Source organism: Strongylocentrotus purpuratus, unplaced genomic scaffold, assembly GCF_000002235.5.
Source record: "Strongylocentrotus purpuratus isolate Spur 01 unplaced genomic scaffold, Spur_5.0 spur5_scaffold_8, whole genome shotgun sequence".
Classification (NCBI taxonomy): domain Eukaryota; kingdom Metazoa; phylum Echinodermata; class Echinoidea; order Camarodonta; family Strongylocentrotidae; genus Strongylocentrotus; species Strongylocentrotus purpuratus.
Window position 1 is genome coordinate 13,806,613 of NW_022145614.1, and position 72,089 is coordinate 13,878,701.

The window sequence follows — 72,089 nt, forward strand, 5'->3', positions numbered from 1 at the left end:
ATATCATTACACCTGTCTTTTGATTTAGGGTTGCTCGCACGCAACGTACCGGTATGCACATTCTCGACTCACTGGGGAGCATTCTAGCCAGGCGCCATTTAAAAGATATGCTCACAATGATTTTCGCATCCTAACACATGGGTGGAGAGTGGCAAAAGTGATTTAATGTCTTCCCATAGGACGTTAGTCCCGGGATGTGATTAAAACCTTCAACCCTTGAATTGAGAGAGTCAAGTGAATGAAACACACACCACAAGTTCCACAACACCTCCTTGAATATTCTGGAGCACATTAGAGTAGACTTTACATCTCTGTTATAAAGGGACTAACCCATTGTCTGAGTCCTCTACTAATCGAGTGGTTCAGTTTAATCAGTTATAATATCTACGGGGAGTTATACATGTATATGAAAAATCAGTTGTAAAGGAGTTACCTCCAGGGCCTCATTTTACAAAAAGTTGTGATTGATACAAATCAATCTAAAGTACATGTATGCAGTCTCCTATCTCTTATGTACAATGTACATAGATAAGTTGTGATTAATATCAACTCTTTGTAAGACGGGGCCCTGATGTCTCCTTTAAGTGCATGTATGCTTCAAGTCAATCTCATCCTTGCCATGCACCTACCCCCTCTCCTCCCCCATTCTGATAATTAGATCAAGCCTGTTACCTGTACATTATACAAATTAGCTGTAGTGTTGACCAGTGACTCATTCATTAATTTGTTACTGAATACCAATGTGCAACCAGATTAGTGATAGCAGATAAAGCTTTAGGCTTACATTTTTTTTATCATTAAACTGTAAATGCTTATATAAATATATAAAGGCCTATGTTACTAGACAAGTGTGATTAGTGCTTGAAAGTATCTGTGCAATATTGCTCTGATGGTAGAATAAGGGTTAATAGAAGTAAAAAGAAATAGAACTGATTAGAATAGAATATCCATATAGTATAGTTCCTTTAAGATTATATGACAATTTTAGAAAAGAAGAAAAAAGAAATAGATTATCGAGGTACATGTACATGGTGAAGCAGTACGCACTCCTTTTTAATACAAGTAGCTACAATGTAAATGTGTATGCCCCACTACAGTTAGTAAAAAAAAACACTCAAATATAAATGCTTATATGTCTTTAAGATAAGAATTCACTTCCCACTTTACTTCTTATTTTTCAAATATACTCGGCAACAAATGTGGGGGCTCTAAGATTGAAATTATTGTATACTACGTTAGTACATATATGTACATGTAATAGAGATTTTTTTTTTTCCCATGCTAATATTATTTTGTTAAAATCCTTGCTACACCTAATGGCTTAAATGCCAAAAAGTAGGTAAAATATTGTCATGTAAGAAGTTATACAAATAGACTGTGTACACGTATATGAGTGCCATGATCAGGGCTCAAATTCAATTTTTGTCCACGGGGACTCTTCCAAAAAAAAATAGCCCCCGTGAACCTTCTCAGGGGGGCTCTTTTAGTGCTGACGGGGACATTTAATACAAATTTCCATTGGATTGGTACCCATGAAACTCCTAAATTCCTTGGTATTTTATCATTATCATTTATTTAAGTCGGCATTCTCCCTCTTAGAAATTTACTTGTTACATAGCTGTATACTTTTATCCCCGTGATCAGTGGCGGATCTAGGGGGGTGGGGGGCCGCCCCCCGCCCTGGGAAAAAAGAAGGGGGACAAAAAGGGGAATTTTTTCTTCTTTTTTTTTTGAAAAAAGAAGCGTTCCTTTCCTCTTGTATCACAGAGAAACAACAGTTTAAGTTAAGTCTAACGTTAACATTAATTTGTTATTAAAATGTAGAGTACAGCCCTTGGCCTTAGGCCTAATTTAATTTAGGTCGTAACTGTTACTGTTTGAAAATCTAAAGTAAAATTAGACGGTTTTCATGGTTAGACCAAGTAATTGAGAAAAAAAAGTTTACCCGTCACTGAGACCAGGTCAATCAATCTTCTAGATCCATTATTAGGGTCTAACGTTTAAGGTAGATGCAAGGCGCGGATCCAGCGAGGGTGAGCGGGCCTTGCCCCCCCCCCCCCTTCCGCAAAAGAGAGAGACAGAGAGAGACAGAGAGAGACAAGGAAAAGAGGGAAAGGGAAAGAGGAGAGAAAGGGAAAGAAAGAAGAGGAAGAAGAAAAGAAAAGGGGGAAGAACGAGATCGGGGGGGGGGGGGGAGGCGAAAGGGCCTTGCCTCCCAGGCTGTTGCCTCCCCCCAATAAAACAAAATAAGAGAGAAGAAAGGAAGGAAATGGAAAGAAAGAAAAAAGGAAAAGAGGAGATAAAGGGAAGGAAAATTGAGGAAGAAGTAAAAAAAAAAATTTTATTCAATCAATCAACGTCAAAGAATTGATTTATCATCGCACTTCAATTTATTATTTCACCTTTTAATGTACTTTCATTCTTATGCATCACGAAAGAACACTGAATTGGATTCTTCAATGTTTGTTTGATTAATTTCCTCCCCTTTCCTTCTCCCTGTTTAATGCTGATGAAATTTTCAATTTTCTTAATCAAGGCAAAATATTATTTTCATATTTTCTTTATGCAAGACAGGGAGAGAGAGAGAGAGAGAGAGAAAATATGCTAAGTGAGAATTATCGAGTACAACTATGAATTGCATCCTTTTCAATATTATTCAATTCGCTGAAAATCTTTATTTTATAATTCCACGGGGGCGATTTTTAATTTTGCAATCGCCACCATGGACAACCTGATGGGGGCGATTATGGAGCTCACGGGGGCGAATCGCCCATCGCCCCCGTGTATTTTGAGCGCTGGCCATGATCATGGGAGAAACTAATTGGCATCACCATTTAAAAAAAATAAAAAAATTCAATTAATGATGATAACTCTCATGATTCGATACCAGTGAGTTGAAACTAGAAGCAAAACTAAGTTGATAGAAACAGTGAGACAAACAAGCAAAAACATATGTTAGCAATACATGTGTTAGCAATACAGTGTATGTATTGTATGTAGAGAGGCCTGAAGTACCGGTAGTATTACAATTGATAAAACACAAAACACACCATATTTGTCTTGTTGATTATACAGTACATCAAATTTCATGATTGATGAAGGCCTGCATGAACAATGTATCTTACTGTATGGAGAGCAAGAGAAGAAAAAATGGATAGGAACAGAGGGATCGAGGGAGGGAGGGGGGGTTGCCTCTTTATACTCAATACATTTTAACAAATCCTCCATAATATGTAAATGAAGAAAACAAAAGTACACAGAAATTATATCTAACTGATGTAGGTTGCAATGCTCGAAAAATTTGGAAGTCTAAACATGATAATTTGACTTAAAGTACAATGTACAACCTGTAGTCTTTGAAAATGATACTTTACACTAATAACTTTAGAGATCTACATGTAGGTAGGTAAAGAGAGTGGGAGAGAGAGAAAAACAGACATGTACATTTACATAGAAAATCAAAGAGAAATAAAGAATGGCAGAATCAGAAGTAAATATCCCAACAATGACTCATATCACAATGAAACATAATCATGATCACATGTAGTCTGAATGAAAACAAGCTATTCACTCTAAGAATTGGGCAATTTGAGTCACACATTAGTGAGTCAGCATGGGAATTTCCTAGTATCATGCAGTTCTGTGCAGTTACACCCAACCGAACACTCTTCAGATGTCATGAACTCTTGGACTTTTTTGGAGTTAGTTCCTGATTTGTCTGGTTGAACATGTACTTGCAAAACATATTTGTACAGTGGTATACTACACTATTAAATTAATATAGGTAGATAACTAGATATACCTGTAACAGAAATGTGATATTCATGGCCTTCTTTTATGATAAAGTTGCAACAAAGAAAAAATGAACAAAAAAAAACAAATACAATGAATGATCTGACTCCTCAAAATATTGTAAATTCATAATTGACACACAATGTTATGTAGCCTATATGGTGGCATTAAAACTATGCAGAGTAATACATCACAAGGCTATAAATTAATGTTTATATAGGCTTGCTTCATGTACAATGTGTGTGCTAAATGCTGTATTACAACAGCCACATATAAATAACTATTTATGTTCAAAGTATAGATTTTATTGCTAAACCAAAACTTTGTATACCTGAAGTAAACTTAGTTTAAAAAAATCAATTAACTGACGAGTACATGTAGATTGTGCATAGTACTGTACATGTATTGTAGTCATCAGCAGTTAATTGTTATGATACATGTATATCATACAATCTAATAAAATAATAAACAGTATATACATCTATTGAAAAGAGATTATACAAAAAGGGATAAGAATTAAAAAATAAAATCCATGTGTACATGTATGTGCCTCTCAGAAGGAGTCAAGAAGAAACGTTTTTAAAGAGACATGCAGTGTACTTGTGGATCAGTGACAGGATAAAAGTTACATTTTGATATGAGTCAGAAAGAGGAACAAGACTGATTGTAGTCATGGTAATATCAAATATTACTTTAGATTGAGAATGATAAGCAAACAAGTAGGCTTAAATGTTGTCAAAGCTATGCTTTGTTACAATCATACCAAGCTTTATATTTTAGCATCAAATCATGTGCCATGAATTAGGTGATTAAATTTTGGCAACTCTGCTGGCTGATACAGTCTGACACAGATCTTAATATTACATGTACACTGATTGGTCATTTGATACGACGTCGATAGGATATATTTTGTACACAAAGTATCACTGACTTTTCTTTGTGGTTTGTGGATAGGTAATCCTCGTTTCCTGGCTAGTCACATGCTGGAAATCACATAATTGAAGAGTTAATATGCAAATTTTTGTGAAACTATTGGAAATAATTTGTTTCAATTTCATTGTACTCACTTCCATGTATTTCCTATGGCACATAAATAGGCATTGTTTTGGGACTTTAAGATACATACACATACATTGTATGATGTACATGTATGTGGGGTATAAGATGTACATTTATATACTTAAGCCCAGGTCCGGTTTTCTTTCATGATCACAAAGTCATGAAGATTTGCAAAATAAATGGGCGGATTTTGTTTTCACTTTCTCCATTTTTCTACATCATTTTTGTAAAGGTTGATGATGTGAAGGGGGAAAAATAAGTACAATACTAAGGCACCTACATGTACCATCTGGACACCCCCGTACCCCCTACTCCCTACTGAACCCCTAGGTACTTATTTTTTCTGAGGGTAAAACAGTAAGGTGGTACATGTAGTTGTCCTAGGGGAATAATTGTCCAAGAGAATTACCGTAGTAATTTTTTTTTTTTTTTTTTTTGGGGGGGGGGGGGGGGGTGGCAGTTGTTCTAGGGGAAGAGTTGTCCGAGAGAAGAAGCATTTTTTGGGGGGAGGAGGGGGCAGTTATCCATGCGTGTGTCTTTGAATGAAGAAGGAGAGAGGGGGGAGGGCGGTACTCTTTCTTATATGACAAAGTGCAGCTATATATACCTATATATTTATATTTTTTTATAGTATTACTAGTTAAGTATTTTGTAGAGTTTTAATAACTACTGTACGTTTACGTTCATCTCTGTCAATCTCTTCTTGTCTCTCTCCCACCCATCCATGCACAGTGCCACAATGGGTCACATCTACCAGGAACACAGAGACGCAGACGGATTCCTCTACGTCGCCTACAGCGGGGAGAACACCTTTGGGGCTACGCCACTATGAGCCCCCGGGCCAGGATGCACTCTTGCCATGGCCCGGCCGGAGGAGCCCCACCTAGCAACTCCTGATACTGAAACCACGGTGACTGACTGAAAATTGAGAATGAGAACTCGATGACTCTGTTTTGAAAGAAAGCAGAAGTATTATGAAATGAAGCTATATGGAGATCGATGCCCATGGGGGCACATTGCTATGTACTGCTTTGCTTCATCTATTTAACCAAAAGACTTTATAACAGAAGACTATATATTTGAGGACAGGTCCCTGATGCTGGAGGGCTGTTCACATATATCTCCAATGATGATAACGATAACACCCATCTCTGTCAAAAAGGTACAATGTACATGCACATGTACATATTTTCTTTCTTTATGCTAATGAGCATTTATCTCAGATCTGATTCCTTTGTTTGCATAAACTTTATTACGTGTATAGTTATTGTTATCATTTTCAGTGATATAATCTGTCTGGAGTCACAATAGTGTTAACTCACATGGCATATACTGTAGCACAGATTTAATGCCCTTGTGACTCCAAACAGACAATATGTGACCTGCCCCTAAGCCGACCAATTACCAGTTACAGTATATATGATTGTGCACGGTACACCAGTTACTACTGTCTGCATTGTAGGATATTTGTCTTGAAGCCTGCAAAGAATTCTTCATTTTCCTGCAATGCTTATATGTACTGTGCTCGTCTGAGAATAATCCCGTTTAACTTTAAATTTGGACCAAACTTCATTGATTTTCATTCTTGAAACCAAAGCATTGACCAAACATTACTGAGATTTACAGGTGATCATGTTGTAGATTTTGAGATTGGTAGTCCAGGATGAATTCATCGCAATTGAAATGAAGACATTGATAGGACGAGACATGAACATTTAATATTTATGGCGTTATTTAAAAAACAGATCATATCTGCAAGCAGCAAGTATAAATTTGCTTTATTTTTATTGTGTGGTTTTTGATGTTCAGGGGAATGGAGGAAGGGCATTGGTTTTGATGATTTCTGTCAAGTTTTGTTTCGATATTAGTTTCGATGGTACCTATTTTTTACAGTATTTACCTCTGTACCCGTAGTACTGATATCTGCAATGTAATACAGGGGGTGTACATTTGTGCTTATTATGGTGTACTTGATGGGGTTTTTCCTTTAGCAGCTCACTCGGGAAGCTAAACTGGGATGGTAGGTGAGGCAAATAGCTGCAAGGAGAGCCACGAAGTGCAGAAAGGGTGTGTGGATAAAGCACATATCAATTTACGGTTAAATGTACAAGTCCAGTGCAAGACAAAAACCATGCCTGTAATCTTAAAGCCCCACCGCACTACTTATACCTACATGTACTTGTGCCCTCTATATAGCAAACAATGCCTAATCGGTGACTATTGGTGCCCCATGGTCCCCTTTTTCTTATGTTAATTGGGAGCTGATTTTATGAGATAACCACCTGCCAGTGACCATGCACACTGGGTGGTCTAATCCCTCCTAGTACAGACAGGCTTGAAGCTATGTGAGAGTCTAACTGGAGGCTGTATAATTCTGATGAAGGGTAGCTAGAGCCAGGCGCGGATCCAGGATTTCTTAGGGGAGGGGGCCCAACTTTTTTTTTTTTTTGCTCCCGAAAATTTGAAAAACGCGCCGGCCAAAAATTCGCTCAGTGGGGGGGGGGGGGGGGGTGGGGGGTAGTGAGTACATTTTTCAATTTCAATTTGCACCCCCCCCCCTGAGCGCCAGGGGGGGGGGGCCCAACCCCAAAAATCGTAAAAATCACGTGATTTTACATGATTTTTTTCTCAAGGGGGGGGGGGGGGCCCGGGCCCCCGTGGCCCCCCCTCTGGATCCGCCACTGGCTAGAGCAGCCTCCTTGAAGTACCTGCAGGTTGTTACTCTTGCATTGACCTGCCGCTGAGCCTGGTAGATGGTTCCAGATCATTGGTCCTTGGTGTATACATGTACACCACCGTATACACCACCAGTGTATACATGTACACCATCATGTGCAGGTACATGTACATGCTTGTACATGTATAACCATATTCTCTCGCCATGGATCAAAAAATCCAGACTGCCACATTATTTGAAGAATATGTTATACTACATGTATCAAAATGTACATTGTGTGTGTGTGACAAAAGTCAATGGTGACAGTCTACTGTTTGTTCTCTGAGTCAAAATAAGCAAGCAAAGAGTTAATTGGAGAAAAAAGTTGATGCCGCATCCTTCTTTACTCTAAAATTATAATTACTTTAAAATTATAATTACTTTCAATTGTGTTGTTAATTGGACTTATATCTATATAGCTAATTGAGTAACATGTAATAATAATGTGCTGTGTCTATTTTCATGTTTTTCTCACAATCATGGGACAAGTCATAATTAATTAAACAATTTACATGAAGCTGAAAAGCTACACAATGTACTTGGTGTTTATCAGAAAGATAAGTTGCAGAGCATGGTAATGTCATATCATATTTATGGGATCATTATGCCAAAAGATGCTGCTTCATGTGGAATCAGCTGGGATCTGTTGCATAAAATTTAACATTAACCTCTACCATCAATGGTAACTACCATGGTAACATTGCTCAACAGCCAATCAAAATCAAGTATTCCATGGTAGTTACCATTGATGGCAAAAAGTAATACCATCAACAATGATTTTTATGCAACGCGACCCTGATTATTGGTGCCATCTACAATATGGCAAATAATGTTAAATTCAGATAATCATAAATTTTAGCAGGGGGGGGGGCATGTCATGACATACATTACCCCCCCCCCCCCCCTTGCAACTTCAAACATCAGGAAATTTCTCAACTCTTCGCTGCATGGAACCAAACTGAATGCTCCTGGTTCCTCAATCTTTCTCCCCTGACGCTCCAAGAAGATGTCATTAAGGTTTTTCTTGCTTCTAAGTACATGTAGATGAGTAAAAGGGGGATTGTCCCAAGTCTGGTGCAAGCACACTCTCATGTTGCACATATGCAGAGTTTAATTCCAAAAGGAGCTAAATCCATTTTTGTAATTTCGGAGAAAAAAGAAATTGTCTACCATATTTTGTACAGGTGTCCATGGGAAATTGATATTAGAAGGTGCATTTTGTCATAATTGCTCCCAAAATTTAGGTAAATAATTTTGTTGAAAGACGAGTACGTAAGTAAAACATTGTTCTGATATCAATAACTCAATTTTCATCAGAAGTGGATTTAGCTCCTTTTGATATAAGCTCTTCAATCTATAGGATCTATCAAAAGATACTCTTCAGTCAAATGAAAAAATGGTGCACATTTGAATCAGGTCCACAATTATTGCTTTCAGCTAAACAGTGCCTTTCCATCCTCATTTTTGTTAAATGCAAATGTTTGTACTTTATTTTTGAATGGTTGATTATCATATTGTATTAATTTTGTATTGCTTTTTTGTTTGTTTCAGTTATTAAATTAATTATGATCGATTGTTAGGTATTTGCTTGTAATAAAATTTAGTCATCGAATATGCTTAAAGCCATGCGCTATGTGTTGCAAAATATAGTAAGCAAAAGTTAAAGTGCTGTGAAGGTTTTTTTTTTGTTGCTTTAAGTATCATTGTTTTGGCATGTTGCTTGTAAAAAATAATGTTCATTTATGATACACATTTTCATTGGGGAAAAATAAAGTTTTTTTAAACACTCATTTGGTGCTCCCTTCCCTCCCACCCTTTCTCTCTATCTCTCTCCATCTCCCTCTCTCTATATATATATATATATCTCTTCTCTCTTCCTCTTGCACTAATATGAGTGCATGCTCATACAAAATATATGTATCTTGATTGCCATTTTGAAATGGGTTCTATTGCAACATTCCATGGTTACGTATAACTATCATGATGTACAAGATATTTGGTGTAATATAATACAATCAGGGTTATAAAACATGGTACATGCATTATGTACAGGCAACAGGCCAATTCTTGTAAGTATAATTGAGCACAATGTAGACTTTGATCATGTACATATACACTGTACGATAATTACTCAAACATGACAAACATATTATACTGACAGTTTAAAGATTCATAGTTTATATAGTGTATTTATCATACAAAGTGCAGTTTTTATGACAATAAAATGTAGTGTTTTTGTCATTGTATAACTATTTGATGTTATCATTCCATTATTCCTACAGAATATAGCGTCATCTCTCATATTTTATCCAATTTTTGTCAACTTGAAATACAAAAATGTTATAAAGATACTGAGTGTACATATAGATATGATTGCATATTAATGGTCTTGTGTATAAAATGAAGCTTATGAATAAAGAATGGTAAAAAAAAACAGGTACGAATGAGTTTTTTGTTTTGTTTTGCTTTGTTGTGAATACAGTCACAATACAATCGTGCAGGGTTCAAACAGCATGGTCGCGGGAGTTGTATGACATCGACATACAGCCAACAGCCGAAATCCTAATTTCAACATTCAATTTGGACCAGACCCTATATGGCTATCCCTAACTCTACACCAATCATAAACCCCAATTGCAACCCCAATTACAAACCCAATCACATCCCTATACTTTAGAGGATACACAGTCTGGACCAAAATTATTGTTATTATTATTGTTATTTATTATCATCTTCATCACATTATTTGACTACTTTTTATTTTATCCTTAATTTTTTTTCATTTTGGTAATTTTGATGCATGCATAAATAAATGACAAATAATTTACAAAAGAGTTTACAAAAAGAGGTTAAAAATTACAAAACAATGTTCAAATCTTGTCCATTGCGGTTGTTCTTTGATTTTGATCAATAAAAACTTAATTTAAACAAAATAATTTGAAAAAAAAGTATTTTTTGATAGCGTGAGTGTGAATGAGCCGAATCGAGAGCGACTGAAGAGACGGTGTTGGGCGAAGGGGGCGCCCCTTTCTAAAAACAAAATATTTGCCGGGGGGGGGGGGGTGCTCATCCCATGGATTTGTCTTCAGATGTAGATTCGAAAATAAAATGACAAACTGCAAACCAAACTCCCAAACCTGCAATAATTAAGGAAAACATTAAAATAGGTACATATCAGGAAATGGCCATTGGTTCTAATGCTGTATCTTGCAAAGATGCATGTGATTTACGCCTGCAAAGTTTACCCGCTGTGCATGGAAATACAGTCAAAATAACTGAAGACAACTATACACACTTTACTTTTTGTTCAAACGTAATAAAAAATGGACTTATTTGCTATTAAATAATCGATTAAACAATCTTTTAGTACTTTTTCTGTTGGTCAGTAGACCACAACCAAAAGTGCGCCAACTCTAAAGTTAAAGATAATTAATCACGGATTTCTCATACATAAAGAGGTTGTCTTTCACCTCTGTTCATGAAGCTCAGATGGACGGGAGTAGGGTGGTAGTTACATAAATTATACGGAGGACATACTGTGTATGATCGAATCTCTTTAAATTATATTGCAACAAAATACATTCTGAAGAAAGATCTAGATATGTTAAGTACTATGTAAAGTCCACTTTTCAGTCTTCAGATAATCGAAGGTTTGTAATTATGAATGGATCATATTTTTTTAAGTCCGATTACTTACATAAAAACTCTAAATGAAGAGGAAACTCTTCTTTTTCGTCTTTTTGGCCGCCTGTACAAACAACGAAGACATCGAAGGAGACTAGCTGGAGGATACATTTATTCTAAAGCGTCTCGATACACTGTTTCAGGATAGGTGCATTCATTGATAAATGAACAATGAACAATGACTGCTAATTATGTAAACAAATGCTTATTATGTTAGACAAGACATAAAGATATTGCGATAATCTAGGAAATTATGTGATTTGGGTAACTTTGTTCTCATTCGATAACCAATGTATCGTATACATTGGCTTATAAATAATAAAGTACAATATAGTCTATTATCATGTAAATAATTATGTAAAACTAAGTTTTAAATCGTAAAGTCGTAAATGTAAAATGTCCGGTCCCTCGGAGAGGACCTAAAGCCGTCGGTCTTCTGGTTGCTTACTAACAAGCATTTATTGCTTTCTTAGCTGTCAGGTAAAATAACCACTACCACCACTTTTATTTTTGTCGGCAAAGCATGAATACATAATGGGGGTAATGATGATAACGTCTTAATGAGTTATTATTTCTTTACATATACATATGTTGTCCGTATGGGGTGAGTATACATAAATACAAGATTTAATACGAGTTTATAACATGCATAAAGCGCAAAAAAAAACACGAAAGTCTTTGTACATATGCACATTGTTATTACGAACTTTTTTGTTGCTTAAAATTTGGAAGCTTAATTTCCGTAAGATAAAGAACAATCGTACTTTTATAACGATCAGTACCATAACTACGGTAGGCAGGGGAGTACGTGCGTAACCCCCCCCCCCCCCCCCCAAAAAAAAAGTGTAAAAAAAAAAGGAAACAAAAGAGGGGGAAACTGGAGAGGTAAGAGCAGGGGCGGCGATCCGTGTTGACCCCCCCCCCCCCGGAAAATGTGAAACAGTTCTCCCCAAAATGTATTGCTGATTAAAGACTGCAACACATATTTAGGCTCTGATGGAGTGCCAAAGAGTGCAGCGTTTAGGCAAATAAAAATTTAAAAATCTTCGCTCCCTCGCATAGTATCCTTCAAAATGTACAAGCAAATATATTTGTAGTAAAGTGAAGTGTGAAAAAAGTATATTGCTTGTTTTTATACTATAGTTTTGCTAAGGAAGGTAATTTTTTGATACAACAAAACTTCAAGGAGCAGTAAGGAGGTAGTCACTTCCGTCACCTTCACCCCTCTAGTTCGCTATGCTCCCTCACACTGGCGTACTGATCACTGGTGCCATTTCAGCAACATTTGTAAATCACTAATTTAGTGATTTACAAATGTTGCTTTTTACAAATGTTGCTTTTGCAACTGGGATCTGTTACTCAGGAAGTCACACACAACGGAAATGATAGATTGACTGACACCCATATTTATCATCTTAGTTACTAAAACGGTATGATCGATAGCATCAAATGCTTTGGCATAGTCAACTCTGCCAAGTATATCAAGGATAGAGATATCAATGAACGTATGTACTTTATTTCAATAAAACATGGATACAATGACAATCCCTCTAAAAGGGTCAAGATGAGAATGTTACTGAGGACTTTCATTGCTGGTGATAGTACCTGCTTTTATCTGACAGACAAGAAGAAATTTGGTGTAATGAATACATTAGTTTAAAGGGAAAGTCCACCCCCAAAATAAGTTTGTTTCGATAGAGGCAGAATAATAAGAAAATCAGGTGAGTGAAAGTTTGAGCAAATTCTGAATGAAAATAAGAAAGTTATGAATTATTGAAGTTGTGATCAATCAAATACAAATTGGTAACTCTGTGACTTATTATACGAGCTCTCCTTCATTTGCTTTGTGCATAATATTCCATAAAATCATGTTTTCTTCGTTATTGATGACGGAATATATATTTGTTCCTTGCAGGGGGAGTATAGAAACATATTTGCAATTATTATATTTAGGGTGCATGTATGGTTGAAATTTTTCTTGAGGGAAAATGACAATTTTAGATTTTTTTAGTACTGAGCAAATGGAAGTTGAGCTCGCATGATACGTCATAGAGTTGCCAATTTGTGTTTGATTGATCACAACTTCAAAAATCCTAACTTCCTTATTTTTAATCGGAATTTGCTCAAACTTTCACTGACTTGTTTCTCTCATTTTTCTACTCCTATTAAAAAAAACTTAATTTCAGGGTGGACTTCCCCTTTAAGTGAAAGTACTATGTAAGATGAACATCTACCAGCATGAATTAGAATCAAATGAACTCCTATAGCTTAAGCAGGGCTCCCACTTAGCCGAGTTGGAGCCTCGAGTTGTTGCGAGCTGGCGCGATCTTATGGCAAGCAGTTTAATCATTAAAACATATTTCTTGATATCACGAATTCAATTCTTGATATCAAGAATTACCATTGCTTTACAACGTAAAATTATTTCTTCATATCAAGAATTGATTTCTTGATATCAAGAAATATGTTTTAATGATAAAACGGCTTGCCATAAGATCGCGCCAGCTCGCCACAATTCGAGGCTCCAACTCGGCTAAGTGGGAGCCCTGCTTTACATGTCACATGAGTTATAGTAGTGGTTTCTAAAGGGTAAGTGGAGTCAGTGGACACCATGCGGGCGTTATTGCACAATTGCAGCTGCTGTCAATCACAAAGAGTGCACTGAACTTCCACGACCGACGTATATAGAGCAAGCACATCGATAGACAGTAAAATACTAGCTCTACCGGAAAAAAAATCGATGTACCTATATATAGAGCTGTCAAGTTATAAAGACAGTATATGAATTGTCGTCTGTGGAAAGAGCTACGGTTTGGACTACTTGCTACAATTGTCTTGTTGAATGTTCGTGTACAGGATCAAGGAGTTGTCCTCCGGATAGAAGCAAAGATGAAGTGGGGTTTCAAAGAGGAACATTCTGAAGGTAAGATGTCATTACACTACCGAAAGAAAAGTGACCGAGTTGTCACTCTGTATGATTTGTGCATTGTTTCTTGCAGTGATGAAACACTTTCAAATATCAGTTTGTATTCTAGTATTTTTATGTGTGTAACCCCCCCCCCCCCCCCCCCCCCCTACTAGCACTGCATCCTGACTTATGGATCCTGCTGATTATCGTCGTAGAAGTAGAAGTAGAAGTATCTGTAACTGACACTTAAAAAAAAGAGCCGTGTACTTATTTCAATCTCTCATGATTTGCGAACCGTCACGTCAAAAAGAGACAGAAGTCGCATTTTTTCAAATTCTATTTTATGATTCTTTTGGATTTTCCGTTTCATAAGCTTGATATTTCGCTCAATTTTAGAGTATTAGTGGGGATAATAGCTGTTAAACGGTGAGAGGAATAGGCATTAAAAAAAGGTATTTTTACAAGAAAAACGCTTCCAAAGTTTGAATTCCGTTTTGTCTTCAATCATGAATTTTACTTTTTCTGTCAATTTCCTTTTGAAAAAGGCCCTATCAATCGATTTTTAATTTGAATAAAACCTAGTTTTAACTATTTCTTTAGGATCTCTTCCCACGAGAAACATATGATTTAATTTAGAAGGCTGCCCTAGCTGCTTGCGGGTTCTTTTCATGCTTTTATTCGTATAGCCCTTCCATGTCGGCAGAATGCTCTGCTGTTTTTTAAAGCTAATTTGGGGACAAGTTTTACAAACTTTTGCGGCCTTTCGTTTTCCGAAATGTAAAATTGAGAGGGGGAGTTCATCATGTCATTTGCTTTCTTTTCAAAGAAAGGCAAATTGTACCATTAGCTTTTGGTACAATATACCATCACACATAATACATTCGCAAATCGTATAGTGTCTGATTTTAAAGCTAGCTATCTTTAACTTATAACCAAACGATTATTGACATTCTTCTTTCCGATTGAGTTTCTTTTTGCTCTCTTTCTAAAATCACGCCTTGATACAATTATTATTTTTCTCTCTCTTCCTTCTATCTCTTTTTTTTCTATCATCTCCCTTCTTATCATCATGTTAAACAGTAAAGTGACGATAATCAGAATACTTTTGAGACTGTAATTACTTTTCTCAAGCCTTCCAAAAGAGATAGGTTTTTTTGTAAGATATACACAACCCTAACATTATTTACTCCTTGAAAAGAAAATAGCTCTTGTGTCATAATCTCGAGACAGTTCCCGTTCTTTCTCTTGTATAAAAAACAAATATCTTCCTTTTCTTTTCGTTTCACAAAAGAGCAAAATATTTTCCCGCATCTTAAAACGCACCCGGATGAGACAACTTTTTTTTTTTTTAAGTGACTCGGTATAACATTGTTGAAGGTTGCTGAAAAAATTGTGTCATTTTTGTATGAAATGTTACTTTTTATATTCCTTCTACTGTTCTAACCCTCGAACAGGCAAAAAATCCAGAGAAAATCCTCAATCCACAAAGATATTTATGGTTTTCTAGTATGAAGGTGTCAATGTGCAACACCTTTTAACAGTGATTAACAGTAAATTCTCCCAACCATTTTTGAATTTTCCCCACCGTTTTTCCTTGAAAATAAGACTTAAAACAGGGTATACAAAATCTGTCACTACACTTAAAGGTCTGGAATGGTATAAAGAGCCAATTCATTGCTTTGTAATGATTTACATTCACCTAAAATGTAATTAAATTGTAATAATATAGTTGGAAAAATTAAGGAATCGATCAGATCAGTTTTTCCCAATTTGTATAGTTAATAATGGTCCGTTTTCACTCAAACTTTCAGATTATCTTTAATTGTACATCTTGCATTGAACTCACTACCTTAGCACCATTTTCTCTCATCTGAACAATGTTACGCTCATGAAATCTCGCCTATTTACTGTTCTTTCATTTATAGCGAGATTTCTGTTTGCCCATACTATCATAATTATACTATATATACTATTATATTATACCATATTTACCACTGCACTGTAATATAATAATACTATACTACCACAGTAGCGGATCATGGCGGGCGCTGCGGGGCCCCGACCCCCTCCCCTGGCAAAAAAAAAACAGATAAAAGCATGTCAATTTTACCTTTATGATTTTGTTTAACAAAAGAATACGGGCCCCCTCCCCTGGCAAAAAGAAGCTCACTACCCCCCCCCCCCCCTTTAATTTTTCCATATGATTTACGATGAATTATAACAATTATTTGCTTCATTGATGGAAGCATTTAGTATTAAAAAACCCTTGTTTCCCCTGAAGTTAACTTTCTGTTCCTATTAACCATGGAGTCGCGATTCATTCACTCTGTAATTAATAACCAATAATTACCTTTTTTCTTGCATTCATCTCCTTGATACAGAGGCCCGGAAATCGGAGTCGGCGGAATTCCGATCCAAATACCCAGACAATATACCAGTCGTAGTCGAGAAAGAAATGAAATCTGTTATATACAAGATATCGACAAGAGAACATTCTTTAATTAATAACCAATTATACCCTTTTTCTTGCATTTATCTCCTTGATACAGAGGACCGGAAGTCCGAGTCGGCGGAATTTCGATCCAAATACCCAGACAACATACCCGTCGTAGTCGAGAAAGAAATGAAAAGTTCTATACAAGATATCGACAAGAGGAAGTTCTTACAGCCAGCCAAGACAACAGTGGCGCAATTCGAGTATATAATAAGAAAGCGAATCCAACTACCTCCCGAGAAGCCCCTCTTCTTGTTTGTCAACGAAGTAACCCCCGCAGCAAGGTGAGTAGCATCAGGCACTGGCGTATTTGAGGGAGGGGCAAGGAGGGGAGGGGGGGGGGGGGGGGGGAGTGCCCCTTCTGACATCATGGTTTCCAACCGCAAAATCAAAGAAGGTAATAGATTACAGAATCATATTTCAGCGATAATAATGGTGAGATAACTCCTCCCCGGATAAAACTCAGGAGGCATTTTCAGAAGTTTCAGTTCAGTTGCAATTTAGGCCATGTCCAGCATATATATTTTAAGAGGCACCCCCCCCCCATCCCCCCACTCCCAACCCTGAACACAAAGCGGGGGTATCCACCTATGGCTGCCTTTATTAATTTTACGCATCTCCCCGTAAGCTCGGGTGTTTTGCACCCTCTGAGGCCAATGTCTGTATGAGGCCTCATTTCTAAAATTTTGGAAAATTTATTATTGATAACAGGCTTTTATGAAACATGGTCTTGATACCGTTTCTGCAAGGGCATATCAATTTAGTGGCTATTCTGTATGACGTTGATTATACAGGGTATCTTTGTAAATATATTATATATAGAAATGTACTGCACTTTGGGAGCCATATAATTAGAGATACTCGAGGTGGGAGATAACCACAGAGCTGGGAAAAAATAGAAATGATCCCATACTTCTAATAAGTAGGTTACAAACAGTCACCTATTGATAAATTGATAGCCAGGAAAAAGGTACCTAGGTGAAAATTTAGTTACACTAAGTACAGTGTGTGCGGGCAAGCACTGAATCCAATGACCGGGGTAATAGTATATTTGTAAAGCGCTTAGAGACATTTGTAATAAGCGCTATATAAAAATTAAATATTATTATTATTATTATTATAGCGCACAAGGGCATTTTAAAGGTAATGCAAAGTTTTGGTATAGGGTCGTGAATTTGGTTCAAAAGAACATATTTGAAGCATATGCGATCCTACAATAATCAGTGATTGTTGTCGCGGTTGAAATCGAGTCTAAAGTGATGAAAGTGTAAATAATAGACTCTTTATGTAGTATAGCTCCTTCTCAAGGTCAAGATATTAATTTAGCTATAATAACACAGTTTCTTGACTCAAATCGACAGATTAGCTATTCCCGTTTGGAAATTATATATCACAACTGCATATTATGAGATTTTCATGATCGCAGCTATTATTGTAAGGCCGTATACGCTATTTGAAATTTATCAAAATTTACCGGGAGCACCGGTAAATTTTTATATTCAATTTTTCTCAAAAGCAGAAGTGTTATAAGGACTAAATTTTCTAGTGCTTATAATACACCCACAGGGGCATCAAAATATATAAAAATTGTAGAATCACTATCCAGCCAATTTTCAAAATTTTCCAAAACTTTGTATTACCTTTAATTTACTAAAAAAATAATTTATTTTTGCCCTCTTAATAAAGTAGTTTAAAGAACGCATATCTTATTGTGTACACTGACAGACACATACATTTATCTTCTGATTTATATTTTGCCTGTGTGTGTCTGTTTTGCATGTACAGTTCAACTCTAGCTGAAGTTGATGCAGAGCATCGCGATGTTGATGGATTCCTCTACATTTCCTACAGCGGAGAGAACACTTATGGGAATTAGCAACTTTGAGCTCTGGATACATCATCCCTGTGTGTGATGCCAGCCCAACACGTGAAACATATTCACGATGACGATGATGATAATATAATAATAATTATGATTATAATAATAACAATAATTTAAAACAATATCATTTAAAAAAAGAATAATACATGTCATTTCATAATAGTAATAATAATAATAATGATGAAGATAGTGATAAAAAGAAGAAGAAGAACAATTAATAATAATACAAAGAAGAGTGATGATGATATCTTGTATAATGCGAATATCCCCTAACTTGGGCACTCATGTATTTCTTTCATGCATTTCCCACCTACAAGTATTTCATTTGCAAATTTGGGAACAAAGACTCCTCTCACTAAAGCATAATTTATATATGATAATGGAATTTCTTTTTTTTTCAAAGCACATCGCACAAATGCCAAGAGTTAGTTTATCAGAAGACACACAATAATATGTTTTTGAAATATTTAATGATTGATTCCAGCACAATTTGACCAATTTATTTCTCAGAAGTGTCTTATATTACCTTTAAAGGTAATAGATGTACTACATTTCCCCTTAAATCAATATTCTTTATGTATGGTATGTATTTTAATCTCAAGAATTCTTATGGTTTGAGAGCCGAATCAAAAAAATTCCATTTAATCAAATATCAAAGTAAAGTGCTTGTTACTTTTACCAAGACTGGGCCAAATTTTTTATCATTTTGATGATTCCAGAACCTTGCGGTACACACCAATACTTGTATGCTACATGATCACATTTTCTGATCGATTCCAGACTGTTTCTTTCACAATGCAATCGCATGACCAAAACTCAACTTTATCTTTAAAGGCTCATAGTAGTGGTTTCTAACAGGTAATTTGACACCAATTGCAGGTGTTGTCAATCCCCAAGAGTGCACTGAACTGTTATGACCCACAGGCCTTGTGTAATGCACTGGCCCTAGTTGAACCTACCACCTTTACTTAGGGAATTCTCATCATAATAACATTTCACTTACCCTGGAGATATGAAGGAAAGGTGGACTATTTTCTATTGGGACCTTTGAGAGAACTGGGCCCCGTCTTACAAAGAGTTGCGATTGATCCAAATCGATCGCAAGTTCTCCAATCAGTTGCAAGTTTGCAATCTCCTATCTCTTGTGTACATAGTTGCGATTGATATCATTCGCAAATAAGTTGTGACTGATGTCAACTCTTTGTAATTCAAAGCCCTGCATGTACACACACCAATTGGTAATCCAACCAAATCTGGTGTCAGTGAATGATGATGCAATACACATGGACACTGACTACTCTGTGGCTTTAAATTATGTTCATATTGTCATGTTCTTGTCACTAATTAAAGACTGAAATAACTCACTGATGCACAAAGATGTCTGACATGAAGTGTCCAACTTCATTCAGTTGTCTGTCGCCCTCTATCTGAATAGACAGTACAGTGTTATAACTTTTAAGTCTCATAAAGAAGATATTGTCACACACATCACTGAAATTGTGAGAATTCAACCGGTTTTCTGGCCCATGAGCTGAAAACCTTTAAAAGTTGTGTCCAAGCCTTCTGGTAATGGCTGGCGGCCATCTTGTAATCATGATAGGTCTTCAGGTCATCATGACTTTGGAGTGTCTGGGGCAATTTGTCCCTGTCTACACCTGCTAGAAGCTTCTTGAAAAGATGATAGAGTTGGCATCTGCAATTCTTGCTCCTGCATGCATATGGAAGAGAAAGTTAACAGACGGAACCATTTATAAAGCCTTTCATTGACAATGGTAATATTGAACTGTACGATTCTCGGTGGAAATAATAATAGTATCATAAGTAATTGCATGTATTTATATCCTTAAAAGACTTTATTTTCCATCTAATAAAAGCTTGTGATCTTAAAAATATTAAATAATAAGTACAGTTCACATAAACAAAGGATGAGTTCAACATAAAAAGTCACTTCACTGCATCAAAAAGAGAGAAAACAATAAATAAACAGATATACAAAGATAATGTTTATTAATTGATTAGTGACTCTGAAAAATAGTCGATGTTTAGCCATTGTAGTACCTTTTGTAGTACCTATTCAAACACTTGACAACAATTGATCTCTTTTCAGAATACAGTATTTCATGGCACAGTTGTACGACACTTGCTCCCGAGACAATTACTCTGTCAATTTCCTACCCTGACCAAATTCTTAACTTCATTCAACCCTGGACCCAACACTATACCTAACCCTAAACCTAACCCTAAATCTAATCCTAATCCTAAACCTAAACCTAACTAAAACCCATCTGCAACCCTACCCTATTAATGTGACGAAACAAAGCACGGATTAATTGTTGCAGGAGTAAATTTCAGGTCAAGCATGGCATATCTAATTTCAAAGATAAGGTTCCAGGAGAAGCAATGAGCTATTATCATACTTACAAATCGACTAAATCTGATATTGATAAATCTGAAACTAGGCCTATGGGAAGTACAGAATTCAATATTCAACAACTTTAGCAACCGATGCCATGGAGAGTGTTACCTTGATTGAGGATCATTCCATCTCTTAGCTGTAGCACCTTGTCTTTTTCCATTGGCTGTCACATCAACAGGCTGGTCAGGTACGTAACTCCAAATGATGGCTTGTCAAGGCGAAAAAGGAACAATATGGTTGATTGGTTGATACAAATATAAAAGAATTGCATTGACAGAGACATACTAAAGATTTGTTTGTCTTAAAGTGACTCGCTAACATTGCCTCAGATTCTGAAACAAAATCCTGGATTTAGCTCATGCTGCAATCATAATCATAAACCTTTAGGTCAGTCAGGAATCCCATGACTTTTACAAGGCCTGTCTGATTATCAAGATATTTATGATTGGAAATCAAAATTTCATTTTTCGTTTTCATGACGTTTTTTATAACACTACAGTCTATAGGGGAAAAGACTATGGTAAATCCGGTCACTCAAAGATTTTTATTTTTTGAGGCACTTCATGATCATTTTGAAGTGCAACTTTTTTTTAGGGCTTCAATATTACACCATATCACAGACACTAATAACACATAGCATCTCAGATTTAACAATTGTTAAATGATGCCTTTAAAAATGCACTATAACCCGGAACTGCATGAAACAAAGCTCTCAAAGATTGCCGCATCCTCCTACCTACCTGCTCCAGCTGGTGTCATCTTGCCTTTGCTTGGATCTCTCCTCCTCTCTACCTCCGTCCTGGAGTCTTTGAAGATGATGTTGGTCTGCATCACTACCGGTGAGTTTACGTGGTAACCAGGTGGAAGATTGCTCACAGGCTGCACTCTTCCAATGATTGCTCGGTGCATGGCCTGGCTGTTGAATGGACATCTGTTTTGCCATTAGAAAAAAAGAAAGGGATAGTATCAAATAGATCAAAGCTCATCTGCACTACTGAACAAGAGGGATTAGACCACGCTGCAAGGTCACTGGACAGGTGATTACTGTATCTCATCAACTCAGCTCTCAACTAACATAAGAAATAGAGGATCATGGGGGACCAATGGTCACCGATTATGCATTGTTTGTTATATAGAGGGCGCAAGTAGCTATAAGTAATGCAGTGGGCCTGTAAGGGTAGGGATATTCATAGACGAGGAAGTAGCTTTGGGAGTTTGGGTAAAAAGATTCAACATGAAAACCCATTAAAGAAAAGAAGAGCATGTGTACAGAATAAAAGGAAATAAAATTAATGGATGAAAATCATTTGATTTCATGACTTTAAAATACAGTATGATTATCATGATATGAATAGCAGGCATAAGCAGTAAACACATTGATTGGTGTTTTAAAAAAAACAGGGATTTGACAACCACATATTAGACAGAGAGACCACTTTCAAAATACATGTACAAATTATTCCACTTGACAACAGTACACTTATTTGCTAATATCACTTGATCTTTGAAATGTTTTCGATTTTTTTTGTTATGATTCATAAATTGCTACTGAAACATTGGTGTCATATTTCTTTTACTGTAACCTCCCAATTCTGAAATGTACATGCTGTACATCATGACAAACATAAATGTGAATACATGCTCCTGTATAACATCAAAACAGAACAATGAACATTTCAATAACTTAAAACTTACTGTCCAATAGTAATGGAGGATAAGTAGACAGGTTCTGAGATAAGATGGGACAGCAGAGCCCCCTGAAGTCCTACAACATTCCACTTGGCCATCTTATCACTGCAGGACATTGACAGGGTCCTGTCCCCACGGCCTGGTTTGATCCGCAGAAGTCCCACAGTATGGTAATCCTCACCGTCCGCTAGTTGGTCTTGTGGACCAGTGGGCGTTGGCTTGGCACCTGTCCTATAAATGTCTCTCTTCAGAGGTATTGCACTATTCATTTCGGAGGCATCTGTGCATCTGGTGTGGACACTACTTTGGCCAGAAGGCACTTCCTCAGAGGCACTTCCACTGGGGAGTACACTACCTGTCTTGATATCAAGTCTAGGACAACTTTGATCTTGTGGACCTGTCCTGTAAATGTCCCTCTTCAGAGGTATTGCACTATTCATTTCGGAGGCATCCGTGTGTCTGGTGTGCACACTACTTTGGCCAGAAGGCACTTCCTCAGAGGCACTTTCACTGGGGAATACTCTACTCGTCTTGATATCAAGTCTAGGACAACTTTGATCTTGTGGACTGTTCAAGGTGTCGCAGGATACTGGAAGTTCATCATCTATGGGACAGGTTCCTGAAAGGCTTCCCCTGTCTTCGTCTGATACCCGACTACCTGGCATATCATTTATACAAGGTGAGCTAGAGACTAGTTTAGTCTCACTGCAGGAACCTATTTCAATCAGTTGGTCCTGCATCGTTCTTGTCAAAGGCACTAATGCAGTTTGATGATCATCAGCAGGGTAGGATGAACATCTTTCTGCATGCTGGTCGTGATTACAACACATCCTCCTCTCAATATGGTTCTGGGTTTGGGGAACAACATGGTCTGAAACTGACTCTGATAAATCCAATTTCATTTTCTGTGTCATTGGTAGATTGGACCCATTCACCTCCTCTTCTGCTTTTCTCTTATTCAAACTGCTCATGGAATGTTTATTAATGATGTTTTGTGGGTTTTGATCAATATCATGCTGTGATGTTGGCTTGGTATCTGTAGAACCTTGGTCGTCTTTTGTGAAGATTGATGCATCACCACCTGCACATACCGGTATCACGAAAGAACAAAAATAAAGTAAGGATGTACTGTTATCTGTGCATTGGAGCAACATGTTAGTGATTAAAGTATACAGTTCACAAATGTACATCAAGAAAAAAAATGAATGGGAAGTTTAGAAGACAAAGCATGATGAGGAGAGAGATAAAGGAAAAGAGAGGGAGAGGAAGATAAAGAGAGGGTAAATGAGAAAGAGAAATTAAAAAAAAAGGAAAAGACAGAGAGGGAGACAGACACAAAAAGAGAAAGAATGAGAGGGAGAGAGAGAGAGAGAGTGAGAGAGAGAGTGAGAGGGAGAGTGAGGAGGGGTAAGACTTGAGGCTGTGCAATAATTATGTTTAAAAAACTCAACAGAATTTTAAATTTGGAGGTTTCCCCCAACATGACATTCTCTACCATTTTCATTGGTTTCTCATTTCCATTTAGGAAAAACAGTCTAATGAAAAACACCAAATACTGCATACATATCATAAATTATGTTTAAACAAAGGTAAGTCAGCCATGGAACTCAACTTGTGAGAGATCGAGGATGGAATACAATATACTAAATGACACATGCTCTACTAGATTATGATAAATTAAATGATTCAGCTATCAAACACATTGGCTTACAAGGCGTTTGACTGGTGAAGAAATGGAACCTCACTCCCTCCTTTAATTTGCATTTCCCATCTTCACCTGGCTGGTAAAAGATGCTGTTTTCATGACTCCCTGTCATCGCACATCTCAATTGATGATAGAGATACCTATATGCAATACAAATTGACAAACCAGATTTTAACTCTCTCTCTACGACTTCCCATTTTCTCTTTAACTCAACATGTTCACAAAGAATATCAACATATCACATAGACAAAATATGAGTATCAAATTAATTTTTCTAAATGTCATTTCAATTCAAATCTGATGGCCCAGTCAAGGAGTTAACAACAAAGAAGAATATCTTGATTGAACATTTTTTAAACAAGTAAAACTTCTTCCTTCATTCTACCCCTTCAACTGATCTTTTAGCACCAAATATTCTGTATCTCTTCATGTGCAAATCATGTGCCACTCTGTTTTGTTGGAGTTATGAATAAAACATTAAAGGGATTCGGTAACTTTGTCTCAGATTCTGAAACAAAATCCTGGATTTAGCTCATGCTGCAATGATAATGTTAAACCTTTAGGTCAGTCAGAAACCCCATGACTCTTACAAGTCGATCGCCTGTCTGATTATCACTACAGTCTATTGGGGAAAAACGAGTAAGGTAAAACCGGTCAATCAAAGATAACACGTGGGGCCGAGCATCTCAGATTTAACATTGTTAAACAATGCCTTTAATGTTCCAAAACACACACACAAACAAAAGTTGTTATGATTACCTCAGGAAGCCTCTCCTTGCAAGAACCTCAGCATGACTGTCATTCAATACATCACCTTTATCATAGCAGAAGGGGAGAATCAAACAAAGTTAAGTTTAAAGATCGCAATATATGTTGTCTGATTTCTTTGATTACTTTCATCTTGTTTACAATGGCCTGATAGTTCTTCATGGGATCAAACTTTACATAAAATAATGTATAATGTGTTGACAAATTTATTTCATGTGGTTTTCCAATTACTTTGAAAGACAAAATTTACATGTCCAGGAAAAATATTGAAACAAAGGCATTTCAAAGAAAGAGTTAATTTAAGTATGCAAAGATTTATCTTCTTTTTTTTGGACAAAGAATATTACTATTGCCAAACTGCAAGTTCTTTTTATAGTGTTTTTTTTAAATAGCTTTGAGTGAATTGGCTTAAGTGTCATTTTACCTAGCTCTTTCTCTGACTAATCTGGACTTCAATATTTTAAGATTCTCTTCACTGAATAGGAATTAACAAGCATACCTGTTTTACTCATCTTTGATGCGCCAACGCACTTTGAGCCAGTAGCCATGGACACCACTTTCAATTCCCTTTCAGACCCTGTTATTGGGGGAAAAAAGAAACTGAGCTGTACAAGAAGACTAATGAAATACTATAGCATTGATCAATATATAAATATCAATTGAAAACTTAAAGTAACAAAATTAAGTAATCATCAAGATCAAGATAAAAGATGACATGCATGCGCATGTAAATTTCATAACTGAAGCATACAACTCTTGGGAAGAAGTATCATGGTTACACCATGACAGTCAATGGACACATGAAAAGGAATCATCAAATACATGGTCACCCATATGCCATACTGGCCAAGTTCGAGTATTTTTTGTCTCACAATTGATACTGTAATGCCGTAGATATTACAGCCAGCGACGTGCAGGGTGTGATGGATAGTTGTAGATGCCTTTAGAGTTATGGGAGATCAGGTTGGATGATACATGGGCTAGCTGTAACTAGTAAGTAGGGTATAGACTCTAACCTGTCTTACTAGAGCACCTGTGAATGATGTTCTAGCTGGTCTTGTACCTTAAATTGCTGGAGAACGGTGCAGCAAGATCAGGCATTTCTGTATTTTGCAAATAACGTACATTATAATGTCCTACCTAGTTCAAAGCCTTCAGGAAGATTAGGTAGTGACGCTCTGTCCCTGAAAACAATGTTTGCACAGGAGACCCTATGGTCGGTTTCTGTCTCTAAAGAGAGGAGCTGACCCTACTCACACATAGGAGCATCACTATCCTGGCTGTGTAGTAAAAGCTGTGCTTTTGATTCTCAACATTTCAAACACCACTGTACAAAACTCAACTGATTTCACTCAAAATTGGTACTATGGTGACAATTGATGACACCTAAATAGCAGTAAAATACATTTTTTTCAACTTACAGATGTTAAAAAGAATAATTTAAAAATTCAAATTGTAAGTCTAGTGTCAAACTTTGCTTACAGCTGCATCGACATGACTGTGTAGAGTCCAAGCAATAATGTGTGGTGTGTACATGTATATTTGTGTATAGGTATAATAATACCCGCCTCACAGCAAGCATGCAGTGTTAGAGGTCAATACGCATTAGCATTGACTCTCTATGCTTTGCTGGAGTGACCCTACCCAAATAAGAGACTAACGATTAACGAACGAAAGAGAAAAAAAAAAATTGGTCTAGATCTATAGACGGCCTAGACCGTCATCAGAATTTCAATTCATGTCAGTCCTTAATTTCCATCTAAAAAACTTGCCTCATATTATATCACACTTCTAAATATTCAACCTTGATTGAACCAGTCTAATCTTAAGTGGAAGAAGAAGAAGAAGAAATGGGAGTGTTCGATGTTCTACACAAAATTATAATGCTGATCCACATCCCCCACGCCTATTTCTATACATGGGACTGGAGTGGGAGATATTGCTCTTACCATATAATTTCGACTGTAACACCGCAGCCAATAAAGTCCATTCCCGTCCATTCTCTGGTTTCCCTTTCCTTGGCAACGACCTTTCATAATGTGTCATGCAAATATCAGATACAGTTTGGTGAAATGACACACTTCCGAGCTTTTCCATTCTCAATTCGGCCTGCAGCTTTTTGGCCTTCTTCGGTAATGTCTACGCCTCTAGTCCTGGCGGGAAATGGCTTGCATTTCAGCAGCTAGCTAGCTGGATTCGACAAGACCTGGGAATTATAGTCTTATCTTTCAGGCTACTTTTTTTCTTCCTTCTTCTTCTTCTTCTTTTTCTTCTTATCATCATGAATATCTATCACTAATTATCATCATCACCATCATCATTTTCTTATTTTCCTATTATCATCATTGTTTAATTATTATCATTGTTCATTTCTGAGATTCTAAACATAATCTGTGAAGTATTTGGGCATTGAATTGGCATTGTAGCGCAATTTCATTTTCATCTTAAGTAGAATATCAGTTGTAAAAAAAGCAAATTCTCGTCTGAAATTTTTGTATGGACTTAAAAGCAAGACTAAAAGCAAGACGTATACTCTGTTTTGCTCTTATTCAATGTTTATTTGACTATGCTAACCCTGCATGGTATAGTAACATAAACATGTCAGATCAAAAGAAGTTGAAAATTATACAGAACAAAATGGTGAGATAACTGTTCTGGTCCAAGAACTCGTGTTGGCTACAGCGAACTTTCTAAAGCTGGTTTTCTTGAAGTCAACCAAATATCAAAACAACTAGTATTGCATCACGTGCATAAAATATATCATAGGCCTACCGAGGTCGAATCATTATATTCGATCCAACTTCGATCTTGTTACTGACTTTTTCGCTTTGAGATTTCCCACTGTAGGTGCCCTTTTTTCCAGAAAGTGCCCTTTTTTGTTGGTGCCCCCCCCCCCACTTTGAAAGTCGCTCGGCCGCCCCTGCTAACACTTGAGAGTCAGAGAAGAAATGCGAATGACATGTTATATGATTGAAATATTTATTCTTCTGTCGGTTCCTACTTTTTCATTTTGTATATACTTACGTTATAGAAATTCTACATATTCGAGATTATTTTCCTCTTCTTCCTCTTCCTCCTCCTGCTCCTCCTCCTCCTCATCTTTTTCTTCTTCTTCCTCTTCTTTTTCTTCTGGTAATTATTATCAGTTCTATCATTATTATTATTATTACCCCACCGGAAATATTTTTTTTTTTTTATCTGTTATTCTTGTAATATATTGTTGTATGGTGGAAGCTTGGCGAATAAAAAAACAATCAATCAATCAATCTACTCTAGCTCTAATTTTTCAATACAAAACTCATACTGTTTCATGTATTTTCCTCACATCTAAATCATATCCAAAACCCAGCCTTCCTGCTCATCACACATTCAAACCTATATACAAAACAGAAATTGTTGCAGCGCCATCTGTTGGAGCCCTCCGTAATCGACTGCTGATCAGACGGATGGTGATACTAGTCCCTCCATCCTATACATGAGTTTGTAAATATTTCTAAATAAACTGTATTAAATGTAAATCGCACTCGAATGGACGTAAATTACGGTTAACACACATACACACACACACACACACCCACATATACACACACGCACATAATTTGCAAGAATCTTCAGTCAATTGAAGGAGGCAGAAGGAGAACAATTATAATGAAACATAATATATCTCAATTAATTTTATTTCAACTTTTTTGGTTTCTTTTAAAAACTTTTATCCTGCTAGATTATTTCGATTTGATTTATTCATGTCTTTATGGTTTCTTTATTTTTGTGTGTTGGTTCTTTAATCCTCTGTAGTTCCCCGTTGATATTTAATTGGGAAACGGGTGGAAGTTGTAATTTAATGATGCCTTGCATCTTGCTTAGATTTCGATGGAGCTCTTTAATTGCTCTGAAGAGGAAGAAAGTTAATTTGATCAAAGCCCGAAATCATGTAGAGCCTCGATCCACCATGCTTTAATCATTCTTTACAGGATCGGATTCTGTGAGACGACTATGATGTTTTTACGATGTGTTTCTCCTGGGGCAGTATATCAATGAATTCCAATCTCCACTTTGTGAAATAACTTTAGATATCGCCAAATTTCCATGAGTTTATCCCTCAACTCTCACTGGCAGTCCTGCATGCAAAGGAACATCAACTGTTATGTACCCACTCTCGCGTCCTCTTTGTAGATGGTTTGCTAGACTTATGTGTACCTTATGAGGAGTTCAACCTATGGGGTCTGAATGGCAATGCATAACTTGTCCTTCATTGGGACATTGTTTGTTATGTCCTTACTCTTCATCCTCTTCATAGATGGTTTCCTGGATGCTTGCCTTCAGCTTCCTGGTGATTACCAGGGGATAATCTCTGCTCCAGAACTTGCCCATCTTCCTCATGATAGCAGCATGACCCATACGCCAGTCGCGACACGGTCCTCTCTTCACCAGGATGGAGGATACAAAGCTGTCCTGCTGGGCGCTGACTTTGTCCATCTGCTCTTGGACTCTGTAGAAGGTCAGGAAGTTCTTGTTCATTTCTCCAAGAAAGTCCTCTGAGTCACCCACAAGCTTCGTGCACTTTAAGTCGATGATCTCAGTTTTGGTAAGACCAGAGCCGGGAAGTCGAGGGAAGGGACCACAAGAGATACGAGCTGCTCTTCGAAGGGCTTTCTCGAGCTGGCTGGTGGTGTTCTTTGAGAGCTGGACCATGTCTCTCAGATTCCGGAGGACCTCTGTTGGTGCGCACTTCCTCAGGACCTTATCCATGTCGAGATAATCATCGGCCTTTTTGTTGTTATCCTCATAATAGTCAAGCTCTTCATCTAGTTCAGAATAATCCTCCGTGTTTGTTTCCTCACACTTGAGCCAGGGGATTTTTGTGTCGGTATCACCAGGCTTGCTAAAGTCCACTGATGATCCGATACTCATACCTTCCTCTACTGCAAGATCTCCTTCAACTGGAGATGGTGTCTTAGGCTCTTGCTCTTTCCAGCATTCCCTCCCCCTTCTCGAGAAGGGTCTTGGTTGCCATACCTCATCCATATTCAGGTCATTGTCTTGAATATTGATATCAACATCATTGTCGATTTCACTACTTGGTGACACTGAGGATGATTTAGTAATGACGTGCATATCGACCGGGTGATGGACTTCGTCTTTTGACGGCGTGTCCTCACTTTCAGCTTGGGTAATGTCTCTATCATTATCTGAGTTTCGAGTCGATTCCTTGTCAACCTCAGAATCGTTGAGGTTGGCTTCAGATGCAGCATCAAGAGCGGCTTTGTCATTATGTCGACTCTTTCCTACGTGCTGGTAGATCAAGTGATCGCTGTTTGATTGACTATTATCAGTTCTATCGGTCGCGAAGACTTCGGTTTCACCCACCGCACCAGGAAGGGAGAATCGACTGGGAGTGCTGACGTCCCGAATCGCACTCACAGAGGAACTTGATGCTAGTGGTGAGTAATGGTTGCTACAGGTAGATGGCTGCAGGAACTTACTGCTGCTTGAGAAGGCAACCGGACTCAGAGGCTCAACCTTGGTGCTTCTACGACTTAGCGACTTCTGTCCAATACTGATGTCACTGTCATTGTCACTAGGTTTGAGCGTTGTCACGGGTGTGCGTCCTCGAAGTCTGAAGTAGAGAGAGCGGACAGCAGAAACGATGTGGAGATTGGGGATCCTCCAGCGCCAATGACCACGCATAGGAGTCTGCTCCTTGTCGTCGATGATGGCAGGGCTGGTGGTCGTCAGGCCTTTCTGGGGTCGGGGGTGTGATCGATGAACAAACTAGGTGTACGGAAATGATATCAAGCAATTATAAATCATCATTATCATCATCAGCATCATTATCATCGTCATCATCATCATTATCATTCTAAAAGAAAATGGCCTTACATGTTTAACAATAGGTTAACAAAGACAAAACATTTATCCTCGATACCATTGGAGTTTGAGGTCTATTCAATGCCGCTTTACTTTTAATCAATGAATCAATCGAATCTTTCGAGTTTAGGCTACTAATGGTAATAACTATTTAACTGATAAGTATAAGAGACAGATTTATGAAAAATTGAACTTATTTTGCTCACTTTACCAATTAGGCCTATGAAATATATTATGGTTATTAATATTTTATATACGTATACTCACCAAGTTATTCATCTCTGTTCAACGTTGTATTTCCTTTTGCCTATAATAGATTTATCTCCGAATTCACGAATTGATCTCCGAAAAGAACAATTAATTCGTAAATGAAGACCAAAATTAGCATACGTTTCAAGTGAACTTGAAATGCGCCAGTAATGATACCGATGCTGTGTTTTCGTTGCTATTGTATTGAACCTGTTTGCGCTTCATACCGATATCGATGACGCAATAATGGTTTGCGCGTGTTATGATGTAACACTAAAGTACGCATACAAATTAATGTAGCATTTCCTCGCTCAATTATTAATGAGAGTAAGCTGTGCTGGAAAAAATTCATGTTTGCAAACTACCTCGTCGATACGGGTAAAAAGTGACAAAATGGCACGGCGATCCTTTTATCAATTTAATAAAAAAATGTGTTAAGAAAAGGGAACACAATCTGCCTGGGGGAGGTGGAGGGTGGGTGAGGCGGAGGGGGGAGGGGAGGGGGTCAGTCTGTTGATTGCCAGAAGCTTAGTGCAGTCAGAAGCGAAATCTAAATTTTGGATTATGTACTGAGGAGAGGGGAATAAATTCCATGTTCTGCCGGGGAGGCAGGGCGGCAATAATAATGGATAATAATGGAAGTTCCGTAGACGCTCAGGGGCACTTTTTAGAGATTTATTTTATTTGGCAAAACAACAGGAATCATAAAAATAGGCCTACCAACTACCGGGGCCCGTGAAAGGCAAACGCAAACAGGAAAATAAAAAGATAAAACACGCAGGAGAAAACTTTGGCATATAAGATAATAGAAAAATAATTCAGGGCAAGTTTACTTTCACTTTAGCTTTTGTTCAGTGAAAGTTTACACAACGAATAGGCCCACCGCCATTTCTTTTATGACCCCTTCTCACTACATCCCAGCGGTGGTGTGAACCTTGTGATCCGTACAAGCAAGGGTCATTTCAGGTCAAGCTCCCTTCGTAGTACACCCCATGGTGTTTCGATGCATGTCTGTGGCTGCGCGCCAACACTCAGTCTGACAAAATTTAAATACCGCCATCTGTATGAATATGCGAGTTATCGTCTGCGTATCGTCTGCAATTCGCTCCCTGTTATGTCCGACATTGGAGTAAACTCCGAGGGTACAACTGAGCTCCCAAAAATGTATTATTCTTTGTTTATTTGAGCCCGGGATCTTTGTAGGACATGGATTGGGATCTATGTCAGACTAAGGTCAGAGAGTTAAGCCAGAAAGGTGTGTGACAGAGAGCAGAACCTCGGAGAAGTTTTCCAAAGTTGAAAAACTCGACCATCGTCGCTGGATATTTTTCTGCATTCGAGCAGAAAGCTCTACCCACGTTCGTGTGTCGCACCTGCTCGCTCCGCCTCCCGCTAGCCGCGCTACCACATCACCGTAGCTACTCTAACCAGCTGCCCGGAGTTTCACCGGGTTTGGTTGAGTACATCCCGCTTGTCGATTTTCCGCCGTGCTCCCGTGATCTGCTTTTAAATTGGTGACTTCTCCTCAAGGTTGGCTTAGCTACCTGTCATTTCATCTCCCGAGCTGCAGTATTAGATTTTGGAAACCATGGCCTTGCACCCTTGCATTGGAAGTTATATTCTCGTCCTTCTAGCCTGCTCGACTTTCGCACTACCAAGAGAAGAGTTTGTAAGTTGACGAAATCTTTACTTTTACTTTTACTCTCAGATTTGACTATGATTTTCAAGTTTAAACAAAATATTTAGATGAAAGCTTGTATTTTTTTTTTTTTTATGGTGATCGAAGGAGTGAAGAATCAAAGTGGAATGGTCGATGACATTATTCTTTAAAATTCATTGATAGGCTTTGAGCTTTTTGCCTAAAATGCGTGGGTGATTATTATGCTATACCAAAGGACGAATTGCTAGCAGACTACATTTTCAAGAACGTTACAGCCTGACTTAATTCCAGTGATATTAAAGGTCTATAGTATCGGTATTCGGTAATAAAAACAGGCCAATAATGATACTGATTAGAGTTGTTTGTGTTCTCTCATGATTCATGTATTCACATTTAGACTGAAAACAAAAAAAAGCAATTAGTTTGAACCTTGATACGTCTAAATCCAAGTACAGTCTTACTGATAGCCCTTACATTGTACAAGATACACCTGTGCCATCAGACTACTTTCGTTATGCAAGTGGCTGGGTAGAATGTTTAATTAGATCTTCCCGCCGAGCAGACTTTTTGAAGGGCAAGAAACAACTTCCATGTGATCATAATCGCCAGGATTTTTTTCCTCAGCAAGGGAATGTTTGAGCCCACAGCTTGATTGATGCTGTGATCACGGTGATGGTTATGGTTAGGGTTGAACAAAAACTGAGATGGATCATATTGCATATGCGTGGTGTGCGTGAATCGATCGCAAGCTGAGCCTAAAAAACAATGAAAAGTTCTTTTCTGTATATGATTTATTACCAACATAGTCCATTGTTTACCGGCTCACAGGACTTGGCATTTTAACCTGTGGAGGTGTATTTTCTTAGAGAGAGAAAAAACAATAAAACATATGTGATGCAGGGTTAATTTATTATAGTGATGATAGCAATATAGCACGACAGAAAGTGTTGGAACATCAAAATTTGCATTATTCAAGGAATTTCTATATATTTTTGTTCAGTAGAGTAAAGACGCCAAGCGAGTACGTCTATAGCATTAATGTTAGATGATGCATTAGACAGTAATGTTGGACTTTTCGTCATAATTAAAGTATATTAAAAGGATAAACAAGATAAATTTGATATTTACACGATGCAAAATTGGTATGTAGGCCTATTTTGTGCAAGTTTGATAATTATGTATGCCTGCGTTATAGGTTTGAACATGGCCTATCATATTACGTCTGGCGTTGGAGAGACCAATTTGTTTCCCTCTGTTGAATAGTGATTATTAGCTTATTATCATTCTGAACAGGCTGCTGTTTAATACATTTGGTGTAAACGCAGTCCTGTATATTTTACAAACGTAGTACGTGCTCTAAGTAGTTGTTCAAACTTCAAAATATACTGATGAATTCAAATTTGCTGAGGTTGTTTTCGTTCTGACATTGGTCTTGGCATTTGCCATATTCTCATGGGACCGCTCCAGAGACGCCCAAAATGTCATAAGATGTTGCAAATCATTTCTCCGAAACACGCGCGCTGTCTATTCTTGCACTGTATGTCTGTTCGCCGAGTAATTTGCTTCACGTTCTCCCCTGCCATTCGTTCAGGACTGTAAAAGAAAAGGAAAACAAAAACAAAAACAAGGGTAACGTTTGGGTAAATACGTGCCTCACGAAATGAGGTAAATTACATGTATGTGTCCAACCATCTTTTGGGGTGATTATATTCCACACTCGCTTCAAGTTTTATTAAAAAGGTGATTGTTATTGGGATTTAAATATATCACCCAAGTCGGGCATAAAATTGACCAAAGTTGGTTGAACAGATAATGATAACTGTCCACATGCTGGGCAATTTTACCCACTATTTCATATATAGTTCTTCCATATAGAAAATATGCCCCCCTACATGCACTTTTTTTTCCTCCAAAAAAGAATACCTACTATGACGCGAAAAGGATAACGGTATTTTAACTATCCAGAACTACACTATAACTTTACTTTATTTTAAGTTCTTTATTATTTCTTCATCATGTTACTATACCATCTCTTAACTCCCCTTTTATACATCTTACTTTGAAAGGAAATTACTTATATTCTTTCACCAGGTTCGTTTTTTTTTTATAATTCGTACATACCCAGGGCTCTGTGATTAAGGGTCACTCATGAGCATATAGAGTGGGAAAAGTATTGTGACTTTTGTTTAAATTACTCATATCGATGATTCACAGTATTTGCCCCTGAACTAGGGACAGTGCACATGGTATATAGAAGAAGAGAAATCTTATACAATCAGTTCCAAGTCTATGCCTTATTTAGCATCGCAACCCCATTTCAAACTCGGTCAGGAGACTGAGAAACATTTAACGAATATATGCTATTCGTCTGACAGATCCTGTCTGCGTTTATTCAGCACAGCAACGCATCGTCACAAAACGAGTGACATTTAGCAATGTGTAGTGCACGAGTAAAGAAAATGCGCCTCAAGTTTTCAGGTGGGACTGCTGTCTCTGTGCTTGCGGGTAGCAATGGCGTAACCCTGCACACGTGCGTAGCCAGAAGGGTAGAGGGGCGTGGGGGGGGGGGGGCAACTCCCCATAAATTTCCTCCTTTTTCATACACAAATTGTTGCTAATTATGATACTCTGTATATTTATTTGTTTGCGTTACACGTTAGTTTAGTAGCCCAAAGCTAGAGGTGCAATAGTCAATTTGAACAAAAAATTCTTGCAATTTCAGTCAATTTTGTCATAACGGAAATGGGTCAAGGATGAGGCTGTGAAAACTGTAATGTAGACATCATCCTCTGTTACTCAGGCGCGGATCCAGGGGGGGGGCCGAGCGGGCCTTGGCCCCCCCCCCCCGCAAAAAAAAAAAAAAAAAAAAAAAAAAAAGAGAGAGAGAAGAAAGGAAAAGAAGGGAAAGGGAAAGAAGAGAGAAAGGGAAAGAAAAAAGTGGAAGAAAAAAGAAAAGGGGAAAGAAGGAGATCGGGGGGGGGGGGGGCCGAAAGAGCCTTGCCTCCCAGGCTGTTGACCCCCCCCCCCCCCAATCAAAAAAATATGAGAGAAGGAAGGAAAGGGAAAGAAAAAAGGAAAAGAGGAGATACTTGCGTACTGATGGGGGGGGGGGGGGGGCTTGGGGGAAATCAAATTCAAACGTGGTTTATTTCTAATTCCACAACCATGGATTACAAATAATGCTGAAATTACTTAATTTCCGAGATTTTTTCTCACTTTTTAGTAAATTATACGTTTGTATGTGTTTGTTGGAAAATGACAAATTCCTAAATTTACAGCCAGGCAAGAAATATGATTCTTGAGATTCCTACATGTCAGGGCCCGAGGTACGGCAGGAATCGGGAGCCTCGAGCTCCCTCCACCCTCCTACACTTTTTTTGAAAAAGTGTAATAAAGAGAAATAAAATAGAATGAGAGCAAGAAAGAGAGAATAGTTAACTGCCCGTGTTAAAAAATAATGAGGCATCAAAATATGCTCATCTGAACTGGATTAAATGCCTAAAACCCCTAAGCTTCCGGGTGCTCTGCCCCCATGGACTCCACCTATAGGGCCCTACGGGGACCCATAGATGCTTATCTGACGGTAATTTAATGCCTAAAACCCCTGATTTGGGGGGGGGGGCTCTGCCCCCTGTACCCCACGCCAATAGTGTCCTGCCAGTGTCACAAAAAAAATAAGGTATACAAAAAAAGAAGCTCATCGGGCCTTAGTTAAACGCCTAAAACCCCTGAGCTTCCGGGGCCGGCTCCGCCGTCTCGACCCCACCAGGGGCCCTAAGGCGGGCACCTGAATGCATATCTGACCGTAAGTTATTGCCTTAAACCCCTGAGCTTGCGGGGTCGGACAAGGTATCAAAATATGTTTATCGGACCGCAGGCACGTAGCCAGGCGGGGGCGTAGGAAGAAAAAGGAGCAGACAAAGGATATCTTTGAAATTCAGAATCAAGAACGGTACAGCAAATCGTCTTCTTTCTCTCTTAATCTTATGAAACGTCAAAGCTTCCGCGCTTTGCGCGCGGAAGGGGGGGGGGGACCTGAATTCAAACGAGGATCCAGAGGCGAGAACTATAATACGAATCTTTAATGATTTAACGAAACATAAAAGCTTCCGCGCTTCGCGCGGGATAGAGGGGGAACTAAATTCCGACGTGGATTATTTTCGAGAACGGTACAACGAATCGTCTTCTTTCTCTAATGATTTAATAAAAATTAAAAGCTTCCGCGGGAGGGGGGGGGGGGACCTGAATTCAGACAAGGAATAAGAGTCGAGAACGGTACAACGAATCGTCTTCTTTCTCTAATGATTTAATGAAAATTAAAAGCTTCCGCGGGAGGGGGGACCTGAATTCAGACAAGGAATAAGAGTCGAGAACGGTACAACGAATCGTCTTCTTTCTTTAATATTGTGATGAAACGTCAAAGCTTCCGCGCTTCGCGCAGGAGAGGGAGGGGGGGGGGGACTGAATCGAGAACGGTACAACGAATCATCTTCTTTCTCTAATGATTTAAGGATTCGTAAAAGCTTCCACGCTTCGCGCGGAAGGGGGAAAACTAAATTCAGACGAGGATTAAGAATCGAGAACTGTACAACGAATCGTCTGGTTTCTTTAATATTTTGATGAAACGTCAAAGCTTCCGCGCTTCGCGCAGGAGGGGGAGGGGGGGGGGGGACTGAATTTAGACAAGGATTAAGAGTCGAGAACGGTACAACGAATCGTCTTCTTTCTCTAATGATTTAAGGATTCGTAAAAGCTTCCACGCTTTGCGCGGAAGGGGGAAAACTAAATTCAGACGAGGATTAAGAATCGAGAACTGTACAACGAATCGTCTTGTTTCTCGAATGATTTAATGCAACGTAAAAGGTTCCGAGCTTCGCGCGGAAGAGGGGAGAATCTAAATTCAGACGAAGATTATTTTCGAAAACGGTACAACTAATCGTCTTCTTTCTCTCATGATTTAATGAAAATTAAAAGCTTCCGCGAGAGGGGGGGGGGACCTGAATTCAGACGAGGATTAAGAGTCGAGAACGGTACAACGAATCGTCTTCTTTCTTTAATATTTTAATGAAACGTCAAAGCTTCCGCGCTTCGCGCAGGAGGGGGAAAATCTAAATTCAGACGAGGATTATTTTCAAAAACGGTACAACGAATCGTCTTCTTTCTTTAATATTTTATTGAAACGTCAAAGCTTCCGCGCTTCGTGCAGGAGGGGGAGGGGGGGGGGACTGAATTTAGACAAGGATTAAGAGTCGAGAACGGTACAACGAATCGTCTTCTTTCTTTAATATTGTGATGAAACGTCAAAGCTTCCGCGCTTCGCGCAGGAGGGGGAGGGGGGGGGGGACTGAATCGAGAACGGTACAACGAATCGTCTTCTTTCTCTAATGATTTAAGGATTCGTAAAAGCTTCCACGCTTCGCGCGGAAGGGGGAAAACTAAATTCAGACGAGGATTAAGAATCGAGAACTGTACAACGAATCGTCTGGTTTCTTTAATATTTTGATGAAACGTCAAAGCTTCCGCGCTTCGCGCAGGAGGGGGAGGGGGGGGGACTGAATTTAGACAAGGATTAAGAGTCGAGAACGGTACAACGAATCGTCTTCTTTCTCTAATGATTTAAGGATTCGTAAAAGCTTCCACGCTTTGCGCGGAAGGGGGAAAACTAAATTCAGACGAGGATTAAGAATCGAGAACTGTACAACGAATCGTCTTGTTTCTCGAATGATTAAATGCAACGTAAAAGCTTCCGAGCTTCGCGCGGAAGAGGGGAAAATCTAAATTCAGACGAAGATTATTTTCGAAAACGGTACAACTAATCGTCTTCTTTCTCTCATGATTTAATGAAAATTAAAGGCTTCCGCGAGAGGGGGGGGGGGACCTGAATTCAGACGAGGATTAAGAGTCGAGAACGGTACAACGAATCGTCTTCTTTCTTTAATATTTTAATGAAACGTCAAAGCTTCCGCGCTTCGCGCAGGAGGGGGAAAATCTAAATTTAGACGAGGATTATTTTCAAAAACGGTACAACGAATCGTCTTCTTTCTTTAATATTTTAATGAAACGTCAAAGCTTCCGCGCTTCGCGCGGGAGGGGAAAAATCTAAATTCAGACGAGGATTATTTTCAAAAACGGTACAACGAATCGTCTTCTTTCTTTAATATTTTATTGAAACGTCAAAGCTTCCGCGCTTCGTGCAGGAGGGGGAGGGGGGGGGACTGAATTTAGACAAGGATTAAGAGTCGAGAACGGTACAACGAATCGTCGTCTTTCTCTAATGATTTAATGAAACGTAAAAGCTTCCACGCTTCGCGCGGAAGGAGGAAAACTGAATTCAGACGAGGATTAAGAGTCGAGAACTGTACAACGCATCGTCTTGTTTCTCGAATGATTTAATGAAACGTAAAAGCTTCCGCGCTTCGCGCGGGAGGGGGACAATCTAAATTCAGACGAGGATTATTTTCGAAAACGGTACAACGAATCGTCTTCTTTCTCTAATGATTGAAATAAACTTAAAAGCTTTCGCGCTTCGCGCAGAGGGGGGGGGAACCTGAATTCAGACGAGGATTAAGAGTCGAAAATTCTACAACGAACCGTCTTCTTTCTCTAATAGTTAAATAAATCGTAAAATTTTCCGCGCTTCGCGCGGGAGGTGAAAAACTTAATTCAGACGAGAATTTTTTTCGAGAACGGTACAACGAATCGTCTTCTTTCTCTAATAATTTAATAAAACGTCAAAGCTTCCGCGTTTCGCGGAGGAGGGAGGGGGAAACTCGCCCCTCCCTGCACCGACCCCCCCCCCCCGCATTATGTCACTGTTGGTCACCATTACGTACCAATATTTGGCTCGCAAAATTTCAAATTTGGGCCCCCCCCCCTAAGAAATCCTGGATCCGCGCCTGCTGTTACTTACTTACTGACTTACACATGTGGGGATTTGTTTCGATGTCTCAATTCTCTTAGACTAACATGTTTATCATCAACCATCATAATATTTTCAATTGTAAACCTAAATCAACTTTTAGCTGCTTCCGCCGCGTCGGAAGCCTAGCATTGCAATGTATCCGGCCTTTCATTCATATTTTCCCCATCGGAGGGAGATGGTGATTGGCAGAGAGAGAGAGAGAGAGAGAAAAAGATAAAGAGAGAGGTGTAGAGAAGAAGGAGGGGAGTGGGTGAAGTACAGACAATGAAAGGTGAAAAATACGTGCAATAGAAAGGAAGGAGAAGAATGAGAGAAGAGAAGAGAGATCAATTAAGTTTATTAAGAATAGAGAAAAGAAAAGTTTGTATTGAGCATTCTGGGCCCCGTATTTGCAATTGATCCGAATTAACGTAGTTTAAGTTTGAATTTTTGAATTTGAGAGAGAGAGAGAGAGAGAGAGAGAGGGGGAGGTGATATAAAGAGAGAAACAAATCAAATAAGTTTTTGAAAATCATCGTCAATTGTATTATGACGAAAATTATGGAGAGAGGGAGGGGGTATACATTTTGGGGATAAGGAAGATATTTATTAAAGATCAATATTTTATTGGTAGGAGAATAAGACAGCCAAAATATTGCTTACGTCCTTAGGGGTAAACCGTATTATTTCACACACTATAACTGCTATGATTTTACAAAAGATAAAATGTTTTCAAACAGAGAAAAAGCTGTTTATCAATAACCCATCTTTAATTTGTGCAAATCCAACCCACGGGTCACGATTACACAATCATCATGATCATTCTTATCCACAATCCCTGCATCACAATTTCGGCGTATTAAAAAGCGCTCTTTTGAATTTGAAATCACCTAAAAGAGTGCCATGAGGGTAAGGAATGACGAGGCGCTTCTTATTATGACAGAAATCATGATAAAATTGAGCATAATTTTATCAAAATTGCGGCATTACCTCAAAGAGAGAGAAAAGCCCACACCTGTCGCGCTACAATTCAGTTGTTGTCACTCAAGTTCGGAATGCTCTATCACGGTACATTACTTATCCCCCGGAGATTTTCTTGGATAATCTTCACCTCCAACTATTTCATTCCAGACACCTTCTCTGTTAAAAGTGACTTTACCCCCCCCCCCCCCCCCTTCATATGAAAGCCAAAACAAAAAATCAATACTCTTTCTTAGATGAAATGCATAAAAATAAGCTGTTTGCTGGATTGATGCCAAGGTGTGGTTTAAGAGTTTAGCCGTCGTGTGAAAATACTCACGGCTAAGCTCTAGATGATTGTAAAGCTAAATCCCAAGGAAGTTAGTGCCGTTCTATTTTATTTGCTGGTATAAAAGAAGACAAAAAAGGAGGATTAATCTAATGCAAATCGTTACCGCAAGCAGGCAAGAAAAATATGCCGCAGTTTCATTAATTTTGTCAAGAGGAAAGTAGACGAATATTGCCATAAATAGTGAAGGCATGCGTCTTGTAAATGCACGGAAATAATATAAGCATTCCGCTATAAACTAACAAATAGGCTTTTATCTACATTTTCCAACCCACCTGAAAAGATTTTCTTAACCGTTAGCACTGTTGCTCTATGGTACATACTGTAGGTGAGATGTTACTCATCATTAATTGATTTTCTTTTAATTTGCAACATGATGTCATAGACTTTCGAGAAATTCGCCTTGGGGCAATTTCAATAATCAATTGTACATCCCATAGAAATAATTTTCGGATAGCGTAACGAACCGTCCTCGTAATATTCTTACATGTTTAAGGACAAAGCTATTGAAAGTGTCTCGGATTGAGTTTCAAAAGTCTGTGCAATTGTACTGTAATTAATGTTGCCACCTTTATTTAAAAAAGTGAAAGATCAAAGCAAAAACACAAACAAAATTCTTGGAAAGTATCCAGTTAACTCCGATGTAATTTTCATTCATGATCTTAATTAAAAAGTTGGGAAAATCTTGAATAACTAACTGGTGTACATGCAGGCATAGTCACACAAAGTGATCTTGTGATATATACTAATCCATTTTGCTTCGCCTGAACGTCTGCCCTTAAAATCACGAAAATAGTTACTATTTCTATCTACATTCCAATGTAAATCGGAAGTATCAAAATCACCTATTTTCAAGAATGAATTGGAGCAAAGCCAACACTCGCATTGAGAAAGGGTGTCTGATTGTGACACCTAATCCCAAAACCAGACACTTTTTGACACCGGCCCAGAGGAATCCCGTCGTGTTTTATACACCCTTTATGAAATGATCATAAGGGTAGTGTCAGTCATTTCCCCCTTGCTTCCCTCTCACCCCCTTATATAAGCTCTATTCAATATAATTTTGCTGTCCATCCAGGGTAAAATCTCACACCACGTTTCTAAGAGGTCTGACCCGGGCGCGCCCAAATTGGAACCGAAAAATGCCTTTATCTTTAAAAAAAATACCTTACAGTTTTGAGGCGCGGGGCTAGGGTGCAATTATATAAAAAAAAAAAAAAAAAAACACCAAAATCGTAACCGCTTTTGAATTCGTAACGGCTATCGAGGCCCTGTTCGTCAAAAATTCACCTTCGCGTATCTCCCTCATTTTGGCGTCAAAGCTCATGAAAATCCCACAGCACATGCATACACGATTATAATGTTATTCTTCAAACCTATTTTCATTAAAAACTGTAAGGCGTTTTTAAAGATAAAGGCATTTTTCTGTTTCAGACGTCAGTGAATCTGGGCTTGCTTGCATACGAAAAAAACAAGACGCGACCCGGGCACTATAAAGGACAGATTGATTTTGATATTTTGTTGCCCTTTGAATGGGAGCTAGGGACAGCGAAATATGATCTCGTATTAGAGGATAATAAGAAGAAAAAAAACTAGCATGGATGCTAATTTAGATTTCTAAAAGGGAATACACGATAGCGATTCAAAAAATAACAAATAACAAAAAGCGCCCAATCAGGTCGAATTGATTTAATTACACTTTAAAGGGATTGGGTATCTTTGTCTCAGATTCTAAACAAAATCTGGGATTTAGTTCATGCTTTACAAGCCGATCGCCCATCTGATTATCAAGAAATTTATAATTGGAATCCAACGGTTTTATAACACTGCAGTCTATTAGGGAAAATGACTATGGTAAAAACGGCCACTCAAAGATTTTTTACTATTTTGAGGCACTTCATGATCATTTTTGAAGCGCAATTTTGTTAAGGCTTCCATATTACACCATATCACAGACGCTGACAATACACTCTAAAAAAAAAACTGCTCAATTTGAGTCAAAATGTTACTCTTTTGGGTGGTCAAAAGGAAACCACCCGACTTTTGAGTAAACTTTACTCAGCATGTGTTGAGTAACAAATCTACCCATCTGTTGAGTAAAAATATTACTCAATAAAAGACTAAATCTCTACTCAGTTTGAATGAGTCAACCTTTACTCAATATTTACTCTTTGTTTAGCGGTTTCCTTTTTTACTCAGTACTGGGTAGAAACGTAATCAACTCATGTCGAGTAAGAAACTGCTCATGAGTTGAGCCAAATTTTACTCAATTAACGAGTACATGTTTTGACTCAAATTGTTTGAGCGATTTTTTTGCTCAATTATTGAGTATGTTTTCTGGGTAACGCTTAGTTGCTCAATCAATATTGAGTAAAAACATGTACTAAGTTAAGTACATGTTTTTACTCCATTATGGGTGCAAACCGATGCAATAGCAGCACCTTTAGGGGTTCAATCCTGCACCCTTTAAAAGGTGCAATCCTGCACCCATCATCGAGGAATACTGGTAAAATTTGCTCGTACACAAATACATATTAAACATGCATGATGTTTCTTGGTTAGTAATCATATAATCAATATATCTATTGCTAAAACGTGAATGTAATTGTAACATGATCAGACAAAATAATATATTGGTTAATGATTGCCAAAGGAAAATACAAAATCAAAAAATTGATGTGCATTGTCATAATTTGCTTAACAAATCATGATAAATGTATTTTTATGTGAACACGTGGAAAGTAATCATGAATATGCATGCAATATGCAAACTTTTATTTTGCACCCTCTTTTGGTCGATAGGGTTCATTTTTGTGGGAAGGGTGCAAAATCTTATATTGCACCCTTTTTTTAACCCCTTTTCCTTCAATAGGGTTCATTTTTATGTAAAGGGTGCAAACTCTTATTTTGCACCCTTTTTTGCACCCTTTTTTTCTAAGAGTGTATCTCAGTTCTTTCGCATCTTTCTGCACGCGCACATGCATGCACGAGACATGCACATGACGGACAATGAAAGAGTACAAAATATCCAGTTCCTTAGGTAGACAAAGGAACATACAGCTGCTATTATGTAAAAATGTGTAGAACAGGTGTCACATGCATATTGACAGCTAGTTGCACTTTCCATCGATCCAACTTTCACTCGCACCCGAGGTAAATTCGGGTAAGAGATCAATGTTGATTTATTCATCACCTGCCGCAGCGTAATACCCAACCGTAGTTTACTCAAAATTGATACAAACGAAATTCGTACTCAATGTTGAGTCATTGATTTACTCTTTATCGAAGGTAACAAATTACTCGGGTGACGAGTACCACTAAAATCAAGGTCTTACTCCAGCTTGAGTACTGAATTGCTCATTTTGTTACTCAACTTGTTTTACTCGGCACAATTTACTCGCTGACATTAAGAGTGTACGTAGGACCAGGGAGGTGAGACTTTAGATTTGCCTTTAGGTTTGGAATTATTAGACCAGAGACACATGCAGAATTATAACAGTTCATACTACAAACCATGACATAAGCAATATGGTATAAAGCATGAAAATAGTGTACAAAAAGACAAGAACCTTTGTAAAAATTAACGTTTCCCCACGTTCCATCTTTATTATTATATATTTTAACGAACCGGCTTAGTGCGCGTAAATCAGGACAACAGAGCGATGTGCCACGCCCACACTCAGGTTAACAATAAGTTACCTGTGTAGGCCTGTATACGTTGCATTCATGTGTGGCCTTGTATCTAAACGTGTTGACCATTATCTCTTTGATATATCTTAAGTGTCGTATTCAAACATGTGACAAATAAGCCACTTGCTATTTGTCGAAAAGAACGCACTAAGGGGGAAGTAAAGATGAAAGAAAGGCAGAAAAAAGTTAAACCAGTTTGACTTAGACATCTTTAGAATAAGTCTTCGAGTGTTCCGATAGCATTTTCTTAATGTGTTTAGACCAGGAGATACGGGCACAGTCAAAACTTTATGATAGAAAGTCATTCAGGTAATTGAACTGAAACCACACGACTTGTTCGGTGTGCTCTCCCAACGCAACATAGTCCACTTTAGGTATTTCAGGTAAAAGCTGCCCGTGGACTTCACGCTTATCATGCTTATAATTATTATAAAACCTGTATGGGCACACACATTTGAACGTGGGAAATGGATATTGTTTAGTTAATCTGTTGAGAACCAGAAGGGTGTCAACTCCCTGGTTAGTTACGCCCTTCTTGCTTCAAAAGAAGGAGTTACTAGTTTCTCGCATGAAAGATAATAATATGTGCTGAAATGTTAGTTGGTGAAGATGTCGGTCATTTTACCGTTTAACGATGCGATTGCAACGCAAAAATAAAACACAAATTGCCCTTCCGAACAATTCATAATCTGAATTGGCGTTGCGGTCCCTGGGTATAACGATACTTCACTCGGTAATTATCTTCCCTGAATAGATAGAACGGTGTAGATGCAAGGAAGTTTGGAGAGTATCTAGAGAGCCTTAGGAGTGGGGAGGTATATTCGTCATTGACTTTCGAGGGGCCTTTCTGTCCGATTGTATACAGGTAGTGGTGTTTGTGAGAGGTCGGATTAAGAGGGAGGGGTGGGGCATGTTCCGGAGGGTGTCTGTGATGGGGTGCAGGCCACACACCTTGCATCTAAAATCAGTTTCGTCCGATTATTTTTCTGGTGTGCATTATGAATATGAATTGTATATCAGCTTGAATACATTATCCTGTTTTCAACCTGATCTAGTTCCATATGCCATTCGCCCTTGACAACTTTTCGTGCCGGTAATTGACGCAGCATTTTTTAGAAGGTTGTATTATGTAAAGGTGTGCTGGACATCGCGTCTCTCTCTATTTTTTTTCTCGCAGTGATAAGAAAATAAAAATAGGTTTGTTTATTATCAATTCAGATGTCTTTGTATGATAGACAATAACATGGGTCAGGTACTCTCGGACTCCCAGGGCCGCCAGTAAAGTTTTTCACCCGAATTCAGGACTTCTGTTTCATGCCTTTCCTGCATGGCTTCATATAACCCCAAGGGGAGTGTTTCGCAAAGACTGTTTGCTCTCACCATTTACTGGCAATGGTCTCTCAAGGGACGTACAAATCATGGTCTCAAATCTACATAATTAAAAAAAATTGATAAATCATTATTGAACGAAAAAATATTATCTAAAGATCATAATTGAGAGTACAATGGTCAGAGCAAACAGTGGCATGAATAGCCTGTCATAGTTAAGTCCAACTTAAAGTCGATCTTAGTCTTTGTGAAACACCCCCCAGAACAGGGAACTCCAAGCTGTATGTGTCTCTTTCGTGTTGAAACCCCCCGGTATCATGGACTAGTCATATCGTACTACAGACCCCTACATTTTAAATTCTAAACATGGGTCTTGTGGACATGGACACCCAATCCCCCCCCCCCCCCTCTCCCTCCCGGCCCATCAAGCTGCCCCAGACCCTTATGAATCTATAACCATACTCACAGTCTTCACACCGTGACTTCATTATACTCTGGTTCCTGTGTTATTCCTTGACATCTTAAAAATGTGCTTTGTAAAGAGCGAATAGCAATATTGAATCGATTTCACACTTATAAGAATGTTTTGTATCTTCTGTGCACAATATGGATTTTTTTTTAAGTGAAAAATATAATCCTTTATGTCAATTACTTTGGTACAAGATATGGTGATAATACAGTTCCCTTTCTTATCTAAATGTTTATAGCAAAGCCGCTGCTATGAATCGATTTCACACTTATGAGAATGCTTTGTATCTTCTGCGCACAATATTGTGAACGGATATATTTTTATAAAAAAGTGAAAAACCTAATCCTTTATGTCAATTATTCTGGTGCAAGATCTGGTGATAAAACAGTTTCCTTTCTTATCTTAATGTTTATAGCAAAGCCGCTGCTATGAATCGATTTTACACTTATAAGAATGCTTGTATCTACTCACTGTGCACAATATTGTGAACGGATTTATACAAAAAAGTGAAAAATATAATCCTTTATGTCAATTACTCTGGTGCAAGATATGGTGATAAAGCAGTTTCCTTTCTTATCTAAATGTTTATAGCAAAGCCGCTGCTACGAGTCTAATATTTCTCACATCCGTTATGCCTCTATTCAAACCTTTTCAATTCGGGAATCTGCAAAAGTAACAAACGGTTTGATTATGTTTCTGAAGGAGTTCACATAGAGTTGGAGGTTGGGTAAACACGGCGTATTCAAGACTTGTGAAATGAAATCAAATGTAAGACACCCCTTTCATTTATGTTTACCCAGTCTTCTGAGGACGTGATTCTGGCTTTCTTTGATACTATTTTATTTCGGCAAAGATGAGAAGGATCGTTAGGTTCTTGGTCTGGGGTGCGTAAAATGAGAGGTATAATTTCATACAAAGGGTGTCTGAGTTAATGATTGGATTTAGGCACTAGACTAATAGTAATGGGTTGACGGAACTAATAGCCCTACCAATATTTAGCATGTAAGCACAGACGCTATAATTGAACACTTTAAGACAATTCCTAATGACTTGAGCAGAGCCTAGATCTGTCAGCTTCTGGTTGTCAAAAGTAGAGTAGTCTCATAATGCCTACATCGTTACGCACGACTGACTAAATTTGCCTGCAAACTAACAAATATTCATGGCAGCCAATTCACAGAGGGAATCTGAATCTACATTCGCTGAGTACTATCGATAACTAGTGAAGAATTTGTCTTAAAAGTAAAAATGAAAATGCATAGTTTAAAACAAAAATAGGACTACATTTATCCAGGCTCATAAAATATGAAGATATCTGAAAATAGAGAACATAATATATGTGTATTATAGACTCATTCTGAAAAAAGAGGTCTTGGAATAACATCATCTTTACGAAACTGATGTTTCGTACACCAGTAACGCGACCAACTCGCACAACAACAATTATATTAACACCAACTTTATACTTACAAATGAGCGAGAAGATGTAGTTGAGTGGGGCGATTTTTCCACCCGATATTTTCCCCTCTTCTGTATATTGATGCAAAAAATTGTTATAGTGAGCAAAGCCATTAGACAAGTACTTGTAATTTCTGCTTTCCCAGGCCAACAGTAATACCTTAGCCATGAGACACAACACAACGGAAATGATTTTTTTTTCTTTAAAATTTGGCCTAAATAAAACAGTCCCATATAGAATAAGATTCCCTTTATTGTGTTGTGTAGGGGATAGACAAAATCATAAATAGATAGAGGGGCACTAGATAGACAGATATAGATAGAGAGAGAGGGGGAGGGGGAAGGGAGGGGGAAAATAAATGTTTACCCAGGGAAGCCTCATCAGCATCAATGCTGTTCTTCCCGAGGGCCCTGTATTTATTACCTCATCATTTGCAAGGTAACCATTTACACCTGGGTGGAGAGTGGCAAATGTGGATTAATGTCTTGCCAAATTGACTTTAGTGCCCGGAATTAGATTAACTTGAAAAATAAATTCTGCCTAATTTCTCTCTTGTCTTAGATGGGGATATCTTTGTTTTTGTTGTCATTAATCTCTAAGATCTTGTCTCTAATTCGTTTCATGTTTACCATATAAAGACAATTAGGTATATATTATATAGATATTAATTATTTTACGTCGAAAGGGTGAGGGGTACCTCGTCAGCATTATTGCATTAGAGTCTTGTAGGACCGTCTCTCTAAATACAGATATCTTCTCTACAAGGTCTAGACCTGATGATCCAATGCGCCAAAACAATGCGAATAATGCGTCTGCCAAATATTTTCCCTTCAAGATATTCCGAAATCCTGATCCTAAGTAGAAAACCATGTTAATACAGGTTAGTTTTCCAGGCGTCTGTGAATGCAACTCCTAACTAAATCATGCATTGTTTCAGATGGTAAAGTGGTGTGACTGAAGAGTGTATTGCTAATCCATGTGTGTCGTAACCCTATGATCTATTGTATATTTATAAGACAATCAGACTAATGAGCTAATGGCCTAACTTTTGGTGAACCTAGACACGTACAACAAAAGTTAAACGACCAAGTATCCAGCAGTTCTAGAGCAGGGGAAAACATTTTTTAAAATACGGGGCAAATTCGTCCCGAGCCCCCGTGTATTTGTTTCCCTGTTCTAGAGGATTCTAATTTCAAGATGGCAATAGGGATTTTTTCGTCAAGATGAAAATGGGCGATCCACCTATAGGGGCTCCTTCCTTAGGGTCACATACACGATGTGGAAAGTTCCGTCCGCAGTATTTCGCCCGCCCTTCTCCCTCATCCTCCTTCATCCTGGAATGGAAGGACACCCCCTATTTACGTCTACCCCTCAAAATATTCTTTTTGTGACTATAGTGTACTTGAGCAATGAATTTCAGAAACTTTGTGCATTTTATCGCGGTGACTTTATTGGCCATGCATCAGTGACCAACGCAAGTAATCCCATTTTATGGCCACGCCCTTTTCAGATTGTAAATAATAAAAACTATGGGTGCTTCATTTCTAAATTTTTAAAGGAACCACAATATATTTTGTTGTTAAAGACACTCTCGCTTTCGAAATATCAAAAATGTATTTATTTATTTATTTATTTTTATTTTGCAATCTGAGTACCGATAACATTCTTTTGATATGTTGTACATGTAGGCCCTCTATAGTAATGCATAATACTTTCATGAAAGTGTAACTTTGTCTATGAAGAGTTTAAAGTGGATTTATCAATGGGACTTCTCCAAAGCTATTTTGGTCTTTTGAAGTTTGTGAGATATATCATTTTAGGTACCAAACTTGCCCAGTTAAAGTGGCTTCTGAACTTTAATGTAATGTGCTATTCCTTGAACTTCTGAGGGTGATTTTTGTTTTAATAAATATTTTATTGGGTGCTAGGTCATGAATTCAAAATAGCACAATATGCTAGATCTTCACATAGGGATACCTTAATTCGTAGATATTCTTGTTCAGATATAAATATTTCAAAGAAATCGAATCGGTTTATTACGTTACTATTAGACAAAGACATAATGCGCTTTATTGTAACCATATACAGTGACATTGTAACGATATTTTCTTTACCAATTATAAAAGCAAATCTTAACACGAATAAAAAAAGGAAGTAGCCGATATACAAATCCAACCACATTACCGACATGTTTCTGTGTTGTTTACTATCAGTTGTTATTGTTTACCTGCAATAGACTATGTATCATTCCCTTTAATGTTTGCGGGGAAATTTATAAGCTTGGCCCTTGTCACCGATCGTCCTTCACTTTACGGTAACACGAACTTGAGATGACCCAACAGAAGTAGATTGCATTGACATCTGATCAGTGATGCGCTGTCTGGGCCGGCCTGTACACCAGCCAGGGCTTCATCACTCAATCTCTTTGATTGGTAATTAAGCTAGCTCATTAGAATTTATTCTCGTAACGATATTTCTTGGAGATTCCTTTGAGAACTTATCTTCTGGTGTCAGTCTATAGGCCGGGGTACGGCAGCCGTTTGGTACAGGACTCGGGATCTATACCTTTCCATATCTTCAAGCGTACATGTTCTGGTATTGAAGTGGGAGAAGGGGTTGCTTTGCCTGCCCCCCCTCCCCGGCAGTCTACATCGTTTGTCCATCCTCATCTTCGAGGAAGCTGTAAGCTAAGTTAGACAAGGATGATTTAATAAAGGAAAATGAGGAAGAAAAGAAAGAGTGAGGAAATGGATACCAACCACAAACTAACAGAAAGAAAACATTTAAAGGATCGATGGATATTGAAGGAAACTATGAATACAATATGTGTAAAACCAGACGTTAATTAATGAAGCTAATTAAGGCGCAATGTGTGCTCTTATTTAATGACCCCGAAGCTAACCAAATGACTATCATCGGAATGCACTATGAGCTTCAGAAGAAGGCGGCGATGGAGATGATAGCGGGAGTAGGTGAAAGAGGGTTGGGTTTGGCGGAAGACGGATTTTAGAGATAGATGGAGTTAGGGAGAGAGAGAGAGATTTCGTTAAAAACCGTCATGTATTAACGGTCATAGCTTAGGCCTACCAAATGATCAGAATGAAATTATTCGTTTAGCTAATTTAGTGGTTTCATGTTTGAACTAAGTTACCTTTCTGTTGAGACGGCATACTGCAAGTCAACGTTAATGTGACGTCTGTGTATCATTATATAAGTTGTTTAGCTAATAGAATAGTGGTTCAAAGCAACGAGCTCACAGGCTTGTGCGCATGTTGAATATCTTCCCTTTATTTTAAAAACCATGCTTGACTTTGATATGAAGACAATGTTGGCAAATATGACATGTTAGTTTCGGTATTGACCAATTTTTGACATTGCTTTGTGACGATACAATCACCGTAATATATTTTTCTAGAAAACAATAAAAATGTCAAAACATTTATCAATTATTTTTTGAAATAAAACACTGTATCACATAATATTCAAGGTCATTATAATAGAGAGTTCTTTGATTTAAAGGAGTATGCTAATAGAATAATGATAATTAGGCCCAAATTCATGGATTAATTTTATCAAATACCGACCCGCATAATAAATATCCCTTATAATAATAATGTAGTAGTAAGACCAATCAGAACCGTTCAGATACGCCGTGCTCAGAATACAGTTGCACTGTTATTTTGATGAAGCGTTCTTCTAAAACTTATCATGCCTATGGCAATGGTTCATGATTAGATGGCACATTTTAGGAGCGAAACCTCTTCCAATTTTTCTTTTTGAACATTTATGTGCCACATTCAGTTTGCCACGATTCTACTTATCCGTCAAATAACATTTAGAATGTCTCCTGATTAATCATTCTACATGTTAATTGTACTTTTGTAGCCTGTTTAATACATTCGAACAATATAGCTCTACTGCAGTGTCCTCGGCTATTCATTCACAGCATCTCCGTACAAACATCTAGTTTACTCGTATTCATGAAATCTTAGGTTGATAAATGGCCCCAAAATGTCAACGTACAGCCTCCTGCCTTTCTCTTTCGCTGCCTTTTTGTCCTCCGACGTGTCTTAAGGCAGGTTGGGAAGGACGGAGGGTCTCAACATAATTCGTTTTGTGTTGAATTCCGTGTTTCATGATGTACACTGTACAGAACATTCTTGAATTACTTTGATTCAGGATTACTATTTCCTAATGTTAATGTTTTGCAAATTGCGGATATAGGTTGCTAATTTTGCATGGGAATGAATGAACAAAAAACAAGCAGTCGATCAATATGAAGATAATATTTAGAGTTGATTATTTTTCTTCTGATATTTCATTTGACTAATATTATTGACAATCTGGATCGTAATAACAACCATTCTCTAATCATTACCACAGCCATGTGACTATTATCATCATATGCCTCTAGAGTTTCTTGTAGGAAAGTTGTAACTTTTGTCGTATATTTTTAATACAAGCCTCATTGATTCTCACTATGGTTCATTTCTGCCATATATATATACATAATACCTGTACTTCGTTTCCTCTTCTATATTCATCATCCTCTTCTTCTCATCTTCCTTTAAAAAAAGAAATTCCAAGTGAATTAGATGTCATTGAACCCCATGTACTATACTGACAGCAGGCAGTAATTGTGGCTAACCAGAATCCAAATTTAATCCAAGTTTAGGATGCTGTGAATGAAACTTTGCTACATCCAGAGGGAGAGAGAGAGAGAGAGAGAGATTGGGGGTAGAGACGGATTTATGAAAATAGACTTATGAAATTGCCACAGAGATAGCCCAATCTCTCTGATATGAATTATGATGTGTTCTGCAAAAGAATCGGAAATAGCAAGATATTGCACAGAAGATAAAGGTAATCTTTTATGAACTATAATGAAGAGGATTCATTTCCAAGATCACACACAACTTTTCATCGATATGTAGACAAAGAAAGCTCTCGTTTCCGAAGGTTCTATTTTTTTCTTCATGGGAATTATGAACCTTCAGAAAAACGACATACAACACTTTAGACCAATAAATGTAATCGCTCACGAAATATAGCGATGTCGAATATCTAATAATTTACTCACAAATACTTAAAAATCTATATAGACCTTCAATTCATAAACAATGTTTTAAAAACATTACAAATTAAACAAGGCTCGAAGCGAAAAATTAAAAGTGAAATCAGAATAAACGCAATATTTCGTAGAGCGAAAATGCAAAAATACCCCGTTGTTTTCTGTAAAAGCAAGCGAAGGGACACTAGTTATACTTCTTTACATGTCTTACACAATTTGATTTATTGCTTATTTATAGCACCACATCCTGCCCACGGGGACGATTCTGCGCGACATTGAGTGAACTTGCATTTGAAAAATATCTATAAACTGTTTAGAATGAAATAGTTTAAGAGAACAGATATGGCAACACCGAAGATAATTCTACACCATTCTCTGAATTTGTTAATGTATCGTTACCGCCGAGCGGGATACAAACAGCTTCTTCCACTCCTGTGCTATCATAATATAATATTCTACAAGAATTGTGAATTCGAAGTAAGACAAAACAGTACCTTCGCTTTCTTACAATTGTTTTTCGAGAAAGAGAAATGAATAGTATTTCTGTCTCGTCTGCAGAAAACTAACCTCAAACTAGATGAGGTTGCTGACAGCGCGGTTCTACCTGAGTCCCCCGATTTTTCGCACCCTCTTTGGGTTTTTTAGTCCCCCTTTCGTGACCCATTTTTTCACAGATAATCTAGATTCTTATATCCCATTACTCGGTACCTTTATATACTCGTTTTTTTTGTGCCAGATAGATCAAATCTTGAATATTCATCCAAGTGAAACGTAAGGGGGATATTTCAACTTCAGAATAATGTGATAATTGGTAACAGATATGGCATACAAAAAGTACAGAATGCAATACTCATCTGACTCTTTAAAAATTATATCTCTCTATTTGAAAATGAGGAGGGTGGCAATTCGAAATTTGGAAGAAAAACGAGGCTTCTATAAGATAAGCATATAAGAACTAACTAAATTGAGACACAGGTCATAGATGTATGCTTATTTTTTCGAAGAGGACACTAATTCATTCGACACTGGCACACTTTCACCCGAAATAACCTCCACGTACCTCTACTCCATTAAGTATAGGATATTCCATGAACAGGGCAGAAAAAGCAAGAAACTAGCTAAATTTGTTAAATTATCAAAACACTAGAAATCCAGAATGTGAGTTTGAAAACAAGATAGTGTATGCCACAAATATAAGTTAGATATTTTCATTATCTTTTAGATGATAGGGATAAGGTATTCGAGACCAACTCGAGCATATACAGGTAGGCCTAAATATTTTGTTAATGGAGTTGGCTATTTCATTACTGTACTGTCTTATTGATCACAAATTGCTCACTGTGTAATACACTTTGTACTATTTTGTCTTAAATATCGGAAAAGAAACTTACTCCAAGAGGCAATATTGTACACTGTGCATCATTAGAACGTTATATGATATGAACAATTTCATACCCCATGATATTCGTTTGTTATCAAATCAATAATACTTTGGTCTAAATTATATGCATGATATAAGGGATAAAAGGGGGGTAAATCTGGACTTAGTTGGGACCCAGCAGCCAGTGTTTCAGTATGTTGGGGACACTGGTTGGGGAGATTATTTTGAATTATTGAACAAAATAATTTCCTTTGATTTTTATCTAAATGTAATTTTTTTTCTTCTAACATGTAAATCTTGCCCAAACAGCTTCACAGCTCTTGTGAATACAAGTTCACACTCGCAATTTGTAGACTCCCTGTTGTGATTCTATTTTTTGTAGGGTAAAGTGTCGGTTGGAAAATAAATTAAATTGGTCAAGTCAATTTGATACAACTTATTCTCTACCGGGAAGCATCGATCTTGAACTCTGGTATGTAAGCATGTGGTTGACGACGTGTAGATGTACTTATGCTCTGTCACGTCATATCGCTAGGAAATGTTATCATTTTCAATTTGTTCTAAATCGAATCATACAGGCCTTGATGTACTTTCTCTCTTTTTAGTCGGGTAAAATAAAAGACAAGTTATTACCATCATCAATCAGCATCTCATCGAAAGAAAGAAAAAAGTCTAACCTGAATAATGAAGCCTGTTAAATTCTAGCCTCTTTAGTTGGGGGGGGGGGATCCTGAATATACAGGATGATGCTTTTTCATTATATTTCATTACATCTAATTGGAGATACTTTATTGTTGAGATTTGGTACATTAATGAATGGAACGTAACTAGGCGTTGTGGCGTACACCTGTAATCCAGCTAACTGGAAGTCACAAACTGATTCAGCCGAGGACGCAGGTTCGAAACGTCTTTCGGATGGTGACGTTTAAAGGTCGGTCCCCAGAAGTAAATAATCATATCTGATTGATACACGTCTGTAAAAACACAATACAAACACACACACACACACACGCCCCCTTCAATTTTTAAACTTTATTATAAAGAATAACACTCCAGTGCCGCCACCGCCACTATCACTATTACAATTTCCTTGACAATGGCCGTCATTGTTTTCATTCTACATGTTTCTGTCACTGTCCTTATATCCCCACCCCCATCCTTTCCTTATCCACACGCCTTATCACATGATAGTGATGACAACGTACAAGTTGACTTGTTGATCTTGCAGAACATCGCCAAAAGTGATAATCACTTGACACAGATACGGGTACGTGGGAGTACCCAAACAATTGTAATCAAAATATTGTCCATATTTCATAAATTTTTTCTAGTCATATTGAAATAATATGAGAGACCTTTGAAAACTTAAGGACGATCATTTTCACAAGACAGCGCCACTATACGGTCACGATGACAATCTTTCTGGACAAGGAAATTAATGAAAATGAGAATGACTACTTACACATTATATTTCATATTTTCTCATAGCTCAAACTTCTCTTTTTTATTCATTCTTCTCAATCCTTTACGAGGCCAACCCATTGACAGGAGCATTGTCAGGGTTATTCATACCATTATTGTCTGCTGGAGGTGGCATGAAAGGAGATCAAGGGCAATCTGTGAACCACTCATGTCTTCCAAAGTCGTCTGCGATGACACATTGAGGTATATCATCATCATCTCTCTCTCTCCCTCTCTCTTTATGTGTGTATCTATATAAACACTCACACACACACACTCTCTCTCTCTATCTCTCTCTCTCTCTCTCTATCTAGTACCTATCTCTTCCCCCTCTCTCCCTCTCTCTCTCTCTCCCTCTCTCTCCCTCTCTCTCTTTATGTGTGTGTATCTATATAAACACTCACACACTCTCTCTCTCTCTCTCTCTCCCTCTCTTTCTGTATGTGTGTATCTATCTACATTATTCTCTCTATCTCTCTAATTATCTACCTATCCCCCCCCTCTCTCTCTCTCTCTCTTTCTTCTATTTACGTTACAGCCTGTGAGGATTTCCGTTGTGAATGGTGTCTCCTTCAACGATTTGACTTTGGTCGATGTTTGCAAGTGTTTTCTTGTCTTTTTTATACTTCACTTGATGAAATGCACAATTACTGACATGCAAGCGTCAATGTCAAATTAAAGAAAAAAAAGATCTCATGATAATAATGGAGGTACAAATCAGTGGAAAAAATTCTACCCTATTTCTCGTTCACTCCAACGTGGTTCGTGGACTCTTCTTAACTATTCTGATCACTGGAAAGTGATTATGATACTTAGCAAAGTCATACGATGTTAGTATCAGCATCTGTCATTTTAATTTGAGGTAACGCTGTTTATTTCCGGGTTTTATTTTCAATGTTTTGGTTCTTGTATATTTCAATGTCGCAGACGTCTTGAAATGGTGTATGTTGTAGGCCCTTATGAATGATCCTATGATTCCTATGTTGTTGAATGACAGTATTTTAATCTGTCTTTTGACTAGATCTGAGCCAATTTAATCGAGTAATAGTACCCTATACCTAAATAATAAAAAATGCTCGTCATTTTGGGCTCTAAATAGAGGAATTATTCAGGCTTAGTTGAATCTGTCGAAGTATCTTAACTTATCTCAGACCATTTCTTTTCATGTGGTATGTCCTTCACTCACTTAATTCTTCAGTATTATTATGTCATGTCTGTGCTCCAATTTGGATAAAGACGCTGACCTTTCTGAAGGAATGTTTAGTCATAGAATAAATAGTGGACTACAATGTAGTTGCTCTTTTATTCGGATAACATGAAGGAAGTCGGGGACGGGAAGGAAATCATCATCCAGTCATGAAAGTTACTATTGTCTTTCAAAAATGAGATCAAGGATATTTTTGGTGATGAGACTGGCCTCATGATCAAGGAGAAAGACATGACTTGCCCTCATCACATTTTGGGGACCTGGTAGAGGCCAACAACGTAGCTCTTACTCGTACCAGATATTTGAAAGTAGTTGTGTGATAAATCGAAATAATGATGTTGATTGTTCGCCATCAAGCGAACGAACATTTCATCTAAGACAGAACATGTATTTATTTATTTTTCGGACACACTGTTTTCGGCTGGCATCCTCCTAAAGAGTCGTGATGACGAGAAGCTGGGTCTCACCTTCCTGGTTTTCACACTATAAAGATGTTTCAAATTAACATGCGCAACAGGTGTAATGATGTTGTTAAAAACCGAAACTTAGCTTTAAGTACGCAGTGTGTGGAAGATTTTGTTTTTAAGAGTTCGTTGTGAAGTCAGAAGAAGGTCAGACGAACGCTTACGAGGCTCCCCAAAATGGTAACGATGGCGTTCTCTCTTTGGCGCCACGAACACGTGACCTTAATCGAATAAAAATGTCTGTGCCATCAAAACGTCAATGGAATCTGTATTTCAGTACATTTTCTGTAACTGATCATGTTCGTTGAACCCAAATAAAACGTTGTGGTGGTGGGTCAGTGGTTGAAGCAGTGGTCTTTGAATTGGAAATTTCTGTGTTCGAAACCGAGTCGATACCTCTATGCCCTTCGTTAATGGGGAATTGTCCAAGTAAAAAGTCCTTTCAATAAGACCTGAAGCTTGTAGGTCTCCGTCGTACTTATCCTCAGCATATGCATGTTTTATTTTTGGGAGACCGGTAATATTTATGTCAACACACAATTAAAATTAGAGATATTCTAGCACAGAAAATAGAGCCTCGTTTTATTTCCCCAAAGTAGCCTATATTGAAAACACCTTTCAGACACTACACAATACACATAGGTATCAACAAATGCATTCATCAAAATCATCCAATGATCTGGTGAATGCGCTTTTCCGACCACCCTCTGTATTCTTTGACATCAATATTTACTCAAGTCACTTTGTTGCATTCCGTCGTGGATTTCCGATGTTTTGTGAGAAATTCCATCGCATTTCCGACGGCGTCTTAAGCTGAGGGGAAAATATAATGTCTTCCAATTTGATGTTTTCATTTATCTCAAGTTTTTCGCATTCTTGTTTCTAAGAATAAAAAACGACAGCCTATCGTTTTTTCTAAAGAGTATTTGAGGTTTGTCGGCAAAGTGGGTGATTCATCTAGAGCTGTGTTAAATCAAGCGGGAATAACAAAAACCTGCATTGCGTTGTGTCTTTGTTACGTGATCAATAACTTACTGTTCCGCTCAATGAAATATATATCTTCATTAAAACATAATTGAAACGATACAATAAGCCGGGGGAATGTGAGATTAAACTCCAATCAAACAATGAGGACTAGAACTAATGTTCCATGAATGTTTTACTATAGACCCATCCTTCGTCTGCTCCCTTCATGACCTTTACCTAACAACTAGAGCCTTGGAAATGACATGAATGATCAAATGATGAATCGAGCATTTGGAGACAAATCTTATTATATAGACCTTATTTAATAAAATACTCGTTTTCTGCATGGTAGGAGAATCACAAAAGATCCAAATATATGACTATAATTATTTGTTTAGATGAAAAGCTGTGTCGTTGATCTAATCGGTCCCTGGGGATATTGTAAGAGTTTGGTTAAATTCACTGTAGTGTCGAGGCCTGGGGAGTGTGGTCTTTGAAAGTACAATGCTGTAAAACGAGAAGGTGTTAACAAAAAAGCTATTTCTTTTCTTCGTGGTTTGTACTATTCTAATTTTTGAGACAGGCGCGAATTGGAGATACGTGATTACTATGTCATGTTGTATCATGTTGTGTCATTTGTTTCATGCGGTAGATAAATACTCTCAACTTGAAAGTGTGTTATTTAAGAATGTTCTTTTAACCATGAAATATCAATACACTTATATTACCTCTTGACAACGTGAGCCGATTTGATCAACAAAAGAGCAAGGTGTGAATGGGGATGTCACATGCCATGTTATTTTGAATGTTAGATAAGATTTTTAACATCCTCATTGTCGTTGCTTGTCTCGCCAGCACTGTCACCGAATGTTACCTCACAGCATGTGCTTCCACTTTGGGATAATAGAAAAATTGTTATTAGGGGGTCGTCTTACATGCCTTATGTTCCCACTGTTTTGATTGACGCTTGGGCCTTTTGATAAATTTTAAAAGTAATGTAAAGTTCAGGCGGTATAATCTTATAACTACTACATGTACCATGATTTTTTTCTAGTGTTATCTTGATTTAATTGTTGATTTTCTTCCGCGAACATGCCCCCTTTCATCTTCTTCCCCGCGGGAGATGGCGTGATGTCTCGTGCATCACGTGTCATTCGTATGTATATTCTAGCTTAAGCATTTAAAGCTTCCGGAATTGAAGTGCTACAATAATTTCATAAAAGCGAATTAAAGAAGTGGAACGAGCCGAACGGAGCAAATAATTTTAAAATTTAGTTCACAGGGTTTTTGTCAAGGTCTTGGTTTTGTGAAAATGTATTGCCTTTCCGCATCTAAATCACCCTAAGAGTAAGAGATCATTCAATTCTTTCAAACAGTCTGACAATGACATTGAAAGGGTTCCGAAAAATTTGTTTGCTATTCAAATCATCACGGTAAAAATGATCTATTCAAATGCATTGTTCACTTTTAGCTATTAAAATATATCCACGTAAAATTCACTGAGCATAAGAATTGATAGCTCCAAATGATTTTGTCCCAAAACATGTTTGTCTGTTTATTAATCAGCTGTGACACGTGATTTGTGTATCGAGACACTTAAATATATGTTAAGACATACATTGTGATTTTTCTAAAGTGCAGAGATTCTAGGACTTTTGGTCTTTTTCTCGTATCAAATTAGATTTGTAGAAGTATATAAATACATTCAATAGACCCTGATGAATTTAATTGACACTTGGTGAACTTTAATGTTGGCATCTTAGCATGCATAAACTACGTCACCAAATTGAAGGCTAATTTCAATATACAGATCTGTTTAGGAAGTCCAGAAATAACTTTCTTTTTAAATAAGATTAAAATCAAGTTTGAAAAGAACATCGTGACCGCATTTATGGTTAACACTAATTTGTTAATTGCAGAGGTAATTTATTGGCATATACCAACAACATTGTTGTGGTCTGTTTATCCCCACTGCAATGGAGAAACTAGCAAGGACATGTAAAATCGATTTCAGTCACAACTATGATAAACAGTTCTAATTTTGGTAGCGCTTATGAGCAAAGGCATATCATCTCTTGTTTTACATCACCGCCAAGAGAGAGAGAGAGAGAAAAATATGCATGTTCACAAGCAACATGGTAAAACAGTTTTGGGTTCTCAAATTATTTCATGAGCACTGGCATTATTGTCACAAGGTATGAAATAGCAACGATGTTTGGAACTAGAATATAGACTGATGGTAAACAGCTTTAATGTGGGCCTCAAGATATTGCATGAGCATAGGAATTTCATTTATGTTTTTTGCATCACTGTCAAAAATGAGCGGATAGTATCAAGGTTAGGAGTCAGCATAAAATACAATTACAATGTAAACAGTTGTGGTACGGGAGATAATTGTTTTGAAATATCCCAGTTATAAGGGAAAGAGTGCTTGGTAACTATATTTAAAGACGGAATTTGTTTACAATTATGTGAGCCTGTATTGTTCGTATAGGAATTTTATGAGCATAGAATTGCATTGGTGTAGTATTGCATCCCTTTCTCAATGGAGAGAAGAGTGAGGTTGTTTGAAGTGGGGTTTTACACACTTTGGAGAGAAGCCTTGACATGTATAATGATTATGCAGTCAAGGCATTAGTGACTTTTTACATTTTGTTGATAGAGAATAGCAACGATTTATAAAAAAATCAGTCGTTAAAACGATGATGGCAATTAGTTAGAACGTGAATGTGGTACATAATTTGAAATGAATTCCATTATAATGGTGTTTGCTCTTGTTTTTTCTCTCCTTTTTTTTTATAAGGAAAGAACTTTCTGAAATCGAACTTATTGCAACTTTGTAGTAAGCATGCAGGACTCGGCATAAGAATGTGAACACATGGTGTATTTACAGGGCATGAATATTGTTAGCGTCCCTTTCCCAATGGAGAGACTTGCTGGTAATATAATATACAAAGTCTGGATATTTAAAGGGACCTGAACATGCTTGAATGCCAAAGTTTCGAATGCAGGAAGAAGCTGAGATCCAAGGAGGAAATTCAAGGATATCTACAGGGAAATTGGGTGTGATCGGGTGCTGCTTGTTTAAACATCAAGCCTCTGATGGCTATAATTAGGATCTGCGATGTTATCAAAACCGGGGACCCTCATCGTCAGAGCCAAGTGTTAGTGCATGCATTTAGATCAAGGTATATGGCGTGCATTGAAAAGTTCAGCTAGTAATCAGTTGGAAAGTTATTGGCGTTTGGGAACCCGAGTTCATCTGCAAATTATTACCAAGATTGATTAGCAAATTATCTATATTGATTCTCTTTTAGTAATTTTAGATCAAGAATTAAGAAATAAATTATGGGCATATACGCGATATAAGATAAAAGATCATTGTTAATTTGTGTGGCTGGGGTAGGTTTAATGTCCTTTTGTTTAAAAAATATAAATAGTGCTACGGATCGCTTTTCTTCCTCGAGTAATTACACCCATGCAAAATATTACTTGAAAATTTGTTATCAGGTTGGGATTATACATGTATATCTTATTTTGGAACACATACAAATAGTTCGCTTTCAGTTGTAGATCGTGCCTTTAATCAAATAGAAGGTTACATGCTTGTTGTACATTTCTGCAAACTAAAATGGCAGCTGTACTGCTCTAAATATTTTGAGAATACATAGTAATTACAAAACGAACCCAAGTCAGTGACATACAGCTCAATGAATACATGGATTAAGTACTTCAATGTGAATTGGAATTTGGAAACTAATCCAATTGATGAAACAGTCTAGAGGTTTCATAGCCTTGTTGAAACAATATAGAGATTATGCATTGAACAATGATTGGGCATCCACGAACACTGGTACCAACAATACACTGTGTACCAACTCCTCTTCGGCATGTCTGTAAAAGATTTTCAGAGGAAACTCGTTTCAGGAAAATGTTTCAGAAAGGAAGGAAATTAGAGAGGGCATCGAAGAAAGAAACCGCAAAAATACATCGAAACAAAACGTACCTGAGTGTTTGCGTTTGAATGGGAATGAAAATTCCTATTTAGCATTTTCATTACTGCTTTCCATTTAACATGATACTTTGAACCTTGTCTAGTGATTCCAACTACGATGAATATGCGGTTTAACATTTATAAACGCATATCCTGTGGTTAAGTTATATTTATACATGTTTTTCAAAGATGTACAGTTTCCTACGTTCTGATTGGTTAAAACAATATATCCACTCGATAGCTGTATCGTTGAATAGTTGTACGAATATTGGCCTATTTGGCCCGTTATACACGTAGACCTGGCTTTCATCTAAGTTTGGCAATGTATGAAGGTATTAAAAGGCGACCTGGAACGACCATGAAACGCCTTTTTATAAAGATGTATATCTATTCGAATTCGTTGTTTTTTGTTGCTAGTTGCAAGACTTTTATGTATTTATGACTGGCTGGGTCGGTGTGTAGATGAACACAGGGTTGAGTAATTTTTAAGATCCCATTTCTATTTCTCCAAACAAATAGGATCTGGTCTCTACGAGTTTGAGCATGGTAAAGAACGAATGAGGTTCCTCAGTGTCTACCTGTGAAGTAAAAACGATTCTTCATTTTTTTTATAATTCTGACTTTTTCCACATGGCATTTATTTTCTTCATAGTAATTGGTTGCGGATATTGCTCGATGATAGTTGAATTCTGCAAATGCCAACGGATATACTCTCTTTCAATTGCATTTATTTTCTACTGTATACAGTCTGTGGCACATGCGTGTCTCCAAACGTTGCGGGCTGATATTTGATTTATTCATCAGTGTTTATGAAATATGACAAAAGCCATGGGGGGGGGTTATAGTTATTTTGATATACATGTTAGCTATTGTTGATACCAGCATGACCAGTGTTATTCAAAAATATTTAATATTTGTATTTGATCCATATTATCTATTCCTGTGATGACCAAAATACTTTCCCATGATTCATGGACATTTGGCGGGAAGATCCTGACTGTTACAGTAACTTTTCCAACGTACAAAGAGCCAACAAAAGACGTCTGCGACCAGTATCTCTCTCATCAGGCCACATATTAGATTAACTGACTTTTCTTTTAAGGATAAAGGCCAAAGAGGTCTGCAAGGAATTTGTTACTCAGGAGGATTTCTGAAGTAAAATGGTTGACCATCCCGCTGGTCACGATTATCAGATTACTTGAAGTAGCTGTATTAGAACAGCGGAAAATCGAATACTAATTCAATTTGTTCGAGACCACTTGTCCATTTGTTCGCATGGATAGAGAGAGTGGTGCTTGGAACGGTTTTCTACAGATGCGATGGATCTTATTTAACGTTTCTATTGACATCGCGCTTAATTTGTAATACATCTATTTTATATTAGCCCAATTATGTACTCTGCATTGTATTGATATTCGCGCTTTCATAAGTAAAATAATAAACATTTGATAATTAAGATTGATCTGCAATCGCTATTAGTATATATGTGTACATTTAGTTTCATTTTCACTGCCTTTAGTGTTTACCGTTTTAGAATATAGAGTTTAATGGCATTCCTACGCAAATGGGAAACGGCTACTAGTCTCGGCCATTTGATAACAAGATTTGGCTAAGACCAATGAGCCAAAAGTGTAGCAAAAAGGATGAATGCTACAAATCAGCATCTGTGTTCTGTTTAAAAGGCTGCTGTGAATGAATAAATCATGTATGTACGTGGAGCATTCAATTATTTTTGTATCCTGTCTTTGCCTAGTTCTTCGAAATGTGACAGATTTCTACAACCACAAGCAACCACAACTTCTCTTGGGTTTATGGTCGAAGCTACGACTGCAAAGTTGAAAAATATGTTCGTTTTGCTCAAAATTGTTTGGCAAGCGGTTTTTGAAATTTCTAATTCCAATCATAAATATATTAATAAGCGATCGGCTTGTGAAAGTCATGAGATTCCTGACTGACCTAAAGGTTTATAATTATGATTGCATCATGAGCTAAATCCAGGATTTTGTTCAGAATCTGAGGCAAAGATACCCAATCCCTTTAAAGTAACTTGTTTAAAAACTTATACTTTTCTGAGTATCGCAACGGGAAAATATGAAGTATATAAACAAAAATCAAATGTTTTGATTCAACGTATGTACTGTTTTATTGGTTGTCCATAACAATCTTTTGATATGGCTTGATGTGATAGTCGAGGAGTAATATCACAAAATTACTCTCAGTCAGGGGTCAGTTGGAATTCTGGGTAGAATAACAATTTTGCATACTGTTCTTTACTCTTGAAGACAAACTAAACAATTATTTAGACGGTCAACCGTGCACTCCTGTCTGTAACATCAAAGAAAGAAAAGCACAGATGGTTGTTAAAGAAAACTTTTTTGATTAACCTTGAACTTATTTGTATATTTTTCGGAAATAAAGTATGATTTAACTTGACCTTTAATTGGACGGAATTATTGTTTTTATTACTTCCCTAGAAACCATCCATTTTAAACTTTTTTTCTTCTTATTAAATTTTAAAGTAATAAAGTGCACAGTTGATAGTTGATACAGTCATAGAATTAATGTGTAAAGTTTTGTTCAAAGCAAAATTGATACCGTCAGCAAAAGTGGTACACAAGTTTCTAGTCTTCATGTAGGAACAGAAGCTGTGATATAGTTTGCGATATCTTAGCGATATGATGTTTAGTACGACGCTGGAAAACGATACCTCTTAAATAATTAAGATACGCGCTTTTAAGATTTATTCAGTGGATTGAGTGATTGCTAGAAAGTTGATGAGTCTGATTAAATAACTATTTTTCAATTTATTGATTCATGGTGTCAGTTATAGGACGCAATTTTCAGCATGGAACAGGTCTCCACTGTAAACAGTGGCATATATACGGGGAACTCTTGAGGCATGAGATGCCCCCGAGCCATCCGAGCCCCCCCCCCCCACCCCCTCCCCCCGGCGAATGTCAAAAGAAGGGAAAAGAGGAGAGAGCAAATGAAAATAGAGGGGAGCGAGGAAGGGCGATAGAATCCCCTCCCGTGATATGGTCTTGCTCATGCGCATATTCACAGGATCAGACCAATGCCCCCCCCCCCCCCCCAATGGCTTGACCCTGGCTACGCCACTGCCTGTATACATGCCATCATCGCTTTAGGCCTGAAGCTAACAGCTAGCAGACGATGGTGCAACGAAGATCATGTCCGTCTGAAATTCAATCTCTTACTGAGCATGATGTCCGTCATTGGTATGACCGCTTTACATGCAGTTAGCTGCATTGTGAACATAGTCTATCGGCCAGAGACATGATTACCAGGGGCTAGCAAAAGAGGATGTCCTGTTCCAAGTGCCTCTTCAACCAATGCCTTATCTTCCAGCGCCCGTGTGAGTGAAGATACACCGGCAGTGGTAGACACAAGACACGACACAGTGTTTAAATTTCTTTAGCACATTATATCATCGAACAAATCTCTCACTCACTCTCTCTCTCTCTTTTTCTTTAAAATAATGAAATGACATTGTTGAAGTTGTATCCTAAAGGCCCATCTTAACACTTCCGTCAAGACAACGCGATTTTACTTCTCATAGCGAATTCTGGACAGTAGTGTGTATGGACCTAGTGGTCATTGCTAGTTGATACTTCTGCGGCATTCTACCATTTCATTTGCATATGATGTTTTTCATGGAAGGGTACAGTTTCCATTCATTCAAATAATATATTTTTTAGAAGGACAGACCGCTAAATCTATTTAACTCGGCTCCTCCAAGTCTAAGAGGTGACCATGAGCCGAGATTGGTTGCAGTTCATCAGGTTCATTTTGAAGATCTTCCCGATATTATCTCCTAACATATTTGATTTGATTGAGATATCCCATCAGTTACAATTTCAGATTTCTAAATATAATTTTTGTGATAAAAATAGCACTGGTAGAAATGCCAATCTTTAGGGATAACCTTTTACTCCTGTAAGCTGAATAATGGATGTCCTGATCCCCACTTAGCATAGTTCAGTGATACTCAAAACGCCTAGGTAATTGCTTTGACCTCTGCCAAAGTCAAGGAAAAGGGTGGACATGGATTGCTTCCTGTAACGTGTGACCGCTGAACCTTTCCTGGTCTGACCTACAAATAAACTAGATCATAATACTCAGTCACACCGGGTGCTGGGTCTTAAAAGTGTTAACACCCTGGTTACACCGATGAGATCCACACCAGATCGACACCGCTCCAAACGCAAAATGACATTACCCCCAAATGAATTTGCAAAGTAATCGGTTGGTGGAGTCGGCTTGACGGTGTGACTGAGGTGTATGCATACGTTGGATATTAGAATGAAAAGTGGTCTAGAATATTGCATTCGGCATGGTAAATTCATTTGAAGAGTTTAGTTGATTAATCATTCACAATGGATAACATGTTGAAATAATTACCAGAGTTACGTATTTATCGACTGCAAGAATAGATTGACCCCCACGAACAAGAATAGATATTACGATGATTGAATGCTTTGTAAAAGTAACCGGTGAGTTTGCATAATCCACGTCGGGCCGTTTGTTAGTCTTACAGAATATTGAAGTTACCTTTAAACTATATCTGAAGAAAAAATAGTGGTGAAAATAAGTGAGTTCGGTTGCCATCGTCACGACAATATCCATTGTCTACTAACTGTGACTGAAAAGAACCAAAGCATGAGGATTACATTGGTCTACGTTTCGTGTTGTTTATGGACCTCTTTCAATTATTAGGATGGATAATATATTGCCCGATTAGACCAAGCAAGACATGGGAAAACGTATCAACGCTGCCACTCGCGCCCTGTCTAGAAGTGATGACGTCTTGCCCATTAGGTTTGAAGGTCGAGTTCACGTCGAGTTCAGGTTTTACGCCTTCTTTACTGATTCTTTCAAGATTCTTCACGGTCAATAGAGGGTAACAAATTCAACAGATTCGAGGAGATTGAAAATAAGTGTGCTTTTGTAGATTCAGTTCCCATTCTTATTAGAAGACCAAAGTAGAGACGGGGCATCACAGTAGATCGACAGGCGACAGCTCACGAGATCCAGAGCCCACGAGAATAGCAGTTCGAGAGACCGTCAATGTCGGCCTAATCATGAACCCTTAGAAATGTCAGAAAGCCATCAAAACCGACATGTCAGTCTCTTGGGGTGCTGGTCTCTAGGACAGTCGGTCATGTCATGCTTGACCTGACATGACTCTGGAATTTGAGGCGAGTTGGCTCAGTCGGTAAAGCGTCCGTCTGTCGAACCAAAGATCCCAGGTTCGACTCCCACCCAGGCGGATGACTGAATTCTGCGTTGTGTGTTGTGCCCCTTCCCTTGTTCATAGACGCAGGTTATGTCAAGTGGAAAACACTCCGTCCCTCGGATAGGACGTTAAATGGAGGCCCCATGTAGAGAAGAGTCTCTACCGTTGCACGTTAAGAACCCACTGCACTATTCGTATTAGAGTAGGAGAAAACCCCGGTGTATGGCACCTGCACATACCCCCAGTATAGTACGATAGTAATCTGTAAAGAGGTCTGTACTCCAAAGGAAGAAGAAGAAGAAGAACTTCTGTTTAAATAATGACTTGATGAAACAACATTCCAGATATCCACTGATTCTGGGCATATAACATTGATATGCACAGAATCAAGGGCAATTCTAGAGGGGCAAGGGTTAGGGCACTTTTCCAACCCTTTTGTCCAAATTCTCAACTTGTTGTCTTTCGTCGAATGCAAATGGGCTGTTCATATTCTACGTACTGAAAAGCAGTGAATGGGGTGCCTTTAGAATAGGCATGAAAATACGTGATCTAGCTACGAGAAAGTATACAGAACTTTCCTGAAACTGTACGTATATTCCATGTATTTTCGACACGGGTCCCTGACCCCCTTCACCCTGTTACAGGCGAGAATTTTCAGTGCTTCCCCTAAGTTATGGCATCGGCTAAAAATATGTGTGGGATCTCCGGAAAGATTCCCACTTTAAAGTATGCGGTCAAGGTAAGGTGAAGGGGTAAAAATAGTCCTGGATGTTAACATCTGGGAGATGTGTGTGAGATATATTAATAGCGTTTGTCAAGCCGAGTGTAAACGGGGCTGCTTGCCATAAAAACAGTTTACCCAAGTCAACGCCCAATGGCGTAGATAGAGGCACGGGGTAATAAATGCCCTTCTATTGGCAAAAAAGGAGATTGATGTCAATATAAAAGACGTGTAAACTTTGATGAAAACATGAACAGATCCCACCCGCGTCTCCCTTTCCCATAATCTTCTCCACTAGCTGGCATCTCATTTAAAGCCCATCTGCACTAGTTTGTCCAGGAGGGATTATACATCCTTGCAGGGTCACTGACAGGTGGTTATCTCGTCAAATCAGCTCTCAATTAACTTAAGAAAAAGGGGAACATGGGGACCAATGGTCACCGATTAGGCATTGTTTGCTATATAGAGGGCGCCAGTACACCTGTAGCTATACGTAGTGTAGTGGGGCTTTAACTAAGCAACGCGAGACAGTGGATGCCCCCCCCCCCCCACTATTCACCACCTGCTACACCCAACCCATATCAATACCTGTTCATCAGCATACGATGAAATTGGGGCTAGATAATACAATTCTCCGAGCGAAATCAACAATGTTTACCCCTTCGCTTGTATACGTTGTGTGCTTTGTTCGAGCCACACAACTTTCGACCAATCAAAATAGGCCCTCTCGTCGGTCTCGTGTTACAGAAGAGGAACCATTTAGAATTTGTGGAATTCGTACGGGGGAAGGGATTGCATTGAGTTAAAACGTGGTGATTGCTGACGTGAAGAAATATACTCTACACCCTCCATTTCGTGCTGAGATGAAGGTGTAGGGATTTAATAGATGGTATTGTAACAGAAGATTGTTGATTTAATGAATACAATTTGGCAGCAATATTGATTCAGGTAGGGACTAAAGCTATTCATGATACTAAACTACGATGGGTCTTCATATAGATGTCTATTCTACATTTTATATTTGTGTAGGAAAACTGTTTAGATCCAGTAAAAGCTGGGGTAATGCTATAGTTAAATTTGCATGCACATAATCTTGTCAGTCGTAGTGGGTAACAGAGTGTCTGAACTGGAAGACTGCGTGCGGACTTCCAGAGACAAGCAGAGCTAGGCTCCGCTCACGACGTTATGGAATTGTTTTTAAGTGTCGATTTAGAATCTGTGCCTGCTGCAGACTATACTATAGCACCCCTAGAAGATGTAACGATACATCTAATGACCCCTGCCCTTCTCCCTTCTTCGATGATACAAGGCCAACCAGCCAATTAGATCGTCTGTCTCTGTCGTTTATAGATAACGTCTACATTATGGTTGATTATTATCAGCAGGATCTGCCCCACGGAAAATTGATGAGCATACGCCTAGGACTGATGGACTACCCTTGAATTTGGTGTATATTTTGATTAATTAGTTTACAGCTTGATAAGTAAATTTTCTTGTTTTAATCGAAGCGTCGACTTCCAATCTTGGTTTGATGGATCAAACAATCATTATTTAAGGTTATTAATCAGAATTGTGTGTAAGTATTCCGTTTGACACAATCGATTTTTCTTATCGCGTTGATTTAATGGGTGTATTAAAACAATTAGGTATTTCATTGTTTGGGATGAAGAAAAAAAACTAATTATATGAAATAAAGAAAGTGGCTACAGGCGTGAAATAAAGAGAACGGGGGAGGTAGAGCAATTGAGAGAATGGGGCAGAGATAAAGAGAAAGAGAGCATATAGAGCGGTACAGTGTAGGAGAAAGAAAGAAAAGAAAGCGATTTGGGGAGGGAGTTACGTATATCAGATTATGTTGCCATGGTAATTTGTGTACTTTATTGCATTTTGGTCATTTATATGGAGTACTTTATACCTTTTTACAGGAAAGCCCTAGTAGTTCGATGTCCCTATACATTTGATCGTTGGGTTATACCTTTGAGTTATCAATTGCCCTGAACATTTATTAAATTTGACAGTTTGCGGAACAATGATACAATATTTTAATTTGAGTTCCGACGTGGAAATTAATCGATCTCTTGGGTGGTTGGTCCCCGATGTGAAACCCATCCTGTTCTGTGGAATTGCTTTAAATCCTGAACAATTAAATTGATGTTCGTAAGAAAAGCATGTCTGCAAAATGATTGATTTCTTAAATGTTACTATGATTGATTAACAATATTAATTACACAGTTTTCGGCATGTGGTATTTTTTCCCCCGGGGAAATACTATTTCAGCGTTTTGTAACCCCAACGAAATTGGCAGTTTTTTCCCAGTGTAACACTGGGTTGGGGTTACAAGAAGGGTACATTCTAGTCATTAAGTTTAATTAGTTTAACCGCAACCTCGAATGAATCGTAATATAATGTGAAAATATGTATTGTCCCTGTCATTTCAGTTGATATATATGTTTGCACACTATGAAGTTTAAATTACGTTCGCAATTTACGTTTTGAAACTACAAAAACAATTATTTCAGGGCTGGCATATTCCAGTATCACACTGAACAAGCATAACCGATTGTGGCATTTGTAAAGGTAGTTTATATTTTATTGCAGGTGCTGCTTTTTCTTTTTTCTTTACGTTGTTTGTTTTATGGTTGGGTACGGGACTGTCAAAGCAATTCAATTTTGACAAAAAAATGTTGTTGATGTAGGCCTACAGGCAATACTGCTTACAGATATTTCGCTTATCTGAATTTTTATTTCCTTAGTAAGTGTCTTTGGCCAATTTTAGGGGACGATAAGCATTTTAAAAGCACCAACCAGTAGAAATGTTCCTATCGGTAGACTTTATTACCATTTTGTATGGTATCTATTTCAGATATCAGCTTCATCTTCATTATTCCTATTGCAATCAGAGGCAACAATTTTAAACGGTTGAAGTGAATTTCCCTTCTGCGCGCGACTTATAATTCTTTACGGCATTGCCATGATTGTCAGTGCCAGGACTTATTTTATTCGTATGAATTAATCAAATTGAATGCTGTGAACTTATTTTCGTTCCAACAACGCCCCCAAATCCCTACGTGATTGCGGGTAGAGGAGCATTCTTGAATTAATACAGTATCCCCCTCTGTATTCTTAGAATATGAAACCCATTTATGTTGGGATTGATTACCAGGGTGTGCATGGTAGAAATCTGTCTGCCATGTGCATGTCAAAATCCTTTCAATTACACGGTAATGCGGCGATGTATCATTCTTGATTTGTTTGTTTCTAATATTAACCTTTTATATTCCATATTAGCCAATTGGCTCCTCAATTCACTGGCATGCTACAAGTGGTGACCGGCACAAGGTAACTAGCGTATTAATGTTTCATGGCATGATCAGAGTCAGACCATAAAATACAGTACAGATATGCAAAGTCATTATATGAGAAAATCACAAAAGACGAGGGGAGAATCAACTAAAAATGTTCGTTCAGGAGACCAAGATGGTACAGGTGACAGTGATTTTCTTGAGTCACACAGGAAGGGTTA

At 37.9% G+C, this 72,089-nt stretch overlaps 3 protein-coding genes across 3 annotated transcripts in view; 2 read left to right on the forward strand and 1 right to left on the reverse strand.

Annotated features, from left to right (window-relative positions):
* Positions 1-6,281, forward strand: part of LOC581720 (gamma-aminobutyric acid receptor-associated protein-like 2) — a 7,261-nt gene extending 980 nt beyond the window's left edge. Inside the window, 1 exon segment of the mRNA XM_030975644.1 lies at positions 5,584-6,281. Coding sequence (XP_030831504.1) covers positions 5,584-5,683 — 100 coding nt within the window. The 3' untranslated portion in view covers positions 5,684-6,281.
* A 7,630-nt stretch (positions 6,282-13,911) lies between these two features.
* LOC115920369 (gamma-aminobutyric acid receptor-associated protein-like 2) lies at positions 13,912-19,190 on the forward strand. The gene is made up of 3 exons (XM_030976055.1): positions 13,912-14,174; positions 16,709-16,937; positions 18,439-19,190. Exons 1-3 carry the CDS (start codon positions 14,033-14,035, stop codon positions 18,527-18,529), a joined length of 462 nt encoding a protein of 153 aa, XP_030831915.1. The 5' UTR covers positions 13,912-14,032; the 3' UTR covers positions 18,530-19,190.
* A 783-nt stretch (positions 19,191-19,973) lies between these two features.
* Positions 19,974-27,217, reverse strand: LOC105437003 (tRNA-specific adenosine deaminase 1-like). The gene is made up of 9 exons (XM_030975646.1): positions 27,063-27,217; positions 25,613-25,690; positions 25,105-25,159; positions 24,352-24,485; positions 23,038-23,721; positions 22,647-22,866; positions 21,692-21,882; positions 21,060-21,159; positions 19,974-20,243 (listed from the first exon to the last, which is right to left on the reverse strand). Exons 1-9 carry the CDS (start codon positions 27,208-27,210, stop codon positions 20,024-20,026), a joined length of 1,830 nt encoding a protein of 609 aa, XP_030831506.1. The 5' UTR covers positions 27,211-27,217; the 3' UTR covers positions 19,974-20,023.
* Between the last annotated feature and the right edge of the window lie 44,872 nt (positions 27,218-72,089).

What these genes read in the sequence shown, in the direction of transcription:
- LOC105437003 (XM_030975646.1), bottom strand. Translation starts at nt 27,210, where the DNA reads ATGGAAAAGCTCGGAAGTGTGTCATTTCACCAAACTGTATCTGATATT. An exon ending in GAGGGACATTTACAGGACAG is followed by an intron (nt 22,867 to 23,037) that starts GTCCACAAGATC and finishes TTTATAGGACAG; the next exon opens with GTGCCAAGCCAACGCCCACT. An exon ending in GATGACACCAGCTGGAGCAG is followed by an intron (nt 21,160 to 21,691) that starts GTAGGTAGGAGG and finishes CGCCTTGACAAG; the next exon opens with CCATCATTTGGAGTTACGTA.
- LOC115920369 (XM_030976055.1), top strand. Translation starts at nt 14,033, where the DNA reads ATGAATTGTCGTCTGTGGAAAGAGCTACGGTTTGGACTACTTGCTACA. An exon ending in CAAAGAGGAACATTCTGAAG is followed by an intron (nt 14,175 to 16,708) that starts GTAAGATGTCAT and finishes TCCTTGATACAG; the next exon opens with AGGACCGGAAGTCCGAGTCG. An exon ending in GAAGTAACCCCCGCAGCAAG is followed by an intron (nt 16,938 to 18,438) that starts GTGAGTAGCATC and finishes TTGCATGTACAG; the next exon opens with TTCAACTCTAGCTGAAGTTG.